Source organism: Taurulus bubalis, assembly GCF_910589615.1.
Source record: "Taurulus bubalis genome assembly, chromosome: 3".
Lineage (NCBI taxonomy): Eukaryota > Metazoa > Chordata > Actinopteri > Perciformes > Cottidae > Taurulus > Taurulus bubalis.
In genome coordinates, this window is record NC_136591.1 from 25,740,039 (window position 1) to 25,812,127 (window position 72,089).

General features: G+C 41.1%; 4 protein-coding genes across 4 annotated transcripts in view; 2 read left to right on the forward strand and 2 right to left on the reverse strand.

Moving 5' to 3' along the window:
• Positions 1-4,465: 4,465 nt before the first annotated feature.
• smyd2b (SET and MYND domain containing 2b) lies at positions 4,466-11,794 on the forward strand. Its single transcript, XM_079215315.1, has 12 exons — positions 4,466-4,685; positions 5,909-5,972; positions 6,947-7,057; positions 7,130-7,190; positions 7,885-8,009; positions 8,267-8,334; positions 8,939-9,041; positions 10,109-10,219; positions 10,327-10,447; positions 10,682-10,856; positions 11,253-11,361; positions 11,531-11,794. Exons 1-12 carry the CDS (start codon positions 4,519-4,521, stop codon positions 11,609-11,611), a joined length of 1,296 nt encoding a protein of 431 aa, XP_079071441.1. The 5' UTR covers positions 4,466-4,518; the 3' UTR covers positions 11,612-11,794.
• A 447-nt stretch (positions 11,795-12,241) lies between these two features.
• On the reverse strand, positions 12,242-39,020 carry LOC306733995 (tyrosine-protein phosphatase non-receptor type 14-like; the record flags this gene model as incomplete). Its single annotated transcript, XM_079215312.1, has 20 exons — positions 12,242-14,203; positions 14,898-15,061; positions 15,694-15,928; positions 16,156-16,284; positions 18,265-18,483; positions 19,658-19,798; positions 22,010-23,326; positions 23,418-23,887; positions 24,828-24,906; positions 25,512-25,572; positions 25,767-25,849; positions 25,992-26,079; positions 26,263-26,351; positions 26,510-26,597; positions 26,893-26,963; positions 27,393-27,460; positions 28,636-28,733; positions 33,279-33,317; positions 36,422-36,597; positions 38,847-39,020. 20 exons carry the CDS (start codon positions 39,018-39,020, stop codon positions 14,075-14,077), a joined length of 3,918 nt encoding a protein of 1,305 aa, XP_079071438.1. The 3' UTR covers positions 12,242-14,074.
• Positions 39,021-60,539: 21,519 nt separating this feature from the next.
• Positions 60,540-66,540, forward strand: LOC306734775 (pro-opiomelanocortin-like). The gene is made up of 3 exons (XM_079216165.1): positions 60,540-60,650; positions 64,925-65,051; positions 65,612-66,540. Exons 2-3 carry the CDS (start codon positions 64,932-64,934, stop codon positions 66,188-66,190), a joined length of 699 nt encoding a protein of 232 aa, XP_079072291.1. The 5' UTR covers positions 60,540-60,650; positions 64,925-64,931; the 3' UTR covers positions 66,191-66,540.
• Positions 66,541-68,396: 1,856 nt separating this feature from the next.
• Positions 68,397-72,089, reverse strand: part of LOC306734258 (protein EFR3 homolog B) — an 18,289-nt gene continuing 14,596 nt past the window's right edge. Inside the window, exons 19-21 of the mRNA XM_079215609.1 lie at positions 71,635-71,741; positions 71,487-71,536; positions 68,397-71,336 (exon numbers count right to left, since the gene is read on the reverse strand). Coding sequence (XP_079071735.1) covers positions 71,231-71,336; positions 71,487-71,536; positions 71,635-71,741 — 263 coding nt within the window. The 3' untranslated portion in view covers positions 68,397-71,230. The remainder of the gene's footprint in view (positions 71,337-71,486; positions 71,537-71,634; positions 71,742-72,089) is intronic.

The window sequence follows — 72,089 nt, forward strand, 5'->3', positions numbered from 1 at the left end:
GCAGATTAATTATATCCCAGTACAAGCAATTCATGTTGGTATAAATAAAGACTGCAGTCATGACAGGATACAATTAACCGCCTTATTGTTTTACTGTTACTTTGAAATGGCCAAAGAAAAATGGCAGTATTGCATTTTAACTGATACTAGCAAGCCTCTTAGACAGCCTTATTTGTGGAGTCTCTTAAGCTCCACAAATAAAGTTAACAAGCAGCTAGCACAGTGGAACACCTGAAACGCTGACCCAGTCTTTTTTAGGGTCACGATTGGCTGATAAATGTCACAATTATTTGATTAACCAGTTTCAGTTTACTATCATATATGACAAAGATAACCCCTTAAATGTTCACATTTAGGAAGCTGAGCGAGTAATTGTGAGCATTTTTGCTGAACTACTGTTGCACCTTTTGTAAATAATGTATATTCTGTTTAGTTCAAGGTATTATAAGACCCTGAATTCAGGTTACAACATATTGGACAAGTCTCATAGAAGCTGCTCTGAGATCAGTTCAGGTGTGTATAATGTGTTACATACAGTACACACAACATTCCTCACATATAAGACTTCGCTTTAGAAAAAAATGTCACGGTGGCTTATTACTCTCATGCTCTCTCTCAATTTCCTATTGAGTCAGTAATAAACTGTCTCATAAAAACATACGAATGGAGAAATGGTGTGTTTGTGTACTCCAGAAACAGAAACAGCAGTGTCAGTGTTTGGAGAGCAAACTAGGATACAAGCAGACAACCAAAGGAACAAAAAAAGAGATGAGGCAAGACCCAAGGAGAAAGAAAGAGGGAGACAGATTAGCCCAGCTGTCTGCTCATAAAGCGGCTGAGGGGTGAGGCGCTAAGCCCGCCAGTGAAAGCAGAGCTTAGGTGGGTGACACAGGGCAGTGGACCCCACTCAGCCCACAGTGGTCTGCAGCATAGGGCCTGAGCCAAAGCAAAGACACATGGATAAACAGTGGGAGATGAGGCTCCGCGCTTGCAAAGCCCAGCGGGCTAAGACGGTCGAGCAGGCGAGCGGGCAGACAAGCGGGCAGGCGGGCGAGCGGGCAGGCGTCACATTCCCCCCCCAGCCATGAGTGGAGACAGGGGGGTTAAGGCTTAAGGCTTGGCTCCCTAACTGACTGACAAGGGACGAGGCGGCATGGCAGACATTGTCTCAGTCGGTGAGTTCATCAGAAAGAATGTAGATTTATTGTATATGGATTGAGCTTGGCTCAGGAGAATAAAGGCACAATTACATAGGGTCTTGGCATGCAGCCCCTCACAAAACACAGCCCAGAATGATCAATTACTCTGTCCCCACTCTTTCCACTGTACGCAAACACACGGCTCTGTCCATCTCTCAAGCCGTGTCCTGCTGATGACCCCTAGTTAGCACGGCAGCCTGGGAATGGCCTGTGATGACAAGGTCATTGGTATGAGGTGAGAAGGCCTGGTTCGCCACTACTGCAAGACCGAAAGTAGCACAGGGTCTTTAACCGCTCTGGATTTCACACACAACCCTCGTCCACAACCTCGTGGCAATTGAGGCATTAGCAACTGCTGTTTTATGAGGTTACCAATGTGACAATGTACATCCATCAACAGTACGGTCATACATCTACAGTATCTTCTTGTGTGAAAACAGCTAGAGTGCTTGAAGAGGTGCAGGGGGAAGAGAGCTCTGACAATGTGCAGATAAATTATGAAGCAGTAAAGTGTAGATTTGCAATAAGCCTTTTAACACAGTTCCCTTGGATAGCATATTGATAATAATAATGATAATAATAATATATAAATAGAGAGAATAATAATGGTATTGCAAACCATTATCTTTACATGTTTTCACTGATTTTTTTCTATTAACAATAAACCAGTCCACCTACAAAGCTTAGAAAGACCACACTCTATTGTCTATAATTGAATGGCCCAGTCTGTACAGTATAGTGCCCCCTGTTGTTTACGATGGTCCTCCGTCTCCTCGGCATGTCTACTTTGATTTCCAGCATCATTTACTCAATTGAATTAAAAGCTTTGAGCTTTTAATACAAGGACTAAAATTGTGGACCTGGGTTCCATTCCTATTACACTCCAGTATGAAGGCATTGAAACACCATTTCATAAACGTTTTACACATGAAATTGGATTTGGAAATGATCTAGCAATTATTTACAAATTGCCAAAAGATGTGACCAGGAGCGATTTCCGATACATTTATTATTTAGCAACTTTTAGCAATTTTGCAAGATTTCAACTTCCAGATCAAACCTTCCATGATAAGAGCACACATAATCAGTATTCAAACTTAAAAGGTGTCCCTCTATATCTCTGGCATTACCCTGGACCCCTAACCCTAACCTGTTTCTGGCTGCAAGTAGAATATTTTGATTACTCTGTTAATTATTTTCTTGAATAATCAATTTATCATTTGTCTATGAAATGCTCTCTTTTAAGGCTGCAACTAACAATTATTTTTGATTTTCTGCATTGTTTTTATTTGTTATTGGCTTGGTTTATTAAAATGGCCATAACAAAATCACAGTTTACCATATAGCCTGAAGGAATGTCTTCAAATACAGTCCGACCAACAGCCTAAAACCTAAACATAGTCCTATAAAACAGTGGAACACAGCCAATCTTCACTTAACTCACAAAAGCTGCTGCTAAGGAAGCAGTTTTGCTTGAAATATATATCTTACATAATGAATGTAGTCAAAAAGACTAATTGATTAATCAACTAATCTTTGCAGTGCTACTGCTATCTGTAAATAAGGTCAAACATGTCAAATTACTTCTGTATGAAGTTTGTAATAACTGTGTGTTTGAAAGCTACTTTTTTCTGAACCAATACAAATGTCGTGGTGGGATTCATTCATTTGCGTTCAGGTCTCTCAGACCAAACAGGTCAGGCCGACTGTATCTATTTAATACCTCTGTCCTGTATCTTTTCTGTTCGGTCTCTTATTCCCTTGATTTTCCCTAACAGGGTTTCCTTGAGAACTAAATCTACTTAGGATTTATTGTTTCTTATTATTTCTCATCATTGGAAATAATAATCCGTTCACCTAATCCCCCACTCCCTCCCTCTCTTTCAGATCATATTCATCAAGATCATCCCCTCTGACAAAGCAAGAAATCAGCACAGTGGGGAGGTCTAACAGATCGCGTACTGGAACATGGGGGTTTCTTCCAAATCAAATCAAGTTCCTCTGATGTAATCAAGACGAGACGCCAAAGACGACGACATAATCTCCCAGGGACATGCCTCCCTTGCTTGCACATTATTAAAAAATGAGGAGGAACAAATCTTTAGATTGAAAGACTGGAAAAAATGAAATTATAATGAATCGAGGAAAACTGGGGCAAGGTTGGATCAAGCCTTCAGACACAGATGATGGACAAATCTTCACTGTGTGTGTGTGTGTGTGTGTGTGTGTGTGTGTGTGTGTGTGTGTGTGTGTGTGTGTGTGTGTGTGTGTGTGTGTGTATAAATATTTCAATTTACTCAAGATCAAGTTCCTGACCTGCTCTATCCCTCTCCGCCTGTGTAAATCAGGAGAGCAGGTCGTCCCACTACAAGTCACTTAGTTTTGGATAATCTGTCTGTGTCTAAGGTGACTTGGTGAACTGTGACGGCTTCTCAATCATTGGAGGGTGCACTTGCAATCAACTCCCACATGATGGCACAATATGACAAAAGTGGACACCAGCTAGGAACTTGAGGGCTCTTTCTATTAATCAGACTTGATCTATCCATGATGAACAAAGTACCACACATAATGCATAATGGAATAAAGGCCAGTGTTGTTACAGTTGAACCTTTAACTTGTATTGTGTGAGCTGATCTACAAACACACAGCTGTCACAACACAATGAAATTGTAATAGACTAGACATTAACTGCAAAGATATTCTTGGCCTTCACCACCAGGTGGCCTCATGTGACCTTACCTTCAGTATCAACACCATGGTGAGGAACTGTGGGCTAAACAGCTTGTTTTATATAGCGCTGTGCCATCAGTGTCTGATTTAATATACAATTCAGTTTATGAATTTACAAGTATATTTTATTTAATATTTATTAAATAACCATTTTAAAGGATTTTTGCAATGGATGCTCATTTTAAATATATATATATTGTTTAATCTCACGTACCCCCTGGAGAGCCTTCACGTACCCCCATTAGAGAACCACTGGTTTAGGGTTTATCCACAGTGGGATTATGTCCTGGGCATTTAATGTCTTGGAGAGCACTCTAAAGAAAAAGATGAATGAGTCATATATTACTTTGTAAAACCTCGTAGATTAAACAACAATACTAAAACAATTAAGCCCTCTTCAAGTTGCTATTTTTCATTTAGCCTACTTCGGTGAACTCGAAGTGTAGTAAAGAAAAAGGTAGTTCCGCCATGTGCGCGCTCCCGCGGCCAGGGGGGCAGCGCGTAACCACCTCCTCCACGGGACAACTGCCGGGTCCTTGTGAGGAAAGAGGCACTGTGGAGGAAAACTATCGAAGAAGGTACCACGATGGGCAGCATCGCGGGCCTCGAGAGGTTCGACAGTCCGGGTAAAGGACGAGCTCTCCGCGTTACCAGACCCTTTAAAGTAGGAGAACTGCTGTTCTCCAGCCCGGCCTATTCTTATGTGCTGTCACTAACCGAGAGAGGCTGCTGCTGTGAGTTCTGCTTCACCAGGTCAGTGACAGATGATGCTTCATCCCCGCATGCGGTGCTTTTTCTAATCGTGAACATTTGCAAACATTGTTCGACTCAACACTGTAGTTGTTATTCATGATGGGGCTTTAAATAGCAGAGAATACCCCTAATGCTCTATTTTTGCAGACATATACGATTCTATTACGTGTCTAAAACAGTTAATGGAGTGATAATTCAGTAAGGCCATAAATAGTTCTGACATGCCTTTTTTCCCACCATCCATGCAGTTGTTTGCTTTTTAAAAAAATAGTATATATGATTAGCCTCGGAATAACGATCAGATACAATCTAATTGAATAATCTCGTGTTTTTGTCCTATGGTCTACAGGTGGGTATGGATTCAACTGTTGAGAACTTAATGTATCAGTATTCAGTATACAATCAATCATGCAAAGGTGTGAAATCAGTCTTTTTATTTGGTAAGAATATGTAAGGTTAATTATGGAGTATTTACATTGAAGCTATAGTGTGTCCTTTCTGAATCATGCTATTGCTTTAATGATCTGACTTTACACTGACAAGTTGCTGAAGTCTAATTGTGTGCACAGTTTGGATTCTGTAAAGTGACAATATTGATGTTATCACTATCAGGTATAAAGCATCACTCGTTATGTTTTCCAAGTTATCCATCCACTGTAACCCTATCTCTGACCTTACTAATCCAAACTCTAGCAGAAGAATCAGTCATCAACATGAAACTCTGGGTCACACCTGCACTTTACTTCCGGTAGTGTGTTCCCACCCACCACTGAGCAGCTTGTTGGACTTGTTACTGACAGTCTGAAAATGAAATGGGTGGACTTTTGCTTTACTTTTCAATGTGGTGGAGAGAGACAGCTGGTCAGCCATAAGGTCAGCTCTATTAATACTACAGAAGTGCTTCATTGCTTCAGTTACGATAGGCCTGCAGCAACTGCTGCTTCTTGTGTCAGATTAATGGAGCAGGACGTTTACACACGTACAAACTCCAGCAGCTAGATACTCAAATACAAGTACATACTCACATACAGATACATTGAAGTCTGATAGCTGCAGAACGATCTTTGTATACAAGTTGATATACTTTGAGCTCAGATGTCTGATGTTAGTGTATCTGGAGAAGTACATTATACAAGGAAGTGTGAGGATCTTTCAGTAACTTTCTAATCATATGCTGTTTACTATCCATGAACTAATAGACCCTGTTTTTGTTTCATACATAGGAAAGAGAAATTGGCGAGATGTGGGAAGTGCAAGAAAGCCTTCTACTGCAATGTAAAATGCCAGGTAGGACACAGTTGGGGGAAGGACATATATGCTCTGTAACGTAATGATTCCTGTGAAAGATATTGGACCTTGTATTGTAGCTCAGAGCTCCTAACAATTTGTCCGTTTTCTTTACAATGGCTACTGTAGGTTGGAAAACAAGCAGATTCACTCAAGGAATGCTAATATTGGCTTGTCGACATTTTATCAGGAGGGAAATATCTCAACAGCTATTGGATAGTTTGACATGGAATGATTTGGTGATCGCTGACTTTGCATCTTGCACCACAAAAAGGTTAATGGCCTTAAATGTTCATGATGGTATACCTCTAAAACAAAGGACTGAATCCCCGTCCCTCTAAAGTTAGGATGCAGCTCTAACAGCTAAATGTTGAGCGGTCTGATAATATAGAGCTGAGCCTGGAAAGCTGAGTTTAAAATTACCTTAAAAAGTCACTGTGGAGATGAACTCTGTTTTAGGTGACGATACGTCCTGTCTGATCCTCAGTTTTTGCAGTTTTTGCACCAGTAGTAATTACGTTTTTTTCCTTGTTTTTACAAGTTTTTCATCCATCCTATTTTTTGGTTTGTTTGTTTTCACACACACACACACACACACACACACACACACACACACACACACACACACACACACACACACACACACACACACACACGGTGAAGATTTGTCCATCATCTGTGCCTGAAGGCTTGATCCAACCTTGCCCCAGTTTTCCCCGATTCATTATAATTTCATTTTTTCCAGTCTTTCAATCTAAAGATTTGTTCCTCCTCATTTTTTTATAATGTCACAACCATAGGTAATGATGAACTAAGTCAGAGAAGGGAGAAAAGCAGTCAATGAATGGTTGTGTTTACATGGTAAGAGGTGAGGGAAACATTGTGGTGGCTCCTCAACTCTAAATTGTTTGCTCTACTTTTGATGTTCACAATTGAATCGGCTTTAAACTTCAGGGTTGTGTGTTTTTGTGAAGAAAGGGGACTGGGCCATGCACAAGCTGGAGTGCTCTGCCATGATTGCATTCAAAGAGAACTGGTGCCCTTCAGAGATAACTCGCCTGGTGGCCCGGATCCTCGCCAAAAAGGTTGGCCAGTTAATTAATAAAAGACAACACAGTTTCTCATTTTTTCTGTTAATTGTATCGCTTTTTTCACAGAAAACAAAGAAAGAAAGATGTGTTTCTGAGAAGATTTTGCTCATAGAGGAGGTACAATCACGTGAGTAATTGACCTTGAACATACATGCATGGTTTTTGTTTGAGATTTGACTTTGATTTCTCAAAACCTATCAAAACCTTAAAAACCCACCTGGCAAGTGTCAGATTCAGCATAAAGTGTCCAGAGTCTCTGAGTTTGTACTTCAGTCCTGAGGGGTCACGAGATATCTCTCTCAAAAATGCACAACCCATTCAGATTAGACTGGGAGGAACACCCATAGCCTCATCTATATATATCCCATAGTGTGGATCGAATTACACAACATACCGAGTGAAACAACTAGAATGGGAAAGAGCACTTTAGACTGTAACTCAGTGTCTGCAATTCAAATGGTGTTTGATCGAGTTAGTCACCTGAATAGAACTCATAGTTGAGGTTCAGTTCAAAACCATAACAAAGTATAGCAAGCAATATTACATAAGTATATGGTCAAAAATCAAAGTCTAGGATGTTAAAGTGGAATTCTACCAATCGTAATATTAATTCATGTTTAAAGACATTGGGAAGTGCTACTGCATACTGTACATGTTTTTGTATGTACATTTTTGCAGATTTTCTCTAGTTTTTCATATATTAAAGGCAATCATAGTCTAAAATACATTTAGCTAAAGAGTATGTATAGTAGGCTTGGTAGATACAAGTTAATAAATACAAATTTATTCAATCAAAATATCTATCCCTCCTCCTTTAACAGACGTGGAGGACGTAGATAATGAGAAAAGAGGGATGAACGAGACAGATATTGCCGGACTGCATCGTTTTTTCTCCAAACATTTGGAGTTACCTGACCATAAAGACCTTCACACACTCTTCTCCCAGGTACCACACACAAACACATATGAATGCTTGCTAATAATAATATATTTAGAGTCTTACTCTTGTTGTTTTTTGCTGTCGTTATCAAATAGGCCTTAGCATGGAATACTAACAATTTGCTTGTCCGTGACTTCCCCATCAACCACTGGAGTTAAAGAAAAAAGGCATAGCACAAATGATTTATATATATTGATAAAACACCGGCAAAATATTAGTAATATGCACTTTTCTTTCTCTTTCCTGTGTCATTTATTCAACAGGTTGCCTGTAATGGTTTCACTATAGAGGATGATGAACTGTCCAACATGGGTACTGCAATCTACCCAGAGTAAGAAGGAAAACTTGCATGTATATGAGCACATTTTCATTCTGTACTGTTTGAACAACGCATGAACAGGTACAGTATATTACACTGGGAATTCCCCCCTCCCTACACAGCTTATTTTGTGTTTCTCAATGTCTTAGTGGTTTTTGTTAGTTTTAGTTCCCTCATTTTAGTTTGGGACATTGGTCATTTGATTTGGAAAAACATACTGGGGAAGGACAGCCATGTTATTTCATGGATGCTGAAAGCTACAATTAGCTGTATTTGGTTTATGTTTTAAAGGTCAGTGTTCAGGGCAACATTTAACAGCCTTCCAAGGAGGCCATATTGCCAATATCTAGCAGTTTGTCATGTGGTGGTAAAATCGGCGCCCTGCGGTGGCTGAGGCTGTTGAGTCTTTTTTTTTTTTAAAGGCTGTGCGAGAGGGAATTTTTAAGATATTTCCATCCTGCCACCCAGGTAATAGCAAGATCACTAACATATTTAAGGGACCCTCATGACCTCTGTAGATAAGTTGGTACTTTTCCCTCTGCTCCTACTTCATTGGAAGAAAGTAAAGAGCTTGATTTTTAGACTTCTCTGTTTCTCTCTGCCTGTCTCTTCACAGTGTGGCACTGATCAACCACAGCTGTCTGGCCAGCGTCATAGTCACATATAACGGGACGTCGGCGGAGGTTCGGGCGGTGCAGAACATGAAGCCTGGAGATGAAGTGAGGAAAAGGGACAGCTGCCATTAGAGGGGGTTGGGTTCAGTTTTGTTTTCCCCCAAGTGTGTGTGTGTGTTGAGAAGGGAGCTGTTTTTACGAGTGTGTGAAACGTGTCCGTCTGTGAGCTCCATTTAAATAAAATGTGGTGGCTCAGTGCGCACCAAATCGAAACAAAGAAGAATCACAACATGACATTCAAACTAGTGAAGAACAGTATATGTGTTATGTTGAAATGATACAATACAGCCGTGTAATCTTACTGTAATATACAGGGATTGATCACATTTAAATAATGTGTAAGTCAAACAGTTAAAAAAAAAGGAATAGTGCAACATTTTGACAATGTGCCTTTTCGCTTTTGTGATAGACGAAGTAGAAACATACCTCTCTCCCCGATTAGCATAGCTTAAAGACTAGAAACAAGGAGCTGCAGCACTTCTAAAGCTAAATCATGCACACTTATTTTACCAACATTATTTGCGAGGCATAGAAACGTCTTGGAGTCTCACTATCGGCATAAGGTTGCCAGGCAACCAAAAGGTGGTGGGGATCAGATTGTGACAGTACCTTTGGACAGAGTCGGGTTAAAGGCTGCTGTAGCAGGCTTTGTATTAGCCGTACAGACATGAGAGTGATATCAATTTTCTCCTTTTACTCTCAACAAAAAAGCAAATAATCATATTTCTCAAAATGTCAAATTAATCCAACACAGGTGGTTTTGGAGTAGAACATATTATGGATGAGATAGTATCTTAAAATGTAAAAGCTAGGGGCCAAGATTGAAAGGTGAAGACAAGAGTGTGAAGACTTTGGCATGAGCATCGCTGCTCAATGACAGTTTCTTTGTCAGTGTGTATGTGGAGAAGAAGAGTGTATGTGGTTTCTGGGGGGATGTAGCAGCTTATTTAAGAGGCCAGTGGAGTTATTTTCAGACTGACCTTCTAACCTGCAGTTTAAAATCTATTTGGCAGAATATTGAGACATTCAAACAAGAAGAAAAAAGTCAAGGAAAGAGTGTTCATTCGCAGTATTCAGGATTCTCGTGTGCTGTGTGTTATTTCCACCTCTAGGTGCTCATCAGCTACATAGACGTCCTCTATCCCACAGACGACCGCAACAACAGGCTGAGAGAGTGCTATTATTTCACCTGTGACTGCAAGGACTGTAAAACCAAGTCCAAGGCAAGAAGTGTTGAGTGGAAAAAGACAAAATCATAAAACTAGCATTGTAATTCATGTGTAAAATGTAGAAACAAAACTTCATATTTTTGTTCTGTTTTCACATCTAGGACAAGGAAAAGTTGAAAGTACGTAAGCGGAGTGACCCCATAGAGCCAGAGGTCATCAGCAACATGGTCCGGTACGCCAGGAAGAACATCAGAGAGTTCCGGGCTGTTAAACACACAAAGAATATCCTCTCACTAAGTAACAGTCTCTTGTGACGTACAATTCCTCTGCACTTTTATTTTAATTCAAGGACACCTGCAGGTCGGTTTAGTGCCTCTGAAGCTTTCTTAAGCAGATGTTATTCTTCTGCAACGTAGCTTTCAAGACTCTAAAACATCTGATAATAGGATCAGAGGCCCCTTTGACGTTTCAGTAAAACCTCAGCATGTTTCGACACAGTCCTTGACTCTGTGGCACCCCCTAGTGAGTTGCTGGAGATGTGTGAACAGAGTCTGGAGGAGATGGGAGCCGCCTTTGATGACGCTAACGTCTACATGCTCCACGTGATGTACCAGGCCATGGGGGTTTGTCTCTACATGCAAGATCCAGACGGAGCGCTCAGATACGGCGAGAAGATCATCAAACATTACAGGTGACGAGGCCACATGCATCCAAGTAACAGATGCTGTTAGATTGCATTGTGGGAATTGTAGGTCCCAGTCTCAGAAACTAAAAGTCTTTGTTCAATTTGACTTATTTTTAATCTGTTGCGTGTAAGTCCATCCATTTAAAAATATAGATAGAAGTAGATAGAATGATAGAAGTAATTAAGGTGATTAAGAATGTCAAACATTTAGATTCACCTTCTCTTTTCTCCATCATTACAGTACAGGAGGAAAATTAAATTCAGTGTCTTATTGTGATATCAATGCAATACATGACCTTTAGAAAAACATTTTGTCAATGTTCATGCCATCATCTAACTACTTTTCTCTTTGAAAGCAATGCTTTAAGTCCAATCAGCATGTATGCTCTCTTTCCAATGCAGCAAGTTGTATCCACCCTACTCTTTGAACGTGTCCTCCATGTATCTGAAGTTGGGCCGACTGTACATGGGCCTAGAGAGGCACTCAGCAGGGGTCAGCGCTCTCAAGAAGGTAACATGCACTGCTGATCTTACAAATAGCTACAAATAGGAAACTGTTTTAAATACGCAGAGCTACAGTTTCAGTTGGTACCAAAAAGAGAGTGAGGTTTGATATACCCAGACATCACGTACATACTTGCATGCTCTATAATGCTGTTAAATTGTTTGTGTGTATACAGGGAATGGCCATAATGGAGGTGGCTCATGGGAAGGATCACTTCTACTTGACAGAGCTGCGCAAAGAGATGGCACAAAAATGAGGAGAAAGTTAAGAAATTATGTAATGTGGCTGGCACCAAGGGACTGCGTTCACTCCTTTTGATTCAGGGCTTTACAGAACTGAATGCACTTTCTATTCTTTTTTTTGTACTGAAGCAAAGATAGAGAGCATTCATGTTTGTATGCAAAGTTTAATACAATAAAAGTATTATGGGGTTTTTGGATATTGGACTCAGTGTTTACATCAGTGTTGTGTATGCAATCATTTATTTGTTTGTTGAATGCAAGATATGTTTGTACCCGGCATGCATTTGCTTGTGAACTGAGTTTTTGACCGAGGTTGCGCACAATATTATCCTAAATTGTTAATGATTTCATGCTTGTTTTGGCTCGTGAGAGTGGCGGACATGTGTGTAGGGGCAACAATGCAACAAAATCCCTGTCAGCCAATCAGGACAGCTGCCTCATCACAAGGGTCCTTTTAAAGCTGCAGAATGTACCCCAATCACAATGGAGGGCTGGTGTAGAGCACTGTGTTTGCATTAGCACCTTGTGTGAGTGCTCTGCAACAGAAACCCTCTCCAACATACGCACATTATTACCAACCTTAAAACCAAAGGAAATATTCAAATAAATTAAATTGTGGCCACGGTCTTAAAGAAAATAAGGCTTTATTGCATAATAAGCAAGTACGACAGCTTCATACATGTCTGGGGACAGAAAAACAAACGGCTTGATGCACTGAAAACGCATATACAAAACATATGTACACAAACTTTGAAAAGGTATTTGGGAGTTTTGCCAAAAGAGAATTAAGGGGAAAAATTAAATATCAACAAAAAGTGGAATGCCGTGTGAGGAAATAGTGTCACAAAGAACAGAAGTGCAACAAAACACTTATATGTCAAGAGAGCATAAAGCTTTTACTTATTTGAGAATATATACATTAAAATATAAAAATGCATGCATAGTTTATTATGTTGCGGTATTTTTAGGGTACCAAGTCAAAAAAAGAAACTATATAAAACATTTGTAGAAATCGTTTTTTCACATGCCCATTATGTACAAGGTCATTTTGGACACGATTCAGAAAAAGAAAGAAAAAACATATTTAAGGTAACATGTAAAAGGAAATTCTTGTGTGTAATTTGTATTAATGGGAGCGTTGCAACATAGTAATCGTTTGGGCTTGGATCAGATACTAAAGGCTGCATGTTTTTGTCAATTTTATACTATTCTCCTTTACAAAAAAATACAAATCTGTATTCTCCGACTGCCAAATCCTTAACCAGGAGTTAGGTAAATTATATGAAATGTTTTAGTTGTTCTTATCAGAAAACAAACTATTAAATACCAATTTAAAGATTTAATCTTTGGAGGTAAAAAGGTTGATTACCAAACCCATCCAGAACCTAAAACAAAGATAGGGCCGTCAGCTTCTACAGGTTTCATGTTTTAATAAGGCACAATGATTCAGTGTATACAGTATTTGCAGTATCAAGACACTTTTCTCTATTTACTACAAGCTGTGAAATGATACATTTATAAATGATCTCCAATTCATTGAATAAACACTTTTTTAGACTTCTGAAATGCGTTTCGGTAAGAAATGTGATCAGACACATTTGATCAAAAGGAGCTGCAGCATTAAAATGCACGTTGCTTGTTTCTGTCTGTTTGCATGTGGAGGAAGATCTCAATAGAAATGAATCCAGGAAAATGGGAGCGACTCTATTGACATTGACAAAGAAGGCTTTCTGAAAAGTGTGTAAAAAGTAAGACAAGCTCAAAGATGAAAAATAAAAAGTTGACAGGGCAAGGATCAACATGCTTGTCAATGCTCCGTTCAAAGGTGACCACAATCTTGATAGAAATAAATAAAAACATTTGTTACAATGTTGAAGTAAATATTTGCTCCATTATTCAACACTCTGTTGAAAATAAAAACAACATTTTAGAACAGTGATTTAAAGAATACTTTTGTTTGGCAAACTCTTTCAGAGTATGGGAAATAGTAATAATACTGCTGCCACTCACTGTTCATGCAGCATCGTGCCATTTCTCATAACGGCTAAATAATTCGTGAGAAATGTAGCAAGGCAGGCAATCTATCCAAAATGAAACTGAAATTATATTTCTTAAGATATTTGTTAAGAAATCTAAAGAACACACAAACACTTGTTTGAGGGAAATGTACATACATGCATTTTCCAACAGAAGGTCCACGTCCAAGAATTAAACCCGGGGGTGGGGGAGAATAACTACATACACATATTAGAAGAAATGGTCGTCAATTTTTGTACAGGCCTACGCAAATCCTCAACTCCTTTGAGGTGAGTTAGTATGAAAATCCACCAGAATTTCCATAAACTGCCACATAGAAAACTCAACATGAATTTCTGTATCTGCCTCCAATCGTCAGTTACCCGCTCCTGTTGCACAGTCCTTGTGCTAATGTGAAGTACCATTGTTGTTGTCTGAGTACAAATGTCAGCATACCGGGCTCAGATGAGGCGGGAGTTCTTGAGGAACTGAATGAGGACCTGGTAGACGAACGTATACTGGGAGATGGTCTGTACCATCAGCATCCTCTGCTGCCTCAGCCCTGACAACATGGTAGGAACCTCCACGGGCTGAAGGAGAGGGAAGAAGAGAGCGGCAAAATACGTTGATTGAAATAAAAAGAGAAACGGAGGAAAGTGAGAGACGATCCTTTAAGGGGATCGACTATAAAACACTCAGAGTTTCATTAAAAGTCCACTCCTGCCTCCTCTCCTGTCACATGTATTTACATTGTGTCATTACAGAGGATTCAGGGAGATAATAAAGGGATCATAACTGGATTTACCCGGTTGGCATACTTGAGAGTATTTGAGGGCGTGTATGTTTTGGCAAATGCAGTGTATCTTTTAAGTAACTCTGCTTCTAATGTTTTTAAAGGGCCAGTGCAGGGCCCCCCAGGATTTAGGGGGTCTATTGGCAGAAATGGAATTGAAAGTTTGTTTTCCTTCATGCATTATCGCCTCAAAATAAGAATCGTCATGTTATTATATACGGGAGAAGTTTCCGTTGGTTGCAAACTGCAACCTCGTCGCTAGATGCTGCTAAATCCTACATACTGGCCCTTTAAGTCACACAATCTGCATCTTCATGGGCAACATCTTGATTTACAAAATAACTGACTTGTACGTTTTTTTCATCACAATCAACATAAATTCATGTCATACTTATATCTTGTCAAAGAGAAGCTGTGATCCTAAACATGACAAAAGCTTGACAGCTCATTCCAACTCTTTGCCCCCTGTAGTAAGTCCACAGTCCACCCACCTCATTGTGCTCCAGGCAGCTGATCATGAGCTCAGTGAGGATGACCACTCCGGTGCGACCCACCCCGGCACTACAGTGAACCACCACGGGAGGATTGAGGCTCTTTGAGGTGTCCAGCATGGAATTGGTGTGTCTCCTTACAGACTGGATCTCTTCCAGGTAGGCTGCAGGACAGAGGATGGAGACAAAGGTAAGATGTGGGCGTTGTGTCTGCCAGGCTGAAGAGGGAATTGTTGAATGTGATCAACTGCTATTGTTGTTCACTTGTTGTATAATAGCATCTTTTCATAGCATCTGGCTTCTTTACAGGATTGGCATTTACACACTTTCTTACCGACCAAATATCAATATCTTTCTCATATCTGTCTGCAAAATATGAAGATAGAGCCAGGAGAAGGTAAGCTAAGTTCAGTTTAAAGACTATGAACAGGGGAAAGAGCTGACACAATTTGTATGGATTAAACAATTGAGGAAAAACAAGTCATCTTTAGAGGTTCTTGTAGGTGTTTTTTTGTTGTTTTGTTTTTACCGTTGGAGTGAAAATAGCTTTTCTCTCTATCTTTGTGCTAAGATAAGCTAACTCCCGGTCCCTTCTGGATCTACCTTCTTGTTTACCACAGGCATGAGTGGGATATCTTGCCTAACTCTACAAAAAAGTTAATAAGCATATATTACAAAAAATATCAAACTATTCCTTTAATTAGACATTAAATAATGAAGGTATACGGATTAATTCAGCACTTTTTGTTGCCTCTTAAATTTCACACAAACTGATGCTGATAACGATGACACTCACAGAGGAATCCCTGGACATATTCGGGACAGCCCTGCTCCGGCCAGTCAGTGTACTGCAGGTGCCAGACAGTCCTCTCCTGGCCAGACAGCAGATGTTTGACCTTTAACCCCGTGGTGGCGTAGCAGCCTGAGTCGGTGCGGAATTTGGTGGTCACCTTAAACTTGCCATGAGTGGCTGAGTTGTGTTTGGAGCCCAGTTTTGGCCAGTAGCGGTGACTCTTGGATCGGCCACCCTCCTGGATGGAAGAGAGAGAGGGTAAAGATGGGAGGATGGGGATAGAAAAAAGAGGAAGAAGGGGATGAAGGAAAATAGATGACGAGCTCTAACATTCATACATAAATACAAAAGACACAGTGACACACACACACACACACACTCTCACTGTCATATATTTTTCAGACAAAGGCAGATGCCAGCTGTCTGACGCTGAAAAATATCCACATCTGCGGGTGCCATGTGTACCTCCTCAGCAGTAACCATGGCGATGACGTTGACCCCCTGCTCCCAGACCATCTGCCAGAAGTCGGCACAGGTGTTGGCTAGCGGGCCCTGGGTGGCAATGTAGTGCCACTCCTCCCCTCTGATCATCACCTGGGAAAACACACACACACACACACACACACACACACACACACACACACACACACACACACACACACAAATAATCAGTAAGTGCACGTGGAGATTACAGTGACTGTAGTGCAAATAATAAGCAGTCAATAAACAGGATAAAATGCTTACTAACAACCACATTTTAATTAAATAAAAACTCACGTTAGCCAGAAATGAATGACTTAATACTTTAAAATATATTTTAAAATGTTAAGAGCTTATTTATACAAAGACAATATTCTCATCCACCACTGGAGGGCAGTATAAACATCATGTTTATCCACAGTTTGAGTCTTTTCTCACGTGTATAAAAAACCCCTTCTTTGGCTTTCTTTTGCTTTCCCTCATTAATAATCACAAGGCCACACACAGCACTGAAAAACTTCCCATCTTCAGTAAACTCCAACCACATAGATTTTGGAGTGCCGTTACATAATGAACATGTCCCAGTTAATTCCTCAGGCCACCTCGTGACTGTAAACACTGTATTAAGACATGGATAGGGAATAAACAAGGCCTTTTGTTCTGTGGCAGCTACCTTAAATGACGGGAAAGTAAGAGGGTTACACCGTGATAGGCAGCGATTCAGTGCTGCTTTGGTGAAATGCAAACTCATGCATACACACAAGCTTGTGCACACATGCTGTTTGCAACTAAGCATGAATAGAATGCTAGTGAGAGCCGCTCAGGTTGACTTAAGAGGGTTTGGAGTTTGGACCACATTCTTTGGGAATTCCACAAGCTCTGTGAGCTTAAAATGCACAAACAGCCTTCAACAGCTGCCTTTCATCCTTTCCTTCGAGCCATTCGCTGCTCAGGAGTGACCACAACAAAGACTAGCAGAGAACTGGAAGTGTAGAGTTTATGCTCTGGGTTTTAATTCATGCCGTATGATGTGGGTGTTGCAATGCATTTTGAGACTCTAACTGTGATCAACTTGAGCCAAACAAACAAACTTGAAACACTTTGTGAAAATATGAAATTTGACTATTCTTTCCCTTCTTATTGGTTCACAATGGATGGATAATTAAAATCCAGGCCGTCATGTTGACAATGTAGACATCCAATGTTGTAAGATGTTATCCATCTATGGGTGTGTTTCCATGCACTTGTTTTTAATGCACATTTTAGATATGAAAAATTTAGACATAAAAAAAAAATTAAGCTCAGATGAGGAGGGATAAGTTGGTGTATTGATAAAAGCAAAATGTAACCGGTGCAATGAAAACAGACCTGGAGAATAAATCAGGACCTAAACGTCCACTGAAGAGACTCAAAATTGCACCGGCTGAAAACACCAGATCCATGTGGAGCGATGAGGAAACTCATGAAACAAACATGAATGCCATCTACGTTGTTATTCTACACTTTGAGGTTTGACTGCTGCGCGTTTAATGACATTATTATGTTGCGCTCTCTTCTTCTGCAATCGGTATAATGCCGTCCGACTGGAGAATTTGAGAGGACTAACTGATTATACCAACAGTAGTGGATGAAAACGAGCAAAGATTTGTATTTCTTTTAACAGTTTTCTGGAAATCCAGTTGTTCCCATACATTTGAATGGAAAGCTGATTCACGTGTCATGAATATTGCAACCGTCCAACGAAAACCATGTATCTTGACATTTTCAGAAAAACTGACCAATCAGGTATTGCTTTATGAATTTAGCTCATTAAGCGTGATAAGTAATTAAGAAAAAACATAGGATTTCCTGTAAAAATATATGGTTGCATATGCTTTTTTTATTGGCTCGTGAAAAGTTGACATTTTGGAGATACATGGCTTTCCCTGGACGATATTGCATTCACAAAAAGACCTCTCTACCATTCATGATTTAACACAGTGAAAGCATCCCACGAATCAGATTCAAGTCTGGATGACAAGGCAGGTGCTGTAATTATCACTTCAATTACTTGTTACACTTTTTAACATTTTACCCGTGACCCCTCGAGCACACCTTCATATGCGAGGCGTTGATGTAGCCCGTGTTGTTCTCTTTATTTGGCACAAGCTCAACCCGATTCTCTTCGTAGGGAACGACGTCACGGAATCGGTTGCGCTCTGTGTTTTCGGGCAGAGTTGCTGTGGTGAGAACACAGTCTGCTCTCTTCTTGGGCACCTGCTCATACTCAGTGAAGACCCGCTCCTCTTCCAGCTTCAACTCCAAGGTCTTACACTAAACAGACAGAGAGAAAAATAAAAAGAGAGGTGTGTGGGGGTGGGGGGGGGGGGGGTTAGTCATTCACATCATTCAGAGGTTTCTCTTGCAGTTCCAAAAGGGGCTTTTCATTCGTTTACATTCCATCACACCGAAGAGACTATTCAGACCAGAAGAATCCAGAAATCTCCTTATAATATACGTCAACATTTCTAAACTCTTGTCAGCACTCGCAGCTGAATACTGACTTCAACATCAAAGAACTCAAAGCATGTATAGTGCATCAACAAAGCTGTAAAACGACATAATATGCAATGGTGGCATTCATTCTAATGGGGGCACATGTTTATCAGGCCAGTCATGTTTGAGAGGGCAGCATCTCTGTCTCTCTCTCTTTTAATCACTTTCTGTGTGGCTCGCTCGCTCTCAGCCGGGTCACATTCTTAGCATACCGACGGGCCTAGAGGCGATAAGCACCACCATGCCACACGTTCCACAGCCCACTTAGGGCTTGCCCCCTTTAGCTTAGCAACAGTCTGGACAATGGCTGGGTTTCACACCTCCACACTCAGAAGGGAGCCAACAGACAGGATTTGTAAAATGAAATGCATTAAATAGTGAGATTATCAGAAACTGTCTAGGAGTTTTAAAGCGACTATCTTCAGCCAAGCTTCCTTTATCACTGCCAACAGGTGAGACATGTGAGTTAAAAGGTCTGATGTTAATCCTCCAATCATAAATCATTTTTTTATTCTTTAATTAACCATGAAGGAAGATGATAAAACTATTCTTAAACCATAAAAGCAGCAGTTGTGAAATGTGTTGCTATTACATTTTCAGTCCAAAAAATGTTTTAATGATATATCTCATAAGCACATTGTGAGCTTGTTTTGTTTCTAAATAAAATGACTATATCAAAACCTTTCATATTATAATGCATCCCAAAAGGTTTGGGTGGAACAATCTACTGTAGCAGCAGCAACACAATACATGTAATCATTTCAACCATAACACTTGTATTATTTAAAGTTATCAACAGTCAATCAACAGCACATATTGTCGGACTGAAAAAAACAAACAAAAAATGGCATTTGCTTGATCTTTCAAAATAATTTGTGATAAACAAACAAATGAAATCTTAAAACTCAAGCAACTCCACATATATTTGATAAAGTAAGAGCAATCATCTTACCCGTTCGTCAGTAGCAGCCTTGGCACCATCGTCTGCAGGACTCTCGGGGACAGGCATCCGGGCCACGTAGAGGCCGTTGAGCGCAGCCATCATCAGCGGCCTCTTCATGGAGTCCACAGACATCTTCTGTCTTTCCAGCGTCTTCAAGAGAGAGGAAAATCCTGGTGTCATGGTAACAGGTACCGGCAGCATTGCAAGACTGACTGACCTGCTGTGGCCTCAAAACGCTGAGCACGCACATGTGAGTGTTTCGAAGTGGGTGGGGAGAATTTAACGTGCATATGAGCGAGCGTGTGTGTGTGTGTCCTGTTTGTAGGATAAACCTGTCCACTTCCGTTCCAATCCACTTGTATTCTGTCCAAAGGCGTGAACTAAAAAGTCCTGAATGTAAAGCCTATTAATAGTAGACTTGCAGCTTCTTTTCCATCCCACTTCGCCCTTCTTTTGATGCTTTCATCCTTGTTTTGTCCTCTTTCTCAAATATTTCATTCTTGCAACTTGGTTTATTCCCACCTACCTATTTGGGCTGCCTTTTCCTGACTGAATATACGTTCCCTCTGTCACCCCGTCTTTTTTCTGCTCTGCCACGCTAGCAAACTCTGACCCACATTGCCCGGTCCCAACTTCCTCCAAGGATTACCTCACCTAATCTCTGAAGCTATTAAACCCCCCGGACAGCTCCACCTCCTTCCTTCCCTGTGGGACAGTCAAAACAACAGCTTGGGGGTCACCAGGGGTGTCCTCTAGATATGAGATAAACCAGCTGACGGATAACTGTTTTGGACTTTTGGATGAAAAAAAAATGTTTTCATTGACGCTATAAACAGCCGCCCACACTAGGTACTCTTGAACAGGGAGGTTTAGCTCAATTAAGTGAGGCGATTATATGGTTTAACTTACACCTGGACTCTGGTGCTGTGTCAAATGGTTGTGCCTAAACATGGAGCCGACCTACACAAGAACACCCAACACAAAGAATAATCTGAGGGATTTATAAAGGTTTTAGCAGCCGGGGACTCGGAGCCTAGTGCTACCCTCTCAGGTGCTGAACCCCAGATTACTGCTAATCGGGAGCTATGAAGCTAGCTAACAAACAGACTGAAATATTAAAACTGTATCAACATGGTGGGTTATTTGTTGTCTAGTAAATGACGATGTCCTGTATTGAAGTTTCTGTTGAATTACTTTTATATGTTCAAAGCTTTGGTACATACCATTTCCATAGCATCACTAATGAACAATGACATGTTTATTTTGATTGATACAACTAATGCTTATACACAGAAATATTTTCATGTATGTAATATTCGCAAACAAAAATACACAATTATAATATTTAATATATATTTATAGTGATAATCGTCCTGTCTTTTAAAATATATATTTTGTATCTATATCATAGTATATTATGATAATTATTCTAGTATTCTCAATTTTTTTATTTTCCTGTTCCTGTATTATATTATATTTCTAACAATGTTATATTGTTATTGTGATGATGATAATGATGATGTTATTATTATTAAGCTATTTATTTTATTTTGATATACCTATTTAAATAATTTTTATCGCTCAACCTCAATTTGTAGTACTCTAACGGTTCCCTCTGGATCGGGCGGTATGACCCCGGCTGGGTCCCCGGTAATATATGCAACTGACTGTTAATCCCCCCCTCGGAAAAAAAACAGGCCCCCTCCCGAGGATCTGGGAGCGTTTTTTTCAATCAAACCCACAACAGGTCAGCCCCTCCTTAAAGGGTCTGGGGGCGACCAAAAAGATGGACCAATCTTGAAAAGAAATAAAATGTAAAATGTCTTATTAATAACTACAAAACTAAAAAAATGACCTGGTTGACCCTGCCTGACTGATCTACTAGTCGTGCTTCACTGCAAGTGTATGGGGCAGCACTCACCCTGACTATATTATTATTATTGTGATTTTTGCAGTGTTAAAGGCACGTTTATGGATGCAATTTTGTAATTAATGTTATTTGCCCTGTTATTTATTTACGTACTTATTATTTTTCCTATCATTTCAAATAGCTCACAAAAATATATTTATTTTTTTGTATTTTATCAAAAAACATTATTTGACTTCAAACCACAATTTCTCTGAGCTCAAAAATCTAATGTTGTCCAAAACCCAAAGACATTGCATATAGATTGCAATAGTATACTAAAACCATACTTTACATCTGAAATGTTAGAAGCAGGTTTTGGGGGAATATTGACTAGTCAATTAATTAACTTACCATTTCAGCACTGATAAATAGCATGTATTATTAAAGAATATGTTGGCACCAACATAAAATAAAATGAGTTAAGGCATTGAGTTACTGAAGGATTCTCTTACCCTCTGAGCGATTTCCCGCTCCACTATGCTGTCCTCTAAGGAGAACATCTCCGACACCGGCCTCTCTTTGACCGGCTCCTTCCTCACCCTCTCCTTCACACTGGTCAGGTCTGGCTCTGAAATGGATGGACCTAAAACACCCCCATTCACCCCACCCTGGTCCCCTCGAGTCAGTGTCCCACCACCACCTGCACCACCACCACATCCAGGCCCGCCGCCACCTGGGCTCTGCCCAGCTTTGTGTGCTCTGCCCTGGGCTTGGTTTGAGTCCATTGCTTCCTGGTTGCTCTGCGGCCCTTGATTATGGTTGTGGTGGTGAGTGTGGTTGTGACCGTGGGTGCGGATTTGAGCATTGCTAGGAGGTCTAGGAGGACCAGGGTACTCTGGAGGGGGTTTGTTAGGCAGCTTGGCCAGAGCAGCCTGGAGCTGAGCACTAATGCTGATGTCCTCATTGAGACCCGGAATTTGAACATCCAGCTCAGGCCTCTCCTCTTCCTCTTCCTCCTCTTCTTCACTCTCACTACTGTGTATGAGCATGGTAGCATTAGAGAGAGTCTTTTGATGCTGATAGGCCACTGCCCCAGATGGTGTTACAGAAGACTCAGCTGATTTCTGGGCAGGCATCTGCACGGGCAACTCCTGTAGCTGCTGAGATGGAGGTGGAGGCTGGGGTTGTGGCTGAGGGGTTTGAGGCTGGGGCTGAGGAATGGACTGAGGCTGAGGGGGCATTACGTGTTCTCTGAGAGTATTCCTCCGATGAAGGGGAGGATTTATGCTCTTCATCACAATGCCCTCCATCCCTCCTCCTCCACCTCCTCTCATGCTGCTGATCACCTCCATGCTGTGTCTCTTGCCCAGGGTGGAGCGGTGCTTAGCAGCTGCAGTTAATGGTTCACTAACCTCCTGAAGGGACTGGTGCACCACGGCCGAGCTGTCCGGCTGGAAGGTCTTGACCGACAGCTGCACCATGCGGGTAACCAGCTCCGGGCTGCTGCCCCCCATGCACCGGTGGCGGTGGCTGGCCAGGTCTGGTGTGCTGGTGGCCGGGCGGAAGGAGCTGGAAGGGTAAGGTGGAGGAGGGCGCGACATGTGGTTTCTCAGCATGTTAGCTGTAGCTGCATAGCTTCCCGCATTGTTCCCCTGTTGTTTGGTATTCGCCAGCTCAGGCGTGCTGACCGTGTGAGAGATGGAGCTTCCTACACCTCCAACCCCGCCACCGCCTCCACCTCCATTAACGCAGGGTGAATGACAGGGGCCCTGGCTGCTGGCTGGTCCTCCCTGATGAGGGCCATGGGACACTGGCTTGCTGTAGCTGATCTGCAAGGCAAACATTTAAAGAAAAACTGTGTGAGATGTAGACAAGAGCAATACATTTAACAAAATCAAAACACAGATAATTCACCTCTACCTGTTTGGCGTAAGGTCCCGGGCTTGGCCCCAGGCCATGATAAGGGCCCCTCTCCCTCATCTCTGGCTGGCTATACACCAGAGCCTCAGGCTGGCGGTAAGCACATGCATTGCTGATGTTCAGGCTGCGCAGCGATTGGCTGTGGAGGTCATGGTGAGCGGGGAGCATACGTCGCTTCTGTCGCATGACAGCATCATACTCAGGCGTGGGCCGGTAGGACGGAGCAATGATGGCGCTGTGCCGGTGGCTGGGGATGTAGTCGGGGCGCATGAGCTCACTACCAGGGATGCTGAGGTTGGAAGACATGGGGGACGGTGGGACGAAAGTCTGGGACTGATTGAGCGAGCTCAGACTGGGGCTGCTGTACATGCTTCCATTGGGCACGGTACCATTACGAAAAGGAAAGTCCACCGGGCAGCGGTCGAGACTCGTCTCTGACTTGTAGTAGGGGTCATCATGGAAGATACTGTCTAAAAAACAAAAGAGGGAGGAAGAAATAAAAAAGCTGATTTTCTTTTTTTATATATTTTACGTAGTGGAGAGTATTCAAGCCAATAAAACAAATGAAAAATCAAGAGAAAAAAAAAAATTACATCAGGGAAAATCAAGAGAAAAAAACATAAATTATATCAGGGAAAATCACCAAAATTAGCTAAAAGCGAAGTTTAAACTTCAAATTGAGTGTACTGGAGGTGGTTCTGGATTTTTTTCCCCAGTGTTTTGATTTACGGTCATAAGTAGTAAACAGCATCTGTAGCATCTTCAAGGTGTTTCTGATGTGGTTCACTGTAGTACCGACCACATTTGAAAAAATTCAGAAAATGTCCCCACAGTAGTTAACCGACTTAGAACAGGAAAGATTTGGAATGTTTTCTTCCCACCATAATGAAGGAGAAAGTGGCATGCATGTCATTCCTCTTTACTAAAACAAATAGAGCATTCTCTCATGTGAAACTATCTCAAGCCCACAAGCAGGCAGACATACACACTCTCCGTCCACACAAACGGAGTGTGCTGAGGTCACACTACAAAATGATCCCACACCCACGCAAAGCAGCACACCCAGAATGTTTTTTCCATTCGTTCCGTTTTCGACATGAGTGAAGCTCTTCGAATTAAAATGCCGACTGAGTGTGTGAACAAGTCGATGAAAGAGTGAGGCACAAAATGAGGTCACTGCTCTGCACCCCAAACGTTGGACTCTAATTGGCTGGGAGATTGTAAAAATACAAATGGGCTGTGAGTCACACATCTGGCGGGAAAGACACAATTAGTTCCATTGAAATGCTTCAGTTATCATCAGGAAGGCTAAAATCTTAAATCACACTGCGGTCACAGCAATGAGCTGGAGGGGTTGAAATGACTCTATATGTGTTTGTCTGTGTGTGTGTCTGTGTGTGTGACACATACCTTGGGAGCTCTGTGTGTCCTGATAATGCTCTCCATACTGGGAATGCATCGACTGGAAGTTACAGGACTGGGGCCGCGGCTGAATGAAGAAACACATTAAATGCAATTAAGAAAAAGCAATTAATTTTTATACTCCATTAAATTGTGCATATCATAACACACTGCACATATTAAAACAGCCTTGAATTAAACTTTGAAATGTCACATTGCAATCTTTCCTATCATAACAGGTGACTGTGACCGACTCAGAGCTACTCTAGGGCTGTGGACTTGTCAACCACCAATGCCTGCGGTTCTCCAGACAGACAACTGAGCACTTGAGTGGACTGACTGAACAACTATTGTGCCACATTTAGCCGAGCCATTGTCTGGCCAGCAGGGAGGGAGACGCACAAATCACTGCCTTCATTGTCGCACCGGAAATCAGACCTAGCAACACCCTTGCAAACTTTCCAGCAACACCCACCACACCACCAAGGCATGTTAAAACCAAGGCTCCATGGCACAATTAAGTGCGGCCCTGAGTGGGAGAGCAGGGTCAAATCCCTAACCACAGCCGTTTCTGTCTTCCCTCCCAAATTCTCCCACTGTCCCCTGCCTTCTGGTCTCATTCGGTGTCAAACCACTGAGAAATAACCAGCCATAATGAACCATATCAAAGCAAGCAAAGGCTGCCGACGGTACCAGAGATAGACGGTGGGTCCAAGTGGGTCTCCTCCTTATTGGTGCAGGTGAGTGAGTGGGCCTAAAGAGAAACAAACACAAAATATGATTCACAAATTGAAAGTACCATGATTACCACCAGTTTTTTTTCTACTTTTTTTTTAACATAACCTTTAAAAGGTTGATGATCTCTATTTTAAACATTCAATGGCAGATAATTCAGGATATATGTGATATAAGTGTTCTGATTGGCCGTCTGCTGGCCTCGAGACTCACTCTGCACAGATCTTGTTCTGTTTGTAGAATTTGTGTCTGGAAGTGAAAAGACGAGCGATATACTTGGCCATTTCCATATCCTCCTGCAGATACAAACAGAGAGAAAAACATTGATATTTCGAATTAACACAGTTTGCCAGTGTATTTGTCTCTGTGCATGGATGTTTGTGTTTGCGCGTGCGTGCGTGCGTGTAAACTGAGTCCACCCGCAGACACAACACTCACCATGTGAAAAATGATGGTGTCGTCTCTGCTTGTTATCTCCACTGTGATGGCTGACTTGTTGTGCGCTATCGTACCAATGTCCTTCCACCTGTCACATACGGAAACGCAAACAAATGCACACAAGGGTTGAATTTTTCTCACACAAAATTCCTCATACTTTCTTACCTATTAATATATTTGTATTAGCCCCTGCTACCTCATGATCACTGATAGGATGAAAATGCATACAAGCTACAAAAAATAAATAAGTACGATGGAGGGGGGCGCTTACTTGTGGAGCATGATGGATCTGCCATTTCTGTGTTTGACAAACACCCCAATGAAGGACACACCGATGAAGATATCGTTTGTGTAGTTGTCCTGTGGAAGAAGAAAGAATATCGTAAGAACTGCATTCAAATGTGTGTGTGTGTGTGTGTGTGTGTGTGTGTGTGTGTGTGTGTGTGTGTGTGTGTGTGTGTGTGTGTGTGTGTGTGTGTGTTGTGTAGGAGGCTGGGGGTGCTCTGTTATTCATCTACCTTTGCAGCAAAGCTCTCCTGCCCAAAGCCGTCCAGTTTCTCCACCTCCTTGATGTACAGCAGCTCTGCCTCAGCGGTCTGCATTCGACTGGAAAGCACAGACAGATATAGTACCTGGTACTAGGTATTTCATTATCTCTGAACCTTTTTTTCTTGCACTTTCTCACATGTTCACGCATGTACAAACACTATAAAAATGAAACTGACAGGGCGCCCTCACATGGTAGAGTGGGCACCCAATGTACAAAGGCTGAGTTCTTGCTGCAACAGCCCAGGGTTTGAATCCGACCCACGGCCCCCTCCCATCCTATCTGACTCCATCATGAAGGCAAAAAGCCACAGAAAAAATATAGAAAACCCAAAGAAAATAAATAAAAGTGTACCAGTGACTCTTGTGCTCCTCAGCAACTTTCTGGGTCCACTCTTCCAGCACCTCGTCTCCATTTGGCCAGTTCTGAGGGAGAACCAAGGAGTGAGAAAAACATCAGGCAACAAATAAGAAAGCAATGGAGAAGGTGAGTATGAAAGGAAAGAGAAGCAACAGGTGATAATGGATTTATGACAGAGATGTCACGGGGAAGAAAAGGTGAACTAATTAACTAAAGCACCGTCACTTACTTGCTTTCAGCACCCTGTCAAACTGTTATACATCTAAACTGTAGTCAGTGGTGTAGCAATGTTTATAATAACAGAGTAATATAGTGTTCCAATAATGTAAAACATTTGGTATCCACTGGATCTTTATTCCTCTCTTTTTTCTGCCTGTCAATCAGGTATGCAGAGGGAAAGAGGGAGGAGGTACACAAGCGACACAAGAATGTGTGCCTTCAGGCAACACACAAAGACACACACACACTTGAACAGTGAAGGTTTGAGGACTCACCACTGGGAAAAGCACGTACTCCCTGAGGAAGTCCTGAGACATGAACTGCGTGAAGTCTCCAAAGTCAGCTAGAAAATACAAACACATACATTGTATTATCTTTTCGGGGATAATACTATTTTAATGTGTATGACAATAATATTTTAAAAATCACAAATCACATTAGCTGAAATGTATCATCTGTTGTGGTGCTCACTCATATTTTAAGAGGTTAGAAACCACACAAAAATTGCAGGGTGACATTCACACTCCAGATGGGATGAACATTGCATATGTTTTTGTTTGCCTTCATCTGAAAAGGTTTTATCTACATAGTTCTTAAGATAAGGCAAAAATGAATACTTTCCGAAAGAAATGCGTGTGCCAAAGATGTTAACACGTGAAGATAACATGTAAAGATAATTACAATCTTTCCCAGTAATGTCAAGGTTATTTTCTTCACTGCTTTCTACGTTAAATATTTTGATACCGACACTGTTGCTGACTGTTAAATTGCTAGAGAGCAAAAAAAAAAAATGGTACTCTTTTTTTTCTTTTATTGTGGTGAAGGTTTTTGTCCAATTATATAACATTAAGAGGGAAGCAATGTGCAACCACATTACCGGGTGCACACATCAGTAAATTTGTACTTTGGCTAATAGTCTTTTATTCAGAGTAACTAATAAGGAGCTGACTAATTAGTACACCACTAATCTCCCACCTGCACAACACCTCCATAACATTGTCAGGCCTCCAGATAGGGCCTCGGAGTACATCCTAAGTACTGCTCTGCTGTCTGTCGGACAAAAGGAGGTGTAGCGGAGGATCCTCGCCTCCCGACAGATAAGCGTCTTCCTCATGCTACTAAGGCTAACCTTGGAACTAGCGATAAGCAAACTGTCTGTTTACATTCCCCCCGAGACACAGACAGCACCCAGGAACAAGACCGAGGAGATGGAGTGAGGTTGTGTGTGTGTGTGTGTGTGTGTGTGTGTGTGTGTGTGTGTGTGTGTGTGTGTGTGTGTGTGTGTGTGTGTGTGAGTGTGTGTGTTTTAAGACTGATACCAAAGGAACTCAAGTGGACTGGGCTCTCCCAGTGGTATGCAGCCATATTAGGTAGTGAAGTCGAGATGACCTGAGAAAGTGTGAGTTTGTGCTCACTCTTTCTCTCTTGTGCCGCCTGTCTCCCTCTGGTAGATAATTCACATGAGATGTTTGTTCATGCGCGTGTGTGTGTGTGTGTGTGTGTGTGTGTGTGTCTCACCTTGCACTGCTAGGCCAGCTAGTCTGATCCCCTGCTCTACTGTGCAGTGGAGACGTCCATCCAACAACTCCTTCTTCACCTGCAAGTAATACTGATACCTAGAGAGAAAGAAGTAGGGAAAGACAGAAAGAGAGTAAGAAAGAAAGATTGAGAAAAGAAAGAAAGCATTACTCAGGTGAGATGATGTAGAGTGATACTGGTGTCAGACATTTATTTGACTTCTTGGGATGGCAACGTCAGTCAGTGCACCACTTTGGTCCAGACTGAAATATCTCAACAATCATTGGATGGATTGTGATCAAATGTTCCAGCAGATGAGTCATGGTGACTTTGGTGATTCCCTGTCTTTTCCCACAAGTGACGCCTATATCTTGACATGTTTCTTTCCGTTGTGAAATGTCTCAAGAACTACTGGATGGATTGCTATGGATTTTCTAATGTTATTCATGTCATGAATTTATGATAAAAACACTGGCAAATTATTCACATTCCCATCGGTTTTGTGTTTAGTGCAGAGGTTAGCATGCTAATACAATGCATTATAATGGGAGACGTGGTTAGGTATTACACTTGCTACACCTCAGCATCGTCACTGTGAGCACATTAGCATGCAGGCGTTAGCCTTTAGCGGTGACTAAGTACTAGATAGACTTTCTGACACTTCCCACCACAGAGCCGTTCTACCAGCTAAAACTCTACAAAACATCTGATGAGCTGGGTGGCAGCACAGGCACTCCTATTTGCTTTCAGAATTTGGTTGGTGGTTAATGTTATTTTTCCAGCTCGCCACACTGTCTCTGAACACCACTTATATAAAAAAAAATCAAGTTGGAAAACATGATAAATATCAGTTCAAAACATTTATCCAAAGAAAGTAAGAAGAGCGGGTGCTCAAGGCGTTGCACATTAGCAACTGAAGGATTGCAAACATCCAAAGAGACACCACAGGGACGTACGTACTCTTCTGCTTCTGGTTTGTGCAACAGAAAGTATGCGTCAAGACAGTATTGGCAACAGCGTTAGCCGTTTAAAACAATGCCAGAGAAGCCTGTTGCAGAATCCATGTGAGGAATGAGTGAATCACCTCTATTTGAAAAAACAGTGACTCATTTATGGCTTGAGAGGAATGCCAAATGTATACCAGTAGGGGCTAAACAATACGATTTTATAGGTCTGTACCTTTTTTGTCAAACAGCGAGCAACCAACATGGAGCTGGCACTAAGAAGCTGTGTCTGAGGTGGGACCAACCCACGCTGGACAAAAGAGGAGTATTACAATTGCTGTGCAAATGTGAGGCAAAACTGGGGACTATGCACTGCGGTTTTGGGCAGCGGTGGTTTTGCCAAGTGTAAGCTGATATGATGACACAGTTCAGATTGTTGAGCCCACTTGCATCTTTCCCATACTGTGGTAAAGAAAAGTCCCAAAAGCCAGAGGCTGAAATATACTGAGCTCCTTAAGTTTCAGAGCTCCTTTTGTCCACTTTTAGCAGCCGTCCAACTGGATGTTTGTCTTTTGGAGGATGGAGTGGCCACACAGGAGGAAAGAGAGAGAATTGTCAGGGTGACCGGGCTCAGCTGCGTAAAAACTTGCAAGCCGTTTCCTGTTTGTTGCCATGGTGACCACTGGCTGAGTCTTTCCGATGTGGGCTGTGAGACACCTTTTCTGACGCACGCGCGCGCACAGTCAGAAAGAGCTGTGAGAGCATTAGACAGCCAGAGTACACAAACGTCTATGTGGGAACCACTGAGCTATACATGCTTAGTCATTCACACACACACACACACACACACACACACACACACACACACACACACACACACACACACACACACACACACACACACACACACACACACACTTTTGAGGTAATTCCTCAATAACTTTTCTTTCCTCCGTCATCTCGGTTGTAAAAGTAGCTCTCACCAATCCTCCCGTTTAGCTCCCTGTGAACTATCAATTCCCCCTCATAGTTTCATGCCCTCCTTTATGTTCTTTGCATATTTCATGTTCATATTCTTCTTCAAATTCTCTGCACCACCACTTGTTCTTGTTCTTTTCTTTTTTGAGCTCCACTCAGCATACTCCCAGGCCTATAATCTGACCCCGCCCTCCTCCCTCACCCTGTCATTACACCCGTTGGCTAAGCTGCCATTCCGTTTCCGTGGCAACCCCCTAATTAACCAACCCAAACCTCCACGGCTGCAGTTGGTGGGAGGAGCCTGGTTGCGGTATGGAGGGGGAGGAGCCTCTCGCAGGACACAAAAACTCTTTAAATGATTGTGGACTTTGTTTTTACAAACTCTCCATGTTTTCCCAGCACTCTCTGTATGGGGTCTGGGGAAATGTTGAGGTCGACAGTGGTTGGTTCTCATTCTGAGGTTCAATGATAACAACATGATGTTTATATATATATATATATATATATATATATATATATATATATATATTTTTTTTTTTAATATATATATGTGAGGCCAGCAGTGGAGAAGTGGACGGTAGACTGTTGCAATAACTATGATCAAGTTAAAGTGTGACAGTGAGAGGCCTGTAAAGAAAAAAACTCATGAAGGAGTGGAAATTACACAAATATCACAAAACAAACCTTTTAGGCGTTTGACCCCGAAAACTAACCGTTGTCTACTTTTAAACATAAGTTGCATTTGTCTACAGGTAATGACCAGTTCAACCAAAGGGTGATTTGTCCTTCTCAGTTGGTTTCATTAAATACTTTTCAGTAGTTTTAGCTTAGTCTGTAATTTACAATAAAAATACACAATTGTCTGTATAGCAGCACAACTGTAGGATAACAATATGACCTACAGGAGGATACAACATCAGACAAGATAGCACTTAAGTATCACAGTTCCAAAGAAAACTCTAATTAGTCGGGAATGAGTTGAAGGTTTTGATTGACAATCTCAAAGGATACACATTCTTAGAGAGCACTCTCATAAATAAGATGTGTTAATGATTTTTCTATATACACATTTCAAAAGCTTTAACACTTTTTACTGAAAGCCTTTTCTCCAGCTCTTGATTCTGTTATTTTGCCGTTTATCTGGAGATGCAAAGTATAATAATGCAAGAACTGATTAGTTAAACTTTTGCTCACTTCCTTAGTTGTTGTAGCTGTCAGTTTAAAACAATTTTACTGCAATGACTAAATGTGTGTTCTTTAGATCAATCGAAGATCCACCGTGCCTGTTTAAAAAAATGTGCCTTCATAATCTAATCAAAAAATATATATATCTTTCCAGAATACTTTTTACGGGACTATTTCTTTGTAGTCCAGCTTTAAATTGCTTGACAGTAATGTTTCAGTCCTGAAACGCACATCTAAAAAACTGGGGCTGATGTAACCAAAACGGTCTACATGGCTAAATACCAACAGAGATACGTGAGAAAACATGTGTCATTAAAAGCAAATAAATCAACAGAACTTAATTAACAACTTAATCATGTTCTGGCCGCAAAGGCGATCACTTGTAAACCTCCATATACGTGTCCACAAAGATGTCCTCATGATGACACACACCTGGCACGTATGTCAGCTTGACATCACTATGCTGTAATAACAGGTGAATATACACACACAGACATGAGGTAGAGCTTTGCTCACTGAGAGTTACTTGTGACTTCCACCATGGCAGAGCGCTCTGCTGGCACTCCAGGCAGCCACACAGGCACAAAGGGCCCTTTATATGCCCACGCATGTTCAAGCCCGCCTCGATACATGCTGCCAGATGTCCAAGTGGCCGGGATAACAAGCCTGCAAGCATATGTGCATGCATGCATGAATGTGAATGTATGTGTGTACATATGCTTCAACCCCCTCCTCCACCACCTCTGCAGTGGGATGACCCTGACCACCCCCTCAACCCTGGATGGGTCCAGACAGCTTGTGTGGGAGGCAGGAGGATTTCACTTTGAAATGTGTTGAATCAGCAAGTGGGCACAACAGAGTACAGCTGTGTGTGTGTGTGTGTGTGTGTGTGTGTGTGTGTGTGTGTGTGTGTGTGTGTGTGTGTGTGTGTGTGTGTGTGTGTGATAACTAGCTGAACAATGCTAGGATTTCAAGGCTGTTGGTGCTGCTAGCCTTGGGGGCTGCTGAGGCCAGCTGGCCTCGCTCCGGTCAACAGCTCTCTGTTTAGGTTCCTCACTTTCTCTCTCTGGGCCACTTCATATCAGTGAGACAGAAAGGGCAGAAGATTTCAAACACAGACAAACCTTCTGCACGATGATGTGGTAAGATGGATCAAATCCAAAAGAGGTTATTTTCACAAAGAAAAACAAAAGGAGGTAGTACACGGTATCTACTTACAAGTGAGTAGTACATAGGTAGTCTGGGATGTGTACTCAAATCAGTCTGTGGGTCAAACACGGTGCAAGCTACTCTGAATGATGCACCCACACACCCACACACACAGACCAAAGCAGTCCAGTTAGTTGTGACTAGTAATGCGAGTAAGACATTACTCAAATTTATAGGTTTACATGGACTATTCTGGCCAGAAATGCACCCTACATATTCTGTTACAAAGCCAAAGGTCATCCCCCAGTGTTAAACTTCAAAACCAAACTTTGCAAAAAATTAAACTTTGTAAAAGTAAATAAATAAATAGAGTTTTTGTGCACTTACCAGCAGCATTTATCCGCAGATAGCAGCATCCCCTTGTTTCTGAGAGACAACGAAAATGTGTAAACTTAAAAACTAAATTAACAATTTTAGTGCAGTGGCTTTCTCTGATGTTGGCTCAGTGACATGCTAAAATAAATAAGTAATCCGCCTTGTGAGCACAGGCAGAGGCCAATGCCAAATATTTCAAATTGACAATCGACACAACATGCAGAAACTTTCTCAGACTCAATTGGATTAAAATGTGTTGCAAAACAGAGACAAATATTGTAAAACTCTATGTTTTTACAAAAACATAAATCTGACTGTATATGATGGACTACACAACGTGTGTCTTGCAGCAATAACCGCAACTACGAGCTTAATTGCATCAACATGACCTTTCCTGCAATACTGCCTTAATTGCTTGATAACTGGATTATTGGTGTAAATATGTACACACACACACACACACACACACACACACACACACACACACACACACACACACACACACACACACACACACACACACACACACACACACACACACACATATTTAGCCCCTTGCTTTCGGTAATTTTCACAGCTGCATGAAGAGAGGGAAAGAGAAACAGATGAATGGATGGACAGGAAGAGAGGGAGATCAGGTATCAGGTTACACATCAGTCAAACACTGAACTTCAAAGACCTGACCACATTATAAAACTCACATTACTTTCTCAGTAAATCTCATTTACTCAGAGAGAGGCTGAGTCAACACTCTGTCTTTCTGGTTTCTGGCAAGAAGTTAAGATTGTTTTAATTTGTTTATAAAACAAAGTAACCCGTTTTCTTTTCTTACATCTATTGCTGTTGAAATGAAGAGAAGAGGCATTTTAAACCAAAGACCTACATATCAGTTGGCAACAAACATTTTAAGCTCAGTAACAAAGTATGAATAGCAATTTAATTTTAAAAGGAACTTTTCTAAAAAAGGGTTTTGTGAAACAGTAAATTAAAACATGAGCATTCCATGAACCAAATCCACTCACTCCTTTTAGCTCACGCACACAACCATACGTTTCTATGCGGACACATAAATATGTGTAAGTTACAGCAGAAACACATGCGCGCAGCGAGCTTAAACCACATAAATAACAAGGTACAAACCCAAAGCCAAGTGTTGCTGCCAAACCTTTACTTTCTCCATCCCCACTTGTCTCCCTCTGTCATTCTTTCCCTGAATCATTCCCTTCCCCCTCTTCCCCAGACCAGGTGTGTCAGAAAAAAACAAAGCCCTGCTTCACTGGATCTGGCCCAAATCAACCTTAACTCAATAAATTATGTACATTTAAAAAGAGGGCCATTAGTTGTAACTGTTATCATTCCCACGCATTGATGGAGTCCTCAAAGGAAAGTACAGAAAGTACAAGAGCAAAGAATGCGTTTCAAGATTTTTTTCAATCCTGTTATTAGAATTGGGTGATAAAATAAAAAATAAAAAAAGAAGTGTGTTTTGAAAGTTGTGAAGATTGTTTTCAACTTGATGTGAAGAAAAGGGGAGGAGTCTTTCTCAACAGCTTGCCTCAGGGAGCGTGTATGTTCTTACAATGTGGTGTATTGTGACTAACTCTTCTGACAGGGCTGCAGCTGGCTTCTGAGAGGATTTTTTGGGGGAGTGCGCGAGGTGTGTGAGGTGAGTGTGTGCGTATGTGTGTGTTTTGTAAACCAGACCCCCTCCCCACACACACACACACACACACAGACCCCTTTACCCCCAACACTTCTGCTGGGAGGAATGTGTGGTCCGCCTCCTACGCTGGACGGCTGTGCCAACATTCCTGACAAACAAAAAAAGAGAAAGAGGGAAAGAAAAAAAGAGGACGAAGGGACGAAGAGGGAGAGAAAAAATGTGGGACTGGAGTGATATGGAGATCTGCTCTTGATAAAGGAGCAGGAGTGACACTATGTAGAGGGATTGTAAGAGAAAGAGAGGGGGCTTGAGAAAAGAGGCGACCATTGTTCCTTAAATTGCCCCTAAGGCCCCATCATAACCCCTTCAACCCCATAACACACACACACACACCCCGCAGGGGTTTCCTGGAATACCATCGCTTTACCAGAGCAGATCCTGACTTTTGTATAACGAACCTGCTCTCTCTCTCTCTCTCTCTCTCTCTCTCTCTCTCTCTCTCTCTCTCTCTCTCTCTCTCTCTCTCTCTCTCTCTCTCTCTCTCTCTCTCTCTCTCTCTCTCTCTCTCTCTCTCTCACAGACAGAGTGTCAGAGTATCGGGCCGGTCACTGATACGCGATGATTTCATTATTTTCTTTGTAAACACAGAAACCGCATGCCCAGTCCTTCCTCTCAAAAATAGAGGAAATTCTTCAGTGTAAATGGTTATCACACACCTTAAAACTAAATCTAGCATCAAAACATCATGGTGTGACCTGCAATCGACCTTTCCTACATCCAGCAAAGCAGAAGCTGCAAATTCACCAGCTCACTGCGAAGCAGACCTGCAGTGTGTGTGTGCGTGTGTGTGTGTGTGTGTGTGTGTGTGTGTGTGTGTGTGTGTGTGTGTGTGTGTGTGTGTGTGTGTGTGTGTGTGTGTGTGAAGGAATCTGAGATGGCAGACTGTCCACTACACACTGACCTCTGGATGGCCTTTTCACAGCTAGCTAACGTGCACATTTACACTCTCTCTCTCTCACTCACACACACACACACACACACACACACACACACACACACACACACACACACACACACACACACACACACACACAGTAGCTGATAAGCAGATTGAAATGATTTGTGGATGTCAATCTTATTCACGGCTGTCGCCATTTTTCCGTCTCTAGTTGGCTCGCTAAGTAGGGGGATGACAGCCCCATTCGTAATCCCACCTGCTAAACTCCGATTGGTCCCTGAAAAAGCCATGGTTTGCATGTTCCTCATTTTATCGTAAGTATGTCATGCAGTTGTGGGAATCGTTTCATTTCTTAGATTTCTTCTTGGAAATTTTAACAAAAAAAGGCACAAAAGGTATTGAGGTTAATACACTCTTCCCTTTCCAAATGAGATGGCCAACCTTGACGCAAAAATAACTGAATCAAGGAACACCCATTAAGTATGTTAGTGTCTGACATTTACAAACTGTAAGTGGTGTTTGGAGACCCTTTACCTGGTGGCTTCTTGCTCCAGCCGGGAAACACTGGGCACGTAGAACATGACTCCGAAGAAGAGCAGTGGCTCATTGCCAAACTTGTCCAGCTGCTTCTTGAGGGGTTTCTCCAGCTCCACCCAGCGATGGGCCGGGGCCTGGGTCTTTCCATGGAACCACAGCCCGAAGTAATGGGTCTGGAGCCAGAGGGAGAGACAGATGGAGGAGGTCAATGTGGTGCATAAGGTCAAGGGATGGAAATGACAGAAAAAGGAAACAAGACAAGAAGGAAAGGAAAGAGGAGAGTGGAGGTGAGAGCTGGATGGAGAGAGATAAAGACGCGGAGGAAACGGCCAGAAGGGAGATGGAGGAAATGGCCGTCAATGGGAGAGACAACGTATTGGGATGGGAAACAGAGGGTGCACGGGATGGAGGGAAATCTGTTATGGGAAATTAGTTGAGAAATACATTGTGGACACTTGAGCAGAGCAGAGAGGAGATTAAAGAACAGCTGAACTACAACAAGCACATATTTCTCCTTCAAATCTGATCAAACCTTTGACGTCAGCAGCGTACCTCTATTAAACACAAATATTAGACCAGACCAGGAAGATTACCCTGGGAGAAAGGAAACAGGCCGTGATCCTATTTCACAAAAGGCTCTTGTCCATTATTTTATCTAGAGATTCTTTAGTTATTTGAAAATGAAACGCAATGCAGCTGAATAAACAGCAGAAACAACATTCACAGATAACAACTCAGTGCTTCTGAAATATGCTATATGGATTACACACTGGTCCAAACAAGAGCATGGAAGCAGATGAGATCGAAAAGGCTGGAACCAGTTTGTGTGCCTCAAACCTGGACTAAGAATACAGATGTGCCTTGGTAACTTGACATTCAATATTTCTGCTAATCTAGATTGCATGCTATAAATCCTATAGAAGCCTGTTGCTATGCATCCAGGGTAAGTTTCAACAACATCCTGGGATTTGAAATGGGATTTTGACATGTTTCACAAATCAAAACAAACACCAACTTGCAACCCATGCATGAGCATGCCAGAGCCCTGTACGACGCTCAAATTGACCAGAAACATAACCCCGTTGCCATCTGCCATCTTTTTGTTAACAGCGCTCATAAACGGCTTTTGTGAAACAAGTGTCTTCAAAATAAATTATCTAAAAAAAAATCTCAAACTATGTGCTTTTTCAAAGATTTAGACCCAAACAACTCATGGCGAACCATGTAAATTAGAATAAAACAATGACGTTTTATTGGTGTGTGTGTGTGTGTATGTGTCATATCACGAAGAGGTAAGTACACCTGTTCTGTCTGCGTGCTTTGACTCTACTGTAATGAAAGTTGTAAAGCTGCAGCTGCAAAAACACACACACACACACACACACACACACACACACACACACACACACACACACACACACACAATTAGACACAATCAAGGCCTCAGGTACAGTAATAAAGATGAAAAAAATTAATTCAGATAGACACACACATTTTTAAAATGTCCTCAAATGCATGCATGGGGGAAGACGCGGCTAAAGCTTAGGACTCACATCACCGTATTTATAACATCACTGACACCTGGCAAATACCACAACACTACGTGAGTATGCACATGTACACCGCTCCTCTGTCTCACTTTGTCAATCAGTTGTCAACCAAACACAATCTTTGCCCGTCACACGCAAAACAACTCCATCTACAAACAATACGCCCCATGCAACGCTACATACCTGTGTGAGTACAGAGCAAGGTGGTGGTTAAACCTTGATAAAGGAAATGTAAGGGAACAGAAAGAAAGGGATAAGAGAAAACACACAGCGAAAGCATGGACAGGAGGGCGATGGGAGAGGGGGATGAGCAGTAGCTCTTTCTTCTGCAGAGAAAAGAGGACAGAGGTAGCCACACTTTGTTAGAGACAGACAAGGACCCTGCAGGAAGGGGACAGCAGAGGGCAGGGAGACACACACAAGGTGTGAAAAGAGACACGTGGCCATCACTCCGTCTGTCTGTCTGTCACACACACACACAATCTGACGATACATTCATAAAATGTCAAGAGATAATCTTACTTCTTTTGTTATCTGTGCATGATCAATGTGGGTGATTATTTAATTTAATTGAATTTAGTTTAATTGTCGTTAAACACCACGACAATTAGATAATTTGTAAGTACTAAAAAGGTCAATGTGTACGGTGATAACCTCTTCAACAGCACTTTGACACTTGAACTCTTCATTAAAACGGTAATATGTGAATCTGCGAGGTTAGCAGTTCCTCATATTGCCTTTACGTGTTTGAATGAAGAAATGATACCGAATTGATACTGAAACAGAAAAATTGTCCAACTATCAGCTGGCATATCAGTCTAACACAAGCATGTGTGTGGGTCACGTAATAAAAAAAAAAGACTCCTCCTCACCTCCCGTAGCTCCAGCCTTTGGGCCACCGCCTCCAGACATTCCTGTCCCGTACTCTCCACTGACAGAGTGCATTCAATCACATTGCTGTCCAGCAGGCGAATCCGTGTCACAAAGTAGTTCTTGCTCAGGACGTTGTAGCGCCGTGTGCGCCGCAGCTTCAGCCGGAAGGGCATGGCTGGCAGGAGGTCACAGCTGAGTCAAAGGTCAAAAGTCACAAGCAAGCCGAGAGAGGGGTGGGCAGGCTCTATGACCTGGCCGCTGCCCTCCTCACTCTTGCACGACGCCAGCCACACCACCGGGTGGAAAGATGCACCCTGGCAAGGCTCTGGCCCATTCCCAAAGATGTCCGGAGGGGAGGAGGAGGACAATGAGGAAATAGAGGATGAACGGGTGCTGCAAGGAGAGATGACAAAGAGAAGAATTAGTCACCTAGAAAAATATCGACAGACGTTTTTTGTGAATTCTTTTCAAGCGAGCCAACAGGAATGCCGAAACTACGTGTTGTTCTCATCAGTAAACCCCCAGCCTATCAAACCTTCCAACATCATATTTCCCACCTACCTCCCAAACAACACACACAAAAAAACAGACAAGACTAGCAGAATCACCAGCGATAACAGGAGCAGCAGCGGTGCCACAATGTTAGCAGAGGCAGGGATCACACGGTAGCAGACAGCTTTATCCTATAGTTATGGCAGCTGCTCTGTCTCCAGCCCCATGAGGCCCAGTGTCGGGCAAAGCTGAGAGACAGAGGCAGAGATGTAAGACTATGGATGAATGGACATCAAACAGCCGAACGCAGACATCCATCTGAACTCGGCAGCTGGCTTTGAGGAACTAATGGAGCTCCTAAGTCTCATATCTGCCTGTGTGGGAGGCCTTTCCTTTCCTTTTTATCTCCCAACAGCAGCACAGTGCCAGACATTGAAGCGTACAGTGTTGTCGTGTCTAGGATCACACACATGCGGTGGTGGCACAGATGCTTTCACAGACACACTGCCACAAAACAGAAAATGACGATTTATGTTGTCAATAAGAAACTCATAAAACTGTTAATTACTCTAACAAAACTTCAACATTATGAGGAAGACAAGCACACACACACACACACACACACACACACACACACTGCGGTGTTAAGGTTGAGACAGGTCTTTGGGGAACACTTTGAACACATCTCTGGGTTAGACATCAGTTCTTAGCTTTCATGTCTGTGACGGGTACAGAGCTTTGAAGTAAAGCACACACAAACACAAGTATATTTATACAGTCACACTTTTAGTATACTGTGTATACACATATATATATATAGTATGCAACACTGACGCAAACCACAAAAACTTTATCCCCACCTGAGCCACCAAGGGATTATGCTGATGTTGTCAACAGAATTTAATTCAGATTGCTAAAAGCAGTGTCATTTTATGGGTGGTGGCCACTTTGTATCCTTGTTAGACAGGAACTACTAAACACCACAAAACCAAAGTGTCTCCACACCTCCAGAGCAGGAAAACAACAACCTCTTCTCCATACAAACCACTGGGAAAAGTCACTGACAAACCATTACAAAAACATCAGGAAAGTGCATGAAAATGAATTAAATGGATGCAAAAGAGAGAAGAAGAAAAAACGGAAACATGAAAAGACCAATACACAGCACGACAATGCTCCAGTGATCAGGAGAGGAGAAAAGGGGGAGGAGTAGAGATGGAGTGGATGTGTTGCTTCTTGTCCCGGGCTCTGGCAATGTGCGGTTGCTAGTCAGCTTGGACCTCGGCCCACATTCCTCTCTGCCCTGACTGGAAAAACAGAGCACACCTGACGCAAGTATGCACCACAAGGAGGGAAAGTGTGTGTGTGTGTGTGTGTGTGTGTGTGTGTGTGTGTGTGTGTGTGTGTGTGTGTGTGTGTGTGTGTGTGTGTGTGTGTGTGTGTGTGTGTGTGTGTGTGTGTGTGTGCGGGAGAGAAAAGACCCAAGCGAGCGAGTCTTGAATGAAATGGCTACAAACTGCTGACTTAGAGACGTGTTGTTTGGTTTGATTTGAATCACACGCGTCCTTTGCAACAGCCGAGCCCCTCTGGAAGCCGTAACACACATTCCTTACTCCTGAATCCATCTGAGACAGCTCACTGTAAGTGGCATCATCTTGGTTTTTTTTGGGCGTTCATGCATGCCAAGACACACACACACACACACACACACACACACACACACACACACACACACACACACACACACACACACACACACACACACACACAGAGAGAGAGAGTAATTGGGCTACAATGGATGAGTGAATTAGCTTTAGGATATGTGAACCCACTCGCCACCTGACCCGAACCACACAGCCCCTCTGACCCTCCCTTCGAGGTCGGGTTAGGGGAAGTTACATCACAGGTTGCCGGTAAAACCTCCCCAAAATGCCTCAATAAACGTTCCCAAGCACACAGGCCCTGCAAGATTACCGTCAACAAGACTACAGATGCAGATAAAAACACAAAGATACAAATAAAGATGCATACTTTCACTGTGTAGTGTACAAACATAGACATGCATGGACAGAGCACACCACAAACACAAAAACACATAAATATACACACACACACACACACACACACACACACACACACACACACACACACACACACACACACACACACACACACACACACACACACACACACACACACACACACACACACACACACACACACACACACAGTTCGTCAGAGGTTAGCCAAAGGACCAGACAGTAGTTAGTGCAACTCTAAACTAGTAATCAGTGGCATGGTTGGAAGTGTGTGGTTGAGTAAAAACAGACGGACAGACAGACAATAGCTGAGGACTGAACCCACTCCTCAACACACACAAAACGCTGCCTCAACGCCGCTGCAGCGCGAGAGCAACATTCTCTCCCGACCTTCGTGTTTATTTCCAGCGTGCAAAAACGGCGAATACATATATGAATTTGCACATTGTAATTTTGTGGCATGGAGAAAACGAGAGGAAAGTGGGTTGTTTTTCTTCTTCAGCAAAGCAAGCTTTGGCTAAATATATATGAAACCATTCCCATCTTGTGTTTCTTCTTTATCCCTTCTAGAATAGTGTGGCCAGGGGCACAAAAGGTGAAAATAAAAAAGATAGAGGATCTTTTTTATTGTGTATGCTTTAACCACATTACCACAAGTATATCATTTCTTCAGCATTGTTTGCAGACACATTGTGCAGAAGCCACCGAGTTGATTCATTAAAGGGGAGCAAATCAGAAAAAGATAAGTCCGATCTAACAGACCAGGATGCTTTGTGCGTGCTCCGATGTGTAAAAGCAAACAGTGCTATGTGCTCCGTCATCGAGGCGTCAGATTCTTTTTGTGCTTGTGCGTTACAAAATGTGACCAATTTAAACAAATATGGCTTGTTGTGTGTAATATATATGCTGTCTGTATTCACACCTGCCCGAAGACTGGGGATGAAAACTAGCTTTTAGCTATATATCCAAATGCATCAGATTACAAGTCTTACAGTTAATGTATATTACACATGCTCTCTGTCAAATGAACTTGTAAATATATAAGTAGTCTCCAGAATGTTGTAATTTGTGTCGTTTCTCTGGCTGACACAAATAGAGGGCAATCCTCATAGAGAGTCATAGTGAGTATAGTTGTTTACATGCTGACTGACCATTGGCTTAACCACTCAACTGTAACAGCCGGGCAGATCTGTATTGTTTATAGTAACAGCAATACAGCATTTAAAGAGTTTGAGAGGTGGTCTTTTTTGGAGTGTATAGAAACGAATGAACTGTATTTTTATCTGTGCTTACATAAGCCGCAGTCTGCAGCAGGGTCACTACAACAGTCGTATGTAGGTGTTACTTTCTAGGCCAAGGAGAATACCATGAACTAACTGGGTTTACATAATGAGTTTGTTGGGTTACCTTTAAAAAAAGCCTGATTCACAACTAGCACGTGTAGCAATCCCCCGAATGTGTAGAAGCAGCACCTGGATGCTACTATATCAAAGTTTACGCCAACATTAGCAGATCTGTCCTGCTTTTTTTTTTGGGGGGGGGGGCATTGAAAAAAGTAAAAAGTTAATTAGCTCGCTAACCACAGTTGATAGAAGGCAACAGTTGTTATTTCAGACGACCGGCTAGAAATGAGAAACCTGCTTTTGTCCACCTCTGTGATGATTGTGATTGTTTCAGTGTTTCCAAAATGACAAAGGATATAAATTGGTAACCCCTCTCCCGTTGTTATTGTAAACCGAGAGCTTGACAGGTGTTGCGACAGTGACTAATGGGAACAGGGTTTAACAGTCAGTAGATGTTATGAGTTAACAGCTGACAAAAGACGGATATAAAATCAGTAAAAGAACAATGTTGACACAGGTTTCACCCTCAGGGTGTGATGTTTTGCAGCCAGTCATCTTTTTTGGGATTCAGCACACATGGGAGAATGAACCAAAACAGCTGTAGCAAACAACCAGAGATGCTGCATTCAGCAAGAAAAATACTTTTCACCTGCAGGTCAAACGCCACAGAAAAAACACTTAATATTGAATAATTACTTTTACATTGTCACAAAGACTGGTGAGTACAATCCCCAAGCATCTGCACAGTAGCAGAGTGGCTGGTCTGGGTGCTGTGTGTGTGCGCTCCGTCTCTCTCAGGGCCGCCCGTCTGTCACTTGGCTCCATTCACATCCACACAATGGCGGGAACAAAACAGCACTTTGTCGCCTACTGCTAAGACCATTAAACGCAGTCCGCCAAGAGCTGAGGACGCAAGTGTAGCGTGTGTAACTCAATCAATCGGATCTCTGATGCTTGTCTCTGTCTGAAATACCAACACCACCCTGTTCCTCCTCCCCTCCTGTTACACATGAGCGCTGTAGCAAAACAAAGGGGTTAAGTGCTTCACAGCTCGTAACTACTCTTCCTCAAGCGAACCCATTTTACAGTTCGGTCTACGAGCTTAAACCAGGCCTGGATCACATAGTAGGAGTTCTAATCAAGAATTATTTAACTTGAATGTGCTCAGGATGTCTTTTCTGACAATAGAAACAAGTTATATTGATATTTATTGAAGTATTAGGTTAGAAAATCTGCAAGTTTTGACATTTGAGAGCCTGGAAGCAGTACATTTTTTTGAAGAAATGACTTCAAAATCAATGCTCAATACAGTTGCCATTCTACATTAAATAGTAAGTAGTGCGTTACTAAATTGCCAACTAACAGTCAACAACTTAAACATTTACAATTATATAAATCAGAGAAAAACAGCAAATTCTCAGACAAAAGCAGGAACTAGAAAATGTTTTTTTTTTATTAATGGCTTAAAGTAATCCAATTGTTGTTGAATAATCTGTTAATTGACTAATAGTGTCAAATGCAGAGAATGACTATTCTTTCTACTGTGTGTCTAAGAACATACTTAATAAGTTGTCTTATCTGGTGACCGAGCAGACCTAAAACATAAGAAACAAATATTCTCTAAAACAGCCAGATTTGGTCTGATGTTTCCCAAAAAAACAATCTTCTTAGTACTTTGATCCTCTTTTGCCCCACTGGCTTACCAGGGAGCTAAGACGAGCTCAGTAGTTAGATGTTTTGGGGTAATAAGGCTCTGAAGTCTGCACATATTCCTGGACACATACAGCCAAAGTCTGTCTGAGAAACAGCAGATACTGGGAGCTGACCCTGGATCAGACTTGACCTGACTGACCCTTGCTGCCCAATTCCCTGGGCGGTGAAAACACAAACTGTGTAATCTTTTGCTCTATGAGAAAAGGCCCATAGAGTAAATGAACATGAAATGAACATTCCTCCACTGTACATGGCCATTGTTCACCCAGCATGCCTCAGGGACAGAAGGACACAACATCAGGGCCCTCTGTTATGTGAAACCTCTGTCTGAGCTGTGTGTGTGTGTGTGTGTGTGTGTGTGTGTGTGTGTGTGTGTGTGTGTGTGTGTGTGTGTGTGTGTGCTTTCATTCTTAAAAAAAAAAGAAGAAAAAAAAACACAGAAGATTTGAGACTTTCCACTATATACTTTATGCTTCTTTCCACACAGTCCTGCGCACACAAACACACACATACACAAACACACACATACACACACACATGCATACACACACACACACGCACACCGTACTGTCTGTCACACACAAACATTAGCAGCTGCAAACAGATGGTGGAGGCAGGCGGTCAGACAGTGTGTTTCTAACAAGCGCATCTGCTTCCTCACTTTCCAGCTCTCTTATTTTCCTCTCTCTCTTTCTCTAGTTCCATCTCTGAGACAAAGACACAGCCAAACACACACACCACACACACCCTCTCTCTCTCCACTACATGAGAGCACAGCGACGGTCACAAACACACAACACAAAGTGTTCACACAGAGGTGACATCCAGACAGTGAAGGAGCCTCGTCTGTAGCTTGACACAGTCTCTCTCTCTCTCTCTCTCTCTCTCTCTCTCTCTCTCTCTCTCTCTCTCTCTCTCTCTCTCTCTCTCTCTCTCTCTCTCTCTCTCTCTCTCTCTCTCTCTCTCTCTCTCTCTCTCTCTCTCTCTCTCTCTCTCTCTCTCTCCCCCGTCTCCCCATCTATCTGCATCACACACACAATCCAGCTTTTCAGGCCTGAAAGCAATACCTGAGGTTTAGGGTATCGGCCGATAGTAACAAATTGATACCAGTGTTATTAATAAGCCGTACGCCTCACTGTGCGGAAGTGACTGGGATCATTCTTTTATGTGTAAGGCATGACTTAAACTTTGACAGAGTTATTGCTGTAGACAGAAGTAGGACACATGAGGGTGTGCAACGACAAAAACACTAAAAATCTCCAAAATCTAAAAAGAGGCTGCTTTTAGAAAGCAGATTATATCTTTATTTTATCTGCTTTTGTCGCCATAAAAAAAAAGAATGATGTGATTTTTCAGCTACACATTATTGATAGTGAAGACGCCTGACGGCCTGCGCACCCATAAATATCATACTAGAAAAGTAATTGCAGAAATATAATAGAAATATGTGTTCAAGGGCTGCAGGACTGTGTCACAGTTGACACTCATAGACATGCAATGCCCAGTGTTTCAGGCTGGCACAGCCATATAAACACTGTCACTAGAACATGAAGAGGGAGAGGATCAAAGAGGGATACAGCTTAACGGAGTGGTTACAGTGACGTAGTGCGGCCGACTCATCCTGTGGCAGCGAAACCTGGAGATGGAGGCCAGGAGAGTTTGAAATATTTGATTGAGTGCAGCGAGTGTCCCAACACCCAGTTGAGAAAACAAAGGCTCAAGATAAGTGAGGATATGGGGAACGGGGAAGAAGAGGTGCAACATCGGTGTTTCTCAGGCTCTTATCATGTTGGTACAGTGGGTCAGGATGAGGGGGCGGGGGCCTGAAGGGAGGATGGAGCGAGGGAGTGACAGAGAGTGAGGCTGATAGCGGAGGCTCTCCACCTCAACAACAGAAACACAGGACCATCAACTGTCGGCCACCACGTCTGCTCAAGCCAAACCACCGTGCTGTTCACATTTTCCATGCCCCCTACTCCTGGGAACCACATCACACTCGAACAACCATACGCACAAACACAACTCCAGACACACATGCTCAATCACCAAAAAGCCACTGAGTGTTTTCTCACAGCTGAACCCAGAGCCACTGACACTAACAGGGACCTCAACAGCACTGAGTTTACAGGCCTATGAAAGCAGCAACAGTTTGCTACTGCTGACATCCGGCTGTATCCAACACATAATGGCTGGGAGGAAAGGAAAATTCACACATTTTAAACTGGAGATAAAATGGAAAATGTCTCTGCTTGATGCTCTATTGGGAGATAAGAGAAGTGGGCTGAATCACATACACTCCTCCTCATAAAATACCCTTAAAAAAATGTGTGTTGTGTCCAGTTAGACCCATATGTGAGCCACATTACGGGAAAGGTCATGTTTCTAAACCTTTGGGCTGATCAGTGGGCGGGGGCTCTGACCTGCTGTGGGGGGGGCAGCAGTGATTGACTAGCACCTGAAAGGTGCTTATGGTGGAGTGTGGGAGAGTTGGGCAAGTCGCAGCATGCCGTCTGCTGTGTTGTTGTCAGCCGGGCTGCCAGAGCGCACAGCACTTACACAACACTGATAAAAGCGTCTCTGCAAGTCGCAATACACTCAATAAACATGCACACACACAGAATATCGTTTCATATTATTAGTGTGACTTCTTTAAAGTGACTTCAATTAATGTTTTGATTGAAAAATGTTAGAAAAAGGTGAAAAATGCCCATCACAATTTCCTAAAGCCAAAGGTAACATCTAAAGTTGCTTGTTTGTCCAAACAGTCAAAAACAGAAATATATTTTATTTACATCGACGAATACAGGAAACCCTCACATTGGAGCAGCACCACATGTTTTTATCTTTTTCTTTATCTGGAGACTACATTTTAGTTTGTGCTTTAGACAACATCACTGTGCATCATACATCAATACAGGATTTCATCCTGATATTCCATTTAAAGACGGAAAATTATCATAATGAATTATCACCCTGCCGCTATTAAAAGGATGTAATTAGAGTATAGAGCGTATGACCAATCTATAACACTAAATTGTTTTGCAAAAGTTGCCTTTTATCATTAATTTAAAAAGCCTCACATCACAACAACTTGATATCTTTATTTCAGCAGGAAGTTATTCAAATTTTAAGAAAGAAGATTTCTGCAGAATTACAAGAATAACAATTATAACAACAAAAACATATCTCCCCCTCTCTCTTCCTGTGCTACAGCATGAGCACTTGACCTAAATTAAAAGGTATGTTCGCCCCACATAGCAGCCAGATGGCCTTTAGACACAAATGACCACTGGCTACACAAACAATAGCCACTTTTCCTTTTACATGCAGGCTTGCATGATGCAGTAAACACTTCTTATAATCGTACCACGCTGCACATAAACAAAGCATGCCTTTGGGACGATGTAGAAACTTTCTCTTTGTTTTCAAACACATAGCAGGACATGGAGGGCAGCAAATAGTGCAGCCTTGGAAGAAATCGAAAAACATATATATTTGTATATTAAACCCCTCGTCCTTGTGCCTCGACTCTCAAACGAGCCTCGGCATGAGGTGATGAGCAGCGTGGATGAAGGCGGAACCTACCTCTGACTTTTGGTCCTTTAAATCCTCCACCAGTGTTTTAAAAGTGGTCTGTACTCCCAAGCCACTTGCTCTGGCACCATATAATTTACACAGCATGCCTTTGAGCTTATAAAGACAGCCAGATGTGTGTGTGTGTGTGTGTGTGTGTGTGTGTGTGTGTGTGTGTGTGTGTGTGTGTGTGTGTGTGTGTGTGTGTGTGTACGGCCTACGCCTCCTGCAGCAATGCTATATTTGCCTTTACAGAACTCTCCGCTTTTTTTTACAGTAATGGTGGTAGCCTAAAGTGCATGTCCAAACACATCTTTAACATACTCTCACACAAACATGTATGCTCAGTGCGCACACAGGGTGTGAGCAGGGCAAACAAAAGTGATAAGTGACATCATCACCAGGCTCATTTAACCCATCTCGTAAAACTAGAAGTCACCTTTGAGATGCATTGCATGTGCAGCCCTCGGCCTCTTGTTCTCACCTGAGTAAAAACTGTTGAGGCTGGTTGTTTTCAGTGTACAGTGTACTATACTGTCAGTCCAATATAGTAGTGGTAGTACTAGCAGGATGTAGATCATCCAAGTGGTGTAAACTTTGCCTGGCATGTGCCAATTTGCCTCCCCAAGAGATGTCCAAACTGGATCCTAAGGGGAGGGTCCTGCAGAAGGCTCCATAAAGTACCCTTAGCCAACTGTGTTAATATAGCTTCAGCAGGCCTAAACTGGAGGTGTGTAGACTGTTATGATGATACGATGTAACTTCACACTGTTTTTTAGTCACCTGCTGGTTGTTTTGTTCTTGTTTTAGGTTCTTTAATTACCTCAAGCCACATCCCATCAAGAGGATCAGAGGATTGGGGGCCCTGTCTGTATTTTAATGTATGTTTATCTGGAGGAGGACGGGGGTGGGGGTTTAGCATGAGAATATTTGGGATCCCCTGCCTGCCTGCCTGCCCTACGTGGCCCAGCCATTTGGCCTACATGTTCTCGTGGAGACTTAAAAAAAAAGAGTCCAAGAATGTCTCGAGGTTTTGCAAACGAGCAAAAAGCATGACATACTTCTCTCCTGGAGGAGATTTAGTTTGCAACAAGACAACTCACCCTTAATCCTGCGCTACATGCCGTGTTCTGCTCCCCGCCGGAGAAACTCCTCTTCGCTCGAAGGCGGTGAACCTCACAGCCGACAGATGATATTCCACATATCGTTTTGTTCTTCGGAATAAGTTCCGATGGAGAAAAACGGAAAATCCCGAGAGACTCTTGAATCATACGAGCGCAACTTTCAGCGCAAAAAGTCGCAAACTCAGTCCTGTCGCGGCTTCAACTCCTCCACGTTTTTTTCCCCCGTCCGTTTTGTTGAGTTTTTTTCGCGGATCACAAAAGTCATAAAAAACTGTTAGAAAAAGTTACCTAACTCGGCCGTGGATGGCTACGACGTGGTCTTCTTCTCGCGTAGGGACTTTGGTATGTTTATAGTAGTGGTCCCTCTAGCCCAATGGAGGCGTTTAGGACAGGGGGAGAGAGTACCATGTGCTGCCTTCAAGAGCAGCAGGAAATATTGGAATCTCGAGTTTTAGTGGAAGGAGGCGTAAAACAATGTCTGGAGGACTCTCTGAGGGTTGCATAATAAATTCCAAGGGGCCACTCAAGGATAAAGGATAGTAAAGAAATGAAGAAATAAAGAAATAAAATGCATATTCATTAATATAACATTGTTATATTAGGTTCAATATGGAGGATGGTGATTTATGTCCGTGTTTTCGGTCCTTGTCTGATTGTTCGTATTGTTGGTTATTATGCTGTTATGTTTTTATTTGTTTTTAATTGGTTTTAGTTTTGTTGTCTAGTTTGAGGTAATGTGTAACTTGTATAAACTTAAAATACAATTATTGAAAGAAAGAAAGAAAGAAAGAAAGAAAGAAAGAAAGAAAATGCATAGTTCTGCACGTATGTAATTGGAATTTTCACTTTTCTTTTCATTTTTTGTAATTAATGGATATATTTTTGGTTTTCCCCGACAATTTAGCCTAAGAAAAAAAGGCTATGATAAGGAAATTCACGTATAGGCTGTAGACTTCACAATCGGTGAGACAGGGTCCCAAGTTTTGTTTAAAGACAAGCTAAAAGAGTTGGAGCCACTTGTGGGATTTGATGTGTAAGGGAAGAGTTGATGGTGAAAGTAATGAATTACAACACAACTTCCTTAAAGTCCTAGTTTTATAATTAGGGAAACAGCCTTATTTTACATGCCACATACACTTAACTTTAATACACTTAAAACACACACGTCACTTTAACATACACTTACATTAATGTTATCTGTTGTCTGAGCACTTTATCCTTATCTTATTTAGACTTTTTGCACTGTTGCTGTCGTTGATTGTTGTTTGTCTCGTCTAATGTCTAATGTCTAATGTATGCACCTTCCGCCCAACTAAATTCCTCGTCTGTGCAAACATTCTTGGCAATAAACGGTTTCTGATTCAGATTCTGATTCTGATTATTTGCTCTCATTTTCACACTTTGTTTTCTAATGGCGTACTAATTAGCTGGCTTTACAGATGCTGGTACTTCAATGTTGTGTATTTTGACCGTACCTGACTAGCTGTTTGATCTGGTTTCCGTCTTTGTGCTAAACTAAACTGGTTGCTGGCTGTAACCTCATATTTAGCATAGACCTAAATGGTAAATGTTCTAACTGACAGCAAGCAAGTTAAAAGTTGTATTCCCACTATTACACATCAGCTGTTAATTGATCAAAATAAAGCAGGTTTAGAAGAAAAAAAGGTGAATATACATATATGTAGGCCTAAACATGCTTATCTTTACTAAAGCAATTTAAAAGTGTGAAAATCCCTCCATAGAGTAGAGCTCAAGGGTCGCAGCCATGGCGGGGTACATGAAGGCAGCAGTTGGTCCAGATGCCGTCCCCTCCGCTCTGACATCAGACCGGAGGAATCTGAGGAATGCTGGGCTCCTGGGAGAAGTCCTCCTCGTTTAATGGTTTTACAGGGGCCACAGAGGTGACTAAACGTCGAACAAAGGAGGTCCCCTCGCATATTTATGTCCCCCTTTCTGCCTTTTGGCCGGGGATGAGTTACAGCCTCGGTGGGGCAATATATTTGCATAACACACATTTTTACAACATGTAAGCTAAAGATGCATAGGCAAATCTATTTAAACAATATATAGTTAATTTTAATATATAAAAAAGACTGACACAATATTTGTATGCAAACTATACAGTAGGTTGTGAAATACATGTAGTATATCGTATGTGGAAAGAAAAGGTCCATATTTCCCATGTTCATGCAGGTGCTGCCATTTTCTGATTTGTATTTTGATATTTATTAATTAAGTTACAGTTGTTTTCTGTACATATTAAAGGACGATATATATCTCTTTATATTTTTAAGTCTCCAATTTACAAAACTATCCCTGTTTTGCCAGTCAGACAGCATCACTGTGTCCAGTCCAACAAATGTCTTGAAAACCGCCTTCAAAAACTTCCATTGTTGAATTGCTCTTTGGTTTCAGTGGTGGCTTTTTCCCTGTGGTCATTGTATAGTTGTCGTCTAACAGTGAAATAAGTAAGCAGAGTATTTATTATTATCATTTTGTATATACAGGCATACATAGTAGTAATACATTGTTGCTGTTATATGTCATGTTTAATGTTTTTATTTTCATAATTAATCACTAAGTAAAATTTAATTGAATATGCTGCTGAATGCTGTCACCCACTTGCTGTCATGCTGCTATGAAACCTTGTGAGTGAAGTCCGCAGTGGTCTCATTATACCTTTTTCAAAGCAAGCTATAAATCCCACAGTAAATGATAAATCCCTGTATGCAAGGGGATGACAGAGATGTTTAATGATGCCACAGGAGAGTGAAAAATACAAGAAATAAGAAATTACCTACGAGTTTATTAAACAGGTATTTAATGATGTGGGATGTTCAATAAGGGAAGATATATAATGTATTGTGGTTCTTGGAAGTTACTTTTCAGCACTTATTTAGCTGGAGAAGTTTAAAACAAATGTATATTGTGAAAATTCCACATTTTCCAAAAATAACAACATACTGTCTGTGTGTTTATGTATGTAATGCATGGTCATCAGTGATCAAGTGAAAAAGAACAATTCAACCCCCAGCAGGATAAAGACGACCCTGACTTATTTGTGACCAAATTGCAGCCTCTTGTGGCTAAAATGCAACTTACAGCAGCCGCAATCTGCATCCACTATGTTTATATGTCAATAATACATATGTCACACAATAATTATTATAAGTGGCACTTAAAAACATGTGTTACAAAGTCTTGAAAATAGTTAAACCGGATAAAAATGGTTTTAATAACAAAAACTTACAAACCCGTACATTAATTAGTAATTGTATTGCAAAATCCCCTTTATCTGCATAAGTGCCCTCTTGGATTTTCCTAAGACAGATAAAACATATTGCAGTGCCCTCAAGGGTGTCCTTAAAGGGAGGACGAAGTGCCCTCGATAGTGCCCTTCAAGTAGAGAGAATGTGATGAGGTGACCTCTAATGTGCCCCTCCAGTCGAGAAAATGTGATGAGGTGATCTCTAATGTGCCCTTCCAGTAGAGCAGGGGTGTCAAACATACGGCCCGCGGGCTGGATCCAGCCCGCCAGGGGTTCCGGCTTTTACCAACATTAGCCTAACAAGGAATACTGTGACGGATAGGATTTCCCAACTTTCAGCAGATTTGGATAGCCAAAAGAAGCATAAAGTAAAGTAATTTGGAACATTTTCAGTTACAATCGATGAGAGCACTGACATTACAGATGTTGCTCAACTGGCTGTATTCATTCATGGTGTTGATGAGATTTTGGCGGTCACCGAGGAGTTCCTTGAGTTGATACCCATGACAGACACCACTTAGACAGACATTTTTAGCGCTCTTGTTGAAGCACTTGACCGGGTCGGAGTGGACTGGACTGGGTCAGAGTGGACTGGACCCGTGCTGTCAGTGGGGCTACAGACGGCGCACCATCAATGATCGGGGGAAAATTCAGGGAGAAAAAAAAATTCAGGGAGAAAGTACAAGCTGCAAATGGAGGATAAAGTTTTTGGACATTTCACTAATTTTTTACCACAAGTCATTGTGTTGCAAGTTGTTAAAAATGGATCACGTCATGAAAGTGGCGCCACAAACGCATCACAAAGCGAGGGAATCTGCAGAGGAGAGCCCAGGCAGATAAACAGTGGGCTGAATTTTTGGTCTTTATGTTTCTAGTTTATTGTAGAAAGACCTTATAATATGGTTTATTATCCAAAAACCTTCACCAATGATTTAAACATAGAGAAATATGTTATGTATGCGCTATTATGCTATGATTTTACTGGTCCGGCCCACTTGAGATCAAAATGGGCAGTATGTGGCCCCTAACTAAAATTAGTTTGACACCCCTGCAGTAGAGAAAATGTGATGAGGTGCCCTCTAGTGTGCCCTTCCAGTAGAGAGAACATCATGAGGTGCCCTTTAGATTGGCAGAAAAGCATGCTGGTTTTCATACTGCAAAATGGGACCGGAGGCAGTAGGATATCCGTGTATTTTTGGAATTCTGCATTTGATATAGTATGTATTGGAATATACTACCTTTTTTTGGGGCATCCTAAATAATAAGGTAGTTTCGGTATTGAAATTCCCTCAAGTTTTTTTTTTTATTTCTATTTTTGAAACAGGTAGAGAGGACTGTGCTTCCTGAGATATCCTGTGGGAGATGCTGTGGGAGTGTTAAACACTGATATTGCTGTTATGAGACTTTTGTTTTACACCCATTGGCTTCTTCACTGACTGCAAGGTGGGTGCAACATGGGGTTTTTCTTTAGGTATGTGTCTAAATTTATAGTTGGCATATAGAGCAGGATTAAAATGTTTTAGATGATTGAATAACTGGCAGCAGCAGCAAAACCATAAAAATAAAGTAATTGTAACCAGAAAGTAGTCTAGAGGGCTCAAGATAATGTAGTTTATAAGCTTTCTTGCTTAACTTATTGTTATTACCAAAATTATTTAGAACTCTATTATTTTGCAATCTCAGTTATTGCACACTGTGGGAAGTATCTGGAGGGAGGGGCTGATAAACGTTTCTTAGCAATTTAACCCTGTCTGCTGTATTGGTCTTAAGTTAGTGAGACATGAAGCTCGGTAAAATAGCTTTCCATGCTCTTGTATTTGTTACATACTTATGTTGGAGAGCTGCATACATAAACCTGGCATGACAGACCAGATCACACCCAATTTCCAGGGAAAACCTTTCAATAAGCACCCAGGCAGTCCCTCTCGGTTTGCCAGCACAGACTGTTTTGATTCATGAAACTATTTCTAAAAGCCTTTAAATTCAAAAAGGAAACTTAAGGCTGGAAAAAATACAGACTGACACAATGGATACATCTCATAAAATTGATTGCATTTATAATTGTCATGTGAAACCTGTGTGTTCCATATGACATGTTAACATGATAACATGGTCTTCAGCATGTATTAACATCTGCAACACTAAACACTTGGCGTCGTCAATCTTGGATCAGCTTCAGTGTTTTACGAGAAGGGGTTCATGTGGAGCAACTGTATTTTGTTTGCACACTTCTGTGTGCTGTCTATTTTGGTCAGATGGGCTTTTTGTTTCAGTCACTTCAGACATGATTGTGCTTAAAAGTTAGTTGACCTACATTTGCATGACCCAGCTTACATCACCAGACCTGCATTCTCCTTGAGGCATCAATACACGTAGGCTACCCAAGCTGTGTGTGATTATTTTGATTAGCGCCTCCTGCCTGAAATCACCAGTTTAAGCATTTTGTTTGAATAAATAATCTAAAGACTCTGCTCTTAATTACATATTGTTGGAGTCCAAAGATAAATCAATGCCTCTCTTTTGAGATCTCCAGGGACCCCAAAAGCTCCGAAGTTCACTGCGTGTCCGTTGCTTGTGTAGCAGGGGTGAACCCCCAAATGTGTTCTCCTTAGGGATTTCTACTGGGGAGCACTCTGTCCAGGCCAGCACACTGATTTTATTGACTTGGCTGCTGCAGAGACAAAAGTGTAGTAAACAAGACAACATGTAACACATTATGTGCATTGAACAGCTGAAAAAGGTAAAGAAGTTTGTTCACAAGTGTTGAAAGAGTTTGCTTAGTTTCAAAGCAATTAGGAGAAATAAAGGACAAAGGTCAGGTAAAATCATCTATAAGTCAATTTTAAAGTAATAACATATCATAATCCTAGTCATTTCACACTTAAACCATGACACCTTTTTACCCAACAGGCTACGTTGGATAAAAAAGACTAGACAGATACCTTTATAAAATAGAATACTATTGCCCACATCTACAACTCAGTGTAGCTGCAAAGTGTTTGCTTGATGTGTGTAATGAAGCATCTGTTTGAACCAAGTCATCCTGATGTCTGGCTTAAAACCAGAGGCGCTCTTCTCTGAAGCTCATGTTTTGGGATTTGAAGGACTGATAAAGTCCTGAGACTCAAAGACTTGTTAAACTGGGTTTATAAAAGCCAGCCTGTGAAGTGCCTTTAATATGACGAGAGGCAGATTACATCTAGCAACTAGTCCACTAAGCTGTGGCCGTGGTAAATGGATACCTTTGAAACTACATATCTCTTTCTCTCTCTTTGTTTTGCTCTTTCATCCACGCTAAGCCAGACTTTCACGCAGATAAAAACTCAACTTTTCAAAAAGGCTCTTCCAATGTGATAACTTGAAATTAAAAAAATGTGCCTCACATGAATGGTTGGACAAATTTGAGCTTTTCAAACCATATGACGTTTTTCAACCATTGCAGCATGTAAACAAGCCCTTTATTTCCTTTCACTTCAGTTTCTTCTTTGCGCATCGACTTCTTCCTCCTACGACGTAAGGAAGCAATCATGGCAACACACATTTGCCAAAAGGGACATTCCTCCCTACCCTTTTCGTCAGCACCACAGTACTGAAACTGCTCTTGTTAAGGTTTTCAACGACATCCACTTAAACACAGACAGTGGCAGAACTTCAGTCTTAGTATTACTGGATCTCAGTGCTGCATTCGACACGGTTGATCATGACATACTACTAGACAGACTGAAAGTCTGGGTAGGACTCTCTGGCGCAGCACTTAACTGGAATTAGAATTTTCTTCAATTAAATCAAGATAAAACAGAAGTAATGGTTTTTGGTCCCAAGGATGAATGATTGAAAGTCAGCGCTCAGCTTCAATCACTAATGTTAAAAACCTCAAACCAAGCTAGAAATCTAGGTGTAGTTATGGATTCAGACCTCAACCTGAACAGCCATATCAAGACAATTACAAAATCAGCCTACTATCACCTGAAGAATATATCAAGGGTTAGAGGACTTATGTCTCAACAGGATTTGGAGAAACTTGTCCATGCATTTATCTTCAGTAGACTTGACTACTGTAACGGTGTGTTCACAGGCCTCTGTAAAAAGTCAACCAGAAAACTGCAGCTGATTCAGAACGGTGTAGCTCGAGTCTTCACTAAGACCAGGAAAGTGGATCAGATCACTCCAGTTCTGAGATCTTTGCACTGGCTCCCTGTCAAACAAAGAATTTAGTTTAAAATCCTGCTGCTGGTTTATAAAGCACTGAATGGTTTAGGGCCTAAGTATGTTTGTGATCATGATTATGAACCATCCCGGTCACTCAGGTCGTCTGGGACGAGTCTACTTTCTGTTCCAAGAGTCAGAACTAAACATGGAGAAGCAGCGTTCAGCTTTTCTGCTCCACATATCTGGAACAAGGTCCCTGAAAGCTGCAGGTCTGCTGAGACCCTCAGCTCCTTTAAGTCCACATTGAAGACTTTTCTGTTTGCTGCTGCCTTTGACTGAACCAGATTCAATTACTGCATCTCACTACTGCATTTTATTTCTTAAACTGCACTGCAACTTTTATTCAACTTTTATTTTTTTTTTTGCTTTTTCAACTTTTATTTTTTATTTTGCTGTTTTTAAATCTGCATTATGTTTTGATGCTTTTAATGGTTTTATGTGAAGCACTTTGAATCGCCTTGTTGTTGAAATGTGCTATACAAATAAACTTGCCTTGCCTTGCCTTACCCTGGCCATATTCTGAGAAAACAATAATAACAATAAATAAGAACAAATCCAGTTCAAAGACCAAAGCATGTGCAGCCAAAGTCTGTAGCGTATTCCTCCGTGCCATCCTCTGTTGTTTTAAAAACACATAATGTAATTCGGATGAATTAATTTTTAGACAATACGGTCAGCGCTACGGTCGAAAGCTCCAGTTCAAGCGAGTAAGGGGACCTTTAGTTTTTATTGTTTTCAAATGTTGTTTCAGAGGTCAAGAATGATTTGTTAACCTCAACAAGATAAGCAACCCAAAGTCAAGGGAAGGGAAATGCTCAGCTCCACCGTCTTCCCTTGATGTCTTATTTGCAATGCCCCCTTGGTAATGAATATGTAGTCAAGGTTCTTTGCCATCGTGCACAACTTTTAATTGTTTCAAGTGACTTTTTCGTTTTTGTTACAAGCAACAATAAATGATCACCATGATCACATGGTGATCATTTATTGTTGGTTGTAACAAAAACAACCAATAAAATACATCTTTCAGAAAAAAAAGGTGAAACCAAGTGAATTCTTATCTATTTGTATGTAATACAAGCTAATAATAAGAGGAAGCTTTCCTGTTGTTTTGTTAGTGACAGCAGCTTCAGTCACACATGTTGTTGTCACTTGTTTGAGGCCGATCGACACTGGGAGGGCTCTTTGAACGAGCACTGGTTATTTCAGTCAAACAGTCAGCTCATCCGAATGTGGTGGGTTACAAAAGTCAAAGAGAAACAAGTGATGTTCAAAGGGCAGGAGGATGTCCTCAAGTGTGACCTCATTGTCCTTCATAAACCTATTGGTGAAACTATAATTACCAGATTGTGCTGATACCACACAAATATAGTCAGTATTATTCATATTTAAGTGGTAATTTCTCCCTTTGCAACAAAATAAGCTTTGACATTTGATGAAGAGGAAAAATACTTAAATTAGCATAAAGCTTTGTTAATCAACAAAATAAGGAATTATCTCTTTGACTGCATTATCTGCAAATGTGCGATCTGCAAATGACTGGTTGAGAAAATATCAGTCTTTTGCCTTCACAGTCTCTAAAACCTCTTCAGATTGATGTGATGATAATATTGGGATACATGACAGTTAGTTAAATGGCAGAGTCTTTGTAAGGCAGTGATTCACACCCTGCACAGCATTGTCCGGGGGTTGCATTATTATTAAACGGTGGAAGTCGGCAGCATCAACAGGGAGATGAGTTGCATCATCTCCTTTTGTTTTTGAATCCAAGACCATCCAAGACGTGGCTAAGTAATGACTCAAAATCACAAGCTGTAGCAGAACAAACAACACCTGCAGAGGACTGGACGCATGGAGGTTAAGCGGGTTAAATCTACAGGGAGCAGAGAGAATTACTTCCACTTCAGACTGTCCAGGTCTTATTTTCATTATTGTTTTAACCATTTGTACCATAGTACCATCACGCTCTAAAATATTTGTTTGTATCATCATGCACTCCTTATTTTTTCTTATTGTAGGGTTACAGCATCACTTTTAATTTCGAAATGTGTGCAAATGATATTTAGAAAATCCAGTTATCTATACAACAATATGATGTAAATAGTAAGTGGTAAAAATGTTGTATTAAAACTGTAAAAACAAAAACTGTAAATCTATCTAAACACTTAATTTGAGTCATGAAAACAGAGCATGATGAATTGCCAGAGAAGACATTTTACATTTCAAAAAGTCATAACCGTAAATCACCAATTTATCTTTATTGGAAGGAGGACAAGGTGATAAGTCATCGGATGTGGTAACAGATTTTGAAGAAAGTAAAATCCCTATTTAAGACGTACAGTATGTGAAGTATTTATGATATGATTTGTTTGAGAAGAACATTAACTTATGTTAATTCATTTGGATGAGATAACAAGAGAACCTTTTGGCAAAAGCGCCCTTTTTATTTTCATTTATAGAGCCCTGAAGCCCTGAAAACCCACTGTGGAAGAAGACCTTGTGACCTTTTGATGAACTCTGTTATGTTATGATACAAAACAGATGAATTATGAACAAGGCATTTACTTAATGACTTTGCCCAAGAGGCACTCTTTCCCTGTGGAGATCAATCTTTATTGTTGTTTGATTTGACTAGAAAATAAATCACACGGGAAGAAAAAAAAAGCATGTTGAAATAGTATTACAAATATATTGTTTTTAAAAGACCCAATTGCAAATATTCATACAACTCAATATTCTATTCATATATTTTAATCAGACAATAGCTTGATTACTTTGCAAGGTAACTGCGCTACTTTGCACTAGTTTATGTGAAGTAAACAGGTACTTGTTGCTATCAACTACAGACAACAACTTCCTTGTGGTTTAGTCACTTGGGTCTTTTGAAAACACTGAAGGCAGAATGAATGAACATATTTTAAGGGCACGGTAAAATGAAAAAGAATAATTAACAAAAATAGACAATATTTTGAAAGAAAAGTGAATAATCAGCGTCTCCTACAACCGGTACTTGTTTTCTCCACTCCAGCTAACCTGAAGTTATTCTGTGTGTTTCGTCCTCGTCAGCGCTGTCCTTGAGTATTAATCCTTGAAAATATATAAACCGGATATTATATAAAATGTGTATGGTAAAGGCATTTAACACATGAAAGGAGAGTGGTTATTTTCAACCGTATAGCCTTTCTTTGTATGTGTGTGTGTGTGTGTGTGTGTGTGTGTGTGTGTGTGTGTGAGTGTGTGTGTGTGTGTGTGTGTGTGTGTGTGTGTGTGTGTGTGTGTGTGTGTGTGTGTGTGTGTGTATGTGTGTGTATTCAGTCATGACGTCTAAACAAGTGAGTTAGGTCTTCCTAATGAAGTTTCCATGCAGGGATACATGCACACCTTGTAAACAAGAACCGCTGAAAAACGATCCAATCAGTCAAATTGATTTGAAACGCTTCACTACGGCCCATTTGAAAGGATGTCGCTCTCGACGTCATCGTACTGACCTTTTCATGGATTTTAGTCAGGATTGGCAGGAATTCCCTAATGACCTGCATTTGTTTTTACTAGCGCGTGATAATGTAAACTTGAACTCAATAAATGTAACTGAGAGCGCTGGAACGACTTAATAATCACCCATTCAGGATTATTGTGAGATTGCAAAAGCCAACCAAAGGTAGATGCAGGAGGCAGCTTCACCTGTTGTTGTGGTGACGTGAGCTTCACCATTGATTAAAAAGTGTGTGGGTGGCCTTTAAGGGCCTATCTACCTTACACACAAATACACAACCCTCCCCGTTCAGAGAGGAGCAGGAGACCCCTTACCTTAATCACACGCAGAGGCCTTGAGACTCCAAACTCCACTCATGCGTCTTTAAAAAGAGCTTTCCTCTTCTGAGGAAGCAGCAGACCCGCTCCGGCAGAGCATTTCACAACAGAGTAGACAGAGAGCCGAGGAGGAGGAGTGGGATCATAGTTAAGAGTCGCCACTCCAGAAGATCTGTGGACGAACACAGGGAGAAAAACAAGAAAAGAGGAGAGGAAGCGAACGCTTTTGGAAAAGGTAAAACTAAACAAATGTCTTCAACGTGTTTGTGGATTCTTGTTCTTTTGGCATGGATCAAAATGGCATCTGGTTGTTGTTAGCGTCTGGTTTTTCTGAACGAATAAGGACTATTGCATTACCCACATTTACTGATTTAAGATTTTTGGACATGTATAGATGCATTTGTTCTGTAAATTATAATTAAAGTGGATTAATATTTCATAGTTACACCTCAGCTTTTTGCAGAATATGCATGGTTGTCTTTAATAGTTGCATACCATTAACTACACCTTCACAAACACACATCTAGCTTTCAAACATAATAATAATAACTTTGTGTTTCATTAACACATAAGGTTTGAATCTATTTTAATCACAGCAGAGTGTGTCTGTGGAGAGCAGAGCTTAGTGGAGTGAGTCATAATGTAGGAAGAGTGGAGAGTCTCTGCCAGAGTTACAGAGACGATGGCCCACCAAGGAGTCGCTCCTTAGAATAGAGAATGGAGGGAGAGACTACATCAAGAGGCAATTTCCCAACAAAGGAAAGGAAATTAACTCTTTGCACCAAAAAGAAACACGTAAAAGACAAAAGCAGTATAAACACATATCAATTTAGTTTATAGTTTCCTTGTTATCTAACTTCTACAAAATAAACTCCATAAAGATTATATATCTAAATAATAGTTAAACATGGAAACAGAGAGAATGGGAGGAGAAGAAGTGTTAATAAACAGCAGCAAAGAGAAGAGGAGGAGTGTTTGCCAGATGAAGATGCGTCATAACTATTATTCATCTATTGAAAGAGTTTGTTTGTAGATCTTCGTCATCACTGAAGAATGAATATCTCCCTTCTGGTATGTGTGTGGTCAACATATGAATGCAGCCTTCAACAATAGAAATATGTTTCCTTGCATGCATTTGCCTGTGTTCATTGATCTTGGTCCTTGAAGTAGCACAAAAAGTAACGTTTCTTAACCGCTGATTTCACAAAGCAACTTTGATGATCATTTTTAAAGGTCACTGACCTTTCACTGTTTGGCTAGATATCTCCTTATTAATGTTACTAAGGACAGCATTGCTAAGGACATAAAGCCTATTCACTAAAATAAATACTAAATTACCATCATCATTATTGTGTGCCCTTGAGCAGCGTAAGGGAATGCTGCATTCATTTGTATTTTTTGGTCTCTGGTTCGTTTTTTCCTGCAGATTTATTACATTAAATTTCGAGCCAACTGGAATGTAGTTTGGGGACTGTGTGAAAATTATTGCAGCAGGGAACGGGGGACGAAATAAATGTTGATTATTTTCAAAGCAAGCCCTTGCTCACTCAAGCATGTTTTTTAAAGCTGTAAACTAAATGATATAACTGTGTACTGTGATGAAACACATCAATGCTGGTGTTAATGTTGAAATTTCTCACCACATTTCTAAAGAAATTGCCATTTCATGGTTGAAAACAGCTCAAAATGCCATCTACTGTGTTAAATCAAACCTAATCTTGCAAGGCCAATTCTGATTTCCCCACAGAGTCTATCATTTTGACTTTTTCGGAACCCACTTTGATGCATTATAATCCCAGCACAAACCGGTTCCCTCCTTTCTGTGACTGGACATTAAGCCCTTACACAATCGGTCGAATCAGTGTGAAAGACGGATTATCTGGCAATAGCGATGTGCTTTCCTACGATTGGACAAAAGAGTGTAGATGAAGCGTTCACGTTCGCTTGCAAATCCCACCATGTGTTCATGCTAGCGTCACACTGGTAACAGAAAATGAATGCTAGGAGACTAGAGCGTGTAGGAGAGCAGACGGACCCTCTGAAGGCAGGGGTGCTGGGGTTTGTGCTGGCTGGATTTGAGTTGCAACTGCCAACTGCTCTTGCCAACATTTTTTCATTTTTCAACATGATGCAGTGGCTCAGACCTGAGGGTGATATTACACTTTAATATTTGGTTTTTCCCTTCACCTCCACACCTCAACTCAGCCACAGTTATGCAGGTTTAATATGTTCATGGTCCGAATTGCACATTTGGAGTGGAATTATCCCAGAATTACATTACAGCTGCTCTAATTTTGTACCAAGAGCCACGAAATGATCAGTAACATCAGACATTTAGATTTTTCCGCACTGCAATATTTACAATTCATCCATCATAAAATCAGGTTGGTTGGAATTTGCACGTGAAGGGTTAAAGTTATGATCTTTTATTTTGCCGTTGCTGAGCAGCTCGACTGTCAGAAATGCCGGCAAAGAAAAATCACATGGTATTAATAAATTCGGTCTGACTTTTTTCCACTACGCCAGGCTAACTCATGATTTGATTTATTTCTGATGGTAGCGCAAGTAGTTTCCCACACAACAGCTATGTGGCTTTTTTAGGCCTTTTTGTTTTACGAACTAACAAAAAAGGAAAATGTATTCATGGTTTGATGAATGATCATTATTAATCCAAACCAAAAGGACAATGTATTTTTGTATTCATGTGGAAGCTTCTCAAATAAAAGAACCACTATTTTTGTATTTTAATGAGAAGCAGCAGCTTCACATTAAGCAACGAGGGAAGGACCCAAATGCAGTCAAGCGTGATTTATGGAAAAACTGCAAATACAAAAGCAAACAGGTATGGGTTGCAAGTTTAAGGAGACAGAAGTGGCTGGAAACAGGTGACAGGTAAACAGGAATGGAGCAGGGAAAAGGTCTCAGAGTTATGAGCTTCAGGTGGCTGAAAAGCAAGAGTAACGCAACATTGACAATGTGGCAGGAAATGAATGAGAATGGAAACAATGAGGGAAAGTGGAAACAGGTGAGCAGGGGGAAGTCAGTTGTCTGGGACAGTTGGAGGAGTCTAAGGACATCTGTCTGGTAGATATAGAGTGACAGCAGCAGTAGACAATGCTCAGTTTGTAGTAACACTGAGGCTCATACCAATGGGCGGAATTACGTCAATGCCTCATGTCTGTGTGATCCTCATGCGTCTGAACTCGAATCCAGTGCAGAAATGGCAAAATTGCAAATACATGAAATACAAAGAGACCCGTTTCACAGTTTGTAAACAATGATGAGGTATTTATTAGTACATAAGTACACCCTAATACCGCACGGATTGCACAGCTGATCAAGTTGTGCAAGGCCCTTAACAAAAACTGCCATTACAACCGAAACAACTCTTCAGTTGCAAAAAATGCACAAGGATATTTTCATGGCGTTGGCTGTAAAAGGGTCTATTATAAAGTAATAAATAAATAAGCTGTATCAAAAACTGGTGTTGATCTTAATTTTTCAAACTTTTTATGATACTTTTAACTTTACATAGTTGTGTTAGGTCGACCATTAACAAATTGGCATGGTCTTTGGAGAGAGGGAACTATTGAGAGACATCTACTGTCACAAAAGGACAGTGTGGTTCTACTACCTACAAGTTAAAAGTGCAATGTGGAATTGAATTCAGAATTCAAATTAAAAACAATATCAACAGAATGGGAAGAAGTGAAAGCGTTGACGTTATGTCAAAGACGTCCATGTATTGTTGCAAAGGTATCTACTGAAATGAACCCGTCCTGTCTTGTAAGACCATTTGTACCTTGAAAGGTGTTGAGTCACTGCAGTATCAGTCTGTCCTGAGGGCTTGTCAATTTGTGGTCTGCGTGTGTTTTATAGTTTGTTTATTGGATTAGAGTCAAAGTCCAGCCTCCCTTTTTTAGAGATTTTAATTTTGAGGTAATTGTGTCCCAATACAGACACACAGATTGTTACGAAATGCACCCTTATGGTCAATGCTAACTATGTTGTTGTTCACTTTAAACAATTAGTTGTTTTCTATAATTATTATATTCCGATAAATCCGGAGCAAGAACACTAAAGACCCTGTCCTGCTCGCCCAAAATAATTACCTAAGCAAGCATGTTCTTCCTCCCTTTCCAAACCCTACTTCATGCCCAAATGATTTTCTTACAGTCCTTTTGTGGTAGAAACCGTAAACCTTAACCACACAAACATTTGCTCAGCTTTTTTTTCAACCAATTTTAAATATGATTCACATGCAACTGATAAACAAGACCATCTGTTAAAACAGGCCCATGCTGTCAAAAAAAGGAAGTTGGATAAATGGTATTTGAGCTCAAAGCTACAAGAGGCATTTCTTCACGCACTAACGGTTTCTGACTATTTGAGCCTGTTGCTGTTGGAATGGCAGTTATTCAATGCTCTTTTATGTTTTGAGTTCCCCCGCTGTGGCTTTGCTTTCTTTTGATCTCATGGCCTCACATGTGTTTCTGTCCTCCGCACCAGGCTGAAGATGGTGTATCTGTCTTGGCTGTTAGTGGTGGTGATGGCTAATATGTGCGTACCCGGCTTTGGGTCGGTTTGCTGGGACAAATCTCACTGCAACGACCTGAGCAACAAGGGAAGACTACTGGTAGGTCAAGTTGTCTCGTATCCTCGACATTGTTGCCCTCTATCCGTTTGCCATTAGGCAAGGCATCGTATATATAAAAGATTTCACACAGGGTCATTTCAAAGTGATTTGATTATTACACAGAGAAAACAAAAAACAGACTAAAAGAAAAAGTAAAATAGCATAAAAAGAAACATTTTGAGCTTCAAGATGCATTCTTGACTTTCGAAACAGCAGAAATAGTTGTTGCTCAAGATCCATCACTGTAAAAAAACATCTGAGTAATATGTATGGTAAATTATCAGCTGTGGTTGCCAGAGCTTAGTTTCTGTTGGGGAACTTTCAATGTTCTTCATAAAAATGTTCTCTTTTTGATGGAAGTTTTTAGCCAAGAAGCTCAGAAAACTGGCAAATTAAACATTTTTCAAATCCACAACAGCAGCGCAAACTCTGCTTTGGAAAATGTTGTGTATCATTGAAAGCTCCACAACTCTGTTTTAAAGCGATAAAAAGTGCTCATCATTGTATCATCATCATCAACTCATCTCTTAAAATATTCTTCTTTGATTCCTTCAATACAGGACTGTATTCGCCTCTGCATATCTGCCATCAAGTCTGAATTCCCTCAGCTCAGTGCCTTGGCCCTGAAGGTGAATAGTAATGATGACGACCTCCTACTCAGCATCATTCTGGCCACCCTGGTGTCTGAAAACAAGTTATCGCAGGCGGATCTGAAAGCCCACAGCGACGAGCGCCGCTCCTATTCAATGGAGCATTTCCGCTGGGGCAAACCCTCTGGCCGCAAACGCCGACCCGTAAAGGTGTTCGCCTCTTCTCTGGAGGGAGGGGGCTCTTTTGAAGGCAGCTTCCCGCCTCAGGCTCGCAGGCAGCTGGGCAGCAACAAGGATAAAGTGAGGCAGCTGAACGGAGGAAGTCAAAACCAGGATTTGCCAACGATCAACCTGAAGGCACACGCCCCCGGGAGTCTGCAGGAGAGGAAAGATGAGACCTATCGGATGAATCACTTCCGATGGGGGAGCCCACCCGCCTCTAAACGAAATGGCAGATTTAGAAACCAGCGGATGAAGAAACCTCAGGGGCAGCTGGACAAGATCCTCAGGAACATTCTAGTCAAGGATGTGCAGAGGGTAATGGGCTGATTGAAGGATGGAGGACGGGGGGTTGGTTGAAAGAATCTTAATAGCCATTGCATGTTAGCACCCACAGGTACTATTACAGACACGTGTCACTATCGTTAGCATGTTGTTGAATGTCTCTTCTGGGCCAAAGGATTTTCTCAGTAAAAATTCAGCTAAGACAGTTTTATGTTGAATACAAGCAACAATGCACCCACAGACGGCCTTGACCTTCTCGGTCTGAATATTTTTCTTTTCTTCTTGAAGGAATAGTCATTATTGGTTATGTTTTGAAGAGAGAATGCCATTCCAGGGCATGAGGTGAGTGTAAAAGAAGAAGAAAAAACAATCCAGTTTATTTACAGAGTGATATCTTTTTTTGTAAATTAATATAATAATAATAATAATAATAAAGATCATTCTGTTTGTGGCAAACTAAACAAGTAATTGACTGATTTCATAATAATCACATACTTGAACTATATATTATTATTTTATATATATATATATATATATATATATATATATATATATATATATATATATATATATATATATATATTGTAGTGATGTGTCCTTCCGTGTCGAGGCTTCGATGCGCGTGTCGAGTAATCAGGTAGATTTTGGTGAAGCGCGTATCGAGGCTTGTGTCGATGACGTATGCGGTGACGTTCGAAGCCTCGCGAGCCGGCCGTACCACGTGACTGATTCAGAAAATAGTTTGTGGGTTTGCCGTGCGATTTGAAATATAAGAGGCAGAGAAACTCAATGGATTTCCCCCTTCCTCTCTGTACCAGCTTCATGTGTGCCTGTGAAAGGGTATTTTATAAAGCAGGCGAAATAGTCTCAAAAAGCCCAACACTGTGGAAAAGTTCTTATTTTTACTTAAAAAATTGGACACATCAACATGGACTATTGGAGCTGAGGCTTGAAACACCGATCCTCTGACTGAAAGTTGGATATTCTAACCACTGACCCACAGTCACATCACACCCCTCTCACAATTTGTTTCGAGTTTTGATTTTGACCCCGCCATTATATCATAAAGTTAATAATTGATGTATTCGCGTCACAAACATAATTTATTCAATTTAAAGCTTCACACACCAAAGCCATGGTGTCGTTATGATCACTCTGCCTGTTTTACATGTAGTGTCCACTTGGTGGCGCAGTAGAGCAAATGAAGCTCCATGAAGCTTCGGCCCATGAGCGAACCAATTGGATGGAAAGCTTCAATGCTTCAGGAAGCTTCACCTCGCCATCACTAATATATTGACACCAGCCACCTGATGAAGGCCCCGAGTTGCAGCTGAAAGCTTTAGAAAATAACTTGAGTAAGTGGACTGAATGCGAGGAACTGACACAAATACAAAACAACAAATTTCAATCTAAAAGCATGTTCCAGAATTTTACTGAAGGTAAACAAGGACGACTAATAAAGTCACAGACATAACTTGAATTAATTCAACGTTTATTTTTTGGTTTCACATGGGACATAAACTCCTGTATCATAAGGGCTGAAGCATATTAAAAAAAAATTTAAAAAATCGGCCTGCCTAACTTGCACTCCACCATGAACCAAATTATTAATTTATAGGTGTGAACAGGTGCGTTGTTGAGTGACACTACAATGAATACTACACACAACACTTAGGCAATAGAAACATGTGGTTACATGTAGAGGCAGTGTGACGCTTGTCTAGTGGCAGATCAGGGCAGTAGAGTACAGCCGACACACAAAGCACCATGTCTCTACACCCGATACCACACCCAACACTTCCTAATCCCTTGATGCATTCTTCTAGGTTGTATTTATCCAGAGAAAGAAGAAGAAAAAAAGAGATTAACCATATATATTATTAATATTTGCATGTAAATGTTTATATTATGTAATCTATATGAAAATGCAGCGCAACAAGGACATTTAAGCAAGACACACGGCATTCACAGGGACTGTGCAAAAAGCTGTTTTAGTATTTTGTCACATAAATATTAGGTCTATATATATATGACTATAACGTGAGTTTTTATACATATGCTACTACTTTTAAGTTATTGTCAGCTTTTAGGCTAATTTCAATACCACAGCATTTACCTCAAAAGGACAATTATAATAAATAATGCATTTTATTTGCAACGCACTTTTCAGTCAATGAGCAAATATATAGTTAAAAAAAAAAAAAAAAAAAAACTTAGTTCAAACAAAAATAAATAGCTGACCGTGATTATGAAGCAGAGTTTCTGTTAATGAGTTCACATGTCCGTTGTTTTTGGATGCTACATTCTGTTGAATGCTGTGACAGGAGGAGACAAGACGCCACTAAAATAAATGTTGAATTTAATTCTGATAAACCACCCAAGCAGATGACAGGCATGGGAACAGCAAACACACAATACAGGCATTGATGCAGGTAGTGTAACAGAAACAAAACATTACAGGCAAGTAAAAGAATAGCACTACAAGCACAGTTAAAGAAACTTTGCAATTGCTTAATTAATACTGTGTTGAACATTGCAACTGACTGAGCACTCAATGTGAACAAGACATCTGTGTTTGTTTTCATAAGCTGCATGATTACACTCTGCAGCTTCCTGTAGCTCAAGCAGACCACTTTAGAAAAACACATTCCACTTTCAGGCTTTCCCTTTCACCAAAAACTAAATAAATCAGGAACAGCGCAGACATTTTCTGGTTACAGACACATTTATTGTACAACACAGTAACATCACTAGCATGCAAAGTCAGGTATGACACTCATAAGGCATTTTCTCCATGTAAAAGCTGCCTTTGTCACTAGATAATCCAGTTTTTAAAGTGCAAAGTTCACAGAATGAATAGATTTGACCTACATCACTACATTGTAAACAGATCTATTAACCAGACATGTAATGACAAAAGTAAGATTGAATTACCGTCAGTTAATTTTACATTACACTATGCAATGACAACAAGCACACCGGTAGATTTACAGGTCTTCGCTGCAAAGTTGCAAGATGCAGAAGAGACAATTTGACACGGTGTCACTGGAAGTTTTAGACAGCTGCACATTGCACTAATATAGCTTTTTCTTTGTTAACGTGCTTGAAAGAGTCACTGGACAAAGACTGTAAACCGTGTTTGAAAAGTTTGGTCTTGCGTAATGATGATGATAAAGACACGCGTCTGCATGAATGTTCATATAGACACATGAACAAATACACATACACAGTCGTGAACGGATCTGATACACTGGAATGTGTGGACATACAGAAGACTTTACAGTGTAAAAAAAATAAAAAATAAAATGTTAAAATGAACAACCAACTGGACAGCGACACATGACAATCGGGACAAACCAGACACTGAACACGTGGCTGCAACGCAGTTCACGTCCGATGCAGTTATTTATTCACAGAAGCGCAAGGAGGGGGAGGGTCGGCCTCTCACAACATCACAAAACTGACCATCACAGCACAACAAGAGTGCACAATTTAAAAACACAAAAAAGGATCTGCTACCAAAAGTTAAGTGGTGATAGCCAGGCTAGTGGCAAATTATTGCCATTATACTTTGTTTTTATACCTGTGTGTGTATGTGTGCACAAAATGGCTTTTCGACTTATTTGAATCGTGCTGAATGAGACGGGTGCAGATGCTGCAGCAGCTGCGTGGTGTAAAAACAGAGTGCAAACTTATTCCAGCAGGATTGAGAACGTAATGGCAACAATACAGGTCTTGATTCTGCTGCTGAAACTTGTCCCGACATCTGTGGCTAACTAAGTTAATTATTTCAGGTTTGTTGACTCTTTAGCGCGACACTTTCAGACTTCACTCGTGTGATCCACTGATTTCGAGATGATGTAGATGTCTACTGTGGGCTGTTCAGACCCTCGTCGATATACCTTTTTGATCTCATGTGTTGCTGGTTATCTATGTGAGAATTTAACAAACTAAACTATCTAAATACTAACTAAGTCGCTCTCTTCCTTACGGACATAATTAGTGCAGTGGCAGTCTAAAATTAGAATCAATATACAGTATATATATATATACACACACACACAGAAAAATCTCCCTACTCTGTACATCGACTTAAAGATTTATATATTTCTCTGTATATACACATTTATATGGAAAGGAGAAAAATAAAGGATCCATAATTATTTTCTAGTGTTTGATCAGGTAAACATCACAGTAAACACTTCAGAACTTTAGTGTGGTCATGACGGTGGCGCAGTGTGTGTTTTTGTGTATGTTTTAACTTGAGTCACCTGTAAGGCACTCACTTTGGGAGGATAGCACACAGATTGACAGTTTTCTTTCATTTAAACCACAACAAGAAGAAAAGAAAAAAGTGCAGAAATAAATGCCCATCATGAAAGAAAAAGCACTTTCCCCTGAACACTAAAAAGGCAAAACCAAAGTTCAATGCTGAGTAACATGGTCGATGGGATGGATTAGTTTCATACTTATATATAGCTATCCATATTGTATTCAAACATACACTATCGTGTAAATTGAGTAGCATCTATTTCATGTGATCTCTCCCTGGCCATGAAATCAATAGAAAGAAAAGAAAACGTAGATATAAAATATCAATAAATCTTATTTCGTGATCAAGGATAGTATGGCACCCTGTAAGGGACAAACGGGTCAAAAGAATATCCAATAATTGCAGCACTATCAAAAATGTGACGTTACATAGCATGCAACAAGTCAATTCACTTTCAAGCCACAGAAATGACTCAGATTCTTCCTCACAGTTCTCTGCTATTTCTAAATTAGAAATCCAACCAGTGGAGTTCCTACAAACATCTCAGGAGAACTGAGGGTAACTGGTACAATAAAAGTAGATTTTTACTGCTGCATTTATTGACATTAGCAGGCTTGTTTTGGCTCCTATCACAGGGCAAAATAATCTCAGACAATTAAGTTAAAGAAGTGGCTTGTTCTCGAGTTAGCTTCAAACAACTGTGCAGTTGTTTGATTCCATGATCAAGATGGCTTTACAGTGAGGATCGGTTGTCCTTCCTAATTCCCTCCTGTCCTCAAATGTGAAATAGTTCGATAACTTTGCTTTCTGGTCTAGTACACACAGAGGTCAGGAAACTTCATCTCGTAGATGGGTACAGATCGACTCTGGCTTTGGCCATACCCAGATGAAATGGTTCCAGATGGGCTGGGCGGGGGTCTGAATGGGAAGAGTAAACCATCAGCATCGTCGTGAGTCAAACATCTTCATCATCTTAGTCAGTATCATTGTCATTAATGTCACTTTCACCTTTTCAAAAATAGTTTGAAACCCATTTTGTTCGAAATATCTCAAAGCACCACCTCTTACCTGATTGTAATCTCAAAGATCTGATTTAGTTTGCTCTGCAGTAGTGTGGCCTAGATGGGACAAAACATATCATATTACAATATAGACAATTGTATAAAGCTGAAAAAGAAAAAACAATAAAGATAAAAGGAAATGTTTTTTGTTGTACCCTGGCACCACAGTGTGCAGCTATCTCCTCAAAGGGGGCTTTCTGAAACTTCTCCACCACTTGTCTCCTCCGCTCCCTCTCCTGCTCCTCCATACCCACACTGTCCACTAGAGGGAGACACAAACAACATTTACATTTCAATATCACACCATGCTGCAGTTTATCCTATGCTGAAAGTGACAATGCTTCATTGGTGCTACTGAGAGCAGTAAAAGGAAAGTTGTTATTTTTTTTAAAGACCTAAACAAACATGTTAGGTTGTTTTCTTTAGTTTAAACCAATGGTGGTCTTACTTACTAGCATAGTGTAAAAAATACTTAGTATTAAAGTATTCTTTAAGAAACAATATTAAAATGACTCATTATACAGAGTGACCCATTTCATAATAATGTATATCACACCATTGGATTATAAACATTGATGCATTAATGTGTTCTTGTTGCCCACCAACTCAA

Bases quoted from the DNA above. Each gene is read 5' to 3' on its own strand.
- smyd2b (XM_079215315.1), top strand. From the start codon at position 4,519: ATGGGCAGCATCGCGGGCCTCGAGAGGTTCGACAGTCCGGGTAAAGGA. The intron at 4,686-5,908 runs GTCAGTGACAGA...TTTCATACATAG, and splicing joins TGTGAGTTCTGCTTCACCAG to GAAAGAGAAATTGGCGAGAT. The intron at 8,335-8,938 runs GTAAGAAGGAAA...GTCTCTTCACAG, and splicing joins GGTACTGCAATCTACCCAGA to TGTGGCACTGATCAACCACA.
- LOC306734775 (XM_079216165.1), top strand. From the start codon at position 64,932: ATGGTGTATCTGTCTTGGCTGTTAGTGGTGGTGATGGCTAATATGTGC. The intron at 65,052-65,611 runs GTAGGTCAAGTT...CCTTCAATACAG, and splicing joins GCAACAAGGGAAGACTACTG to GACTGTATTCGCCTCTGCAT.